At 40.7% G+C, this 72,089-nt stretch overlaps 1 long non-coding RNA gene across 1 annotated transcript; it reads right to left on the reverse strand.

Moving 5' to 3' along the window:
* Window positions 1-6,382: 6,382 nt before the first annotated feature.
* LOC122459091 lies at window positions 6,383-27,463 on the reverse strand. Its single transcript, XR_006279554.1, has 3 exons — window positions 27,369-27,463; window positions 17,013-17,018; window positions 6,383-6,392 (listed from the first exon to the last, which is right to left on the reverse strand). It is a non-coding gene; the product is annotated as an uncharacterized LOC122459091 (long non-coding RNA).
* Between the last annotated feature and the right edge of the window lie 44,626 nt (window positions 27,464-72,089).

A 72,089-nucleotide genomic window follows, 5' to 3' on the forward strand; every position in this document is an offset into this window, starting at 1 on the left:
GTGTCCACATTGGTGCTGAGCTTAAATAATTCCTCTCCTATATTTATCCCTCTGATATATTTATAGAGAGCAATCATATCTCCCCTCAACCTTCTTTTAGTTAGGCTAAACAAGCCAAGCTCCTTAAGTCTCCTTTCATAAGACAAGTTTTCCATTCCTCGGATCATCCTAGTAGCCCTTCTCTGTACCTGCTCCAGTTTGAATTCATCCTTTTTAAACATGGGAGACCAGAACTGCACACAGTATTCTAGGTGAGGTCTCACCAGTGCCTTGTATAACGGTACTAAAACCTCCTTATCCCTACTGGAAATGCCTCTCCTGATGCATCCCAAAACCGCATTAGCTTTTTTCACAGCCATATCACATTGGCAGCTCATAGTCATCCTGTGATCAACCAATACTCCAAGGTCCTTCTCCTCTTCCGTTACTTCTAATTGATGCATCCCCAATTTATAGCTAAAATTCTTGTTATTAATCCCTAAATGCATAACCTTACACTTCTCACTATTAAATTTCATCCTATTACTATTACTCCAGTTTACAAGGTCATCCAGATCCTCCTGTATAATATCCCGATCCTTCTCCGAATTGGCAATACCTCCCAGCTTTGTATCATCTGCAAACTTTATTAGCACACTCCCACTTTTTGTGCCAAGGTCAGTAATAAAAAGATTAAATAAGATTGGTCCCAAAACCGATCCCTGAGGAACTCCACTGGTAACCTCCCTCCAACCTGACAGTTCGCCTTTCAGTAGCACCCGTTGCAGTCTCCCCTTTAACCAATTCCTTATCCACCTTTTGATGTTCATATTGATCCCCATCTTCTCCAATTTAACTAATAATTCCCCATGTGGCACGGTATCAAATGCCTTACTGAAATCTGGGTAAATTAGATCCACTCCATTTCCTTTATCTAAAAGATCTGTTACTTTTTCAAAAAAGGAGATTAGGTTGGTTTGTCACGATCTACCTTTTGTAAAACCATGTTGTATTTTGTCCCATTTACCATTGACTTCAATGTCCTTAACTAATTTCTCCTTCAAAAATTTTTCCAGGACCTTGCATACTTCAGATGTCAAACTAACTGGCCTGAAGTTACCCGGATCACGTTTTTTCCTTTCTTAAAAATAGGAACTATATTAGCAATTCTCCAATCATTTGGTACTATTCCTGAGTTTACAGATTCATTAAAAATTCTTGCTAATGGGCTTGCAATTTCAGGTGCCAATTCCTTTAATATTCTTGGATGAAGATTATCTGGGCCCCCCGATTTAGTCCCATTAAGCTGTTTCAGTTTCGCTTCTACCTCTGATATGGTAATATCTACCTCTATATCCTCCTTCCCATTTGTCATGCTACCATTATCCCCAAGATCCTCTTTAGCCTTATTAAAGACTGAGGCAAAGTATTTGTTTAGATATTGGGCCATGCCTAGATTATCTTTAACCTCCACTCCATCCTCAGTGTTAAGCGGCCCCACTTCTTCCTTCTTAGTTTTCTTCTTATTTATATGGCTATAGAACCTTTTACTATTGGTTTTAATTCCCTTTGCAAGGTCCAACTCTACTCGACTTTTAGCCTGTCTCACTTGATCCCTACATGTTCTGACCTCAATTAGGTAGATTTCCTTGCTGATCCCTCCCATCTTCCACTCCCTGTATGCTTTCTGCTTCTTCTTAATCACCTCTCTAAGATGCTTGCTCATCCAGCTTGGTCTACAACTCCTTCCTATGAATTTTTTCCCCTTTCTTGGGATACAGGCTTCCGATAGGTTCTGCAGTTGTGATTTAAAGTAATCCCAGGCCTCCTCTACCTTTAGATCCATAAGTTCTTCAGTCCAATCCACTTCCCTAACTAATTTCCTTAATTTTTGAAAGTCAGCCCTTTTGAAATCAAAAACCCTAGTTGCAGATTTATTTTTGTTAATCCTTCCATTTAGTTTGAACTGAATTAGCTCATGATCACTTGAGCCAAGATTGTCCCCTACAACCATTTCTTCTATGAGGTCCTCGCTACTCACCAAAATTAAATCTAAAATGGCATCCCCTCTAGTCGGTTCAGCAACTACTTGATGAAGGAATCCATCAGCTATCGCATCTAGGAAAATCTGAGCCCTATTATTATTACTAGCACTGGTCCTCCAGTCTATATCTGGGAAGTTAAAGTCTCCCATGATCATGCAGTTTCCATTAGTATTTACTTTATTAAAGACATTAAAAAGGGCTTTATCCATATCCAAACAAAATGCCATGTGGTTCAAATCTGACAGCTACCTCCAAAATGGAAACAGGGCCTGGGATGCATTCCCAGGGAATCTTTATGGAATATATACATAGCAGAAGCCTAAGGTAGCCTCTGGATGCTGTTGTTGCAATTCGATTGAGTGTGTGTTTACCTGGCAATAGAAAGTAAAATAAATCAATACAAACTCAACTGTAAAAAAGACAGTTTGAGTGTCGATGTTTTGGATCATTTGTTGCCTCTTCAATTTTAGTCAGGAAAGTAGGCATATAGGGCATGTTATAAAACTGTATGAGAACATATGGTATGCAGTGAAATGGTAAGCTGTGTGTCCTAAGAAAATATATGATCCATTCAGTAGGAATATTTTGGCAGTGGTTTTACAAGTGGCTTGATGCAGTTACTAAGATGTAGGTCATTCTGTCTGCTTGGATCTCCTCCACACCAAAGGAAAGAAAAAAGGGAGCATAAATCACCAGATCAATCTGCAAAAGTTTTATAGCTAAAATTTATTTGTTTAAGTATAAAGTTATTTGAGAAAAAAAAAATCTATAGCACAAGGCGGCAGAGGGGTTCGTGGTTCAGGAAATAGATTAATAGATTCCAAGGCCAGAAGGGACCATTGTGATTATATAGTCAAATACTTCCCTATAAGTCCACTTTCTAACAACTGGTCATATTTATAATTATAGTGATGTCTGATCGCACTCCGTTAGTTACAGGTCTGCCATTGTTTTTATTAGAATATGTGCTTAAATCCAGAAGGGAGGACAGATCATTATTCACCATGTCAAAATAGAACTCCAAAGAAATCAGAAACCATTCAGTCATTCTGAAAAAGGCCTCGGGTACAAAGAACACTGGTAGAAGTCTTCTGATTTATGAATATCCTCTTCTTTAAATGGGACCTTTTATCAGGAATGTATCAATATTAAAGAATTTCCAGAATTGTAGGATAGACTATTGAAGACTCTTAGTTTGTTCATGCATGTTGGGGAACCGGGTGCCTACTAGAGATGAATCTAAAGCAAAACCCCAGATCTGAATAGCTCCACAATTAGGGGAAGTTTAATTCCAGTTCTGAGCTTCACAGCTGGTTACTACTGCTTGTTAAGAGACTGGAGAATCCCCATACAGGCTGCATCCTGAGATGTTCCTGTGTCCCCGGGGTGAGGCACCTTTACACTTTCTTGTTTTTAATGTTTATCTTTTTAGTGTGTGTTTTACATTTTCCAGCAGTAGGGGAGCCATGGTGGGGCATGTCTGGACATGCTGTGTATGGGCACATGCATAGCCTAGCGTATGTATGAGTGTGTTGAGAGCTTCTCTGGTGGTGCATGGTTCAATGGTGACAGACTCTAGATAGAGTCAAAGATTCATCCATAGGTGCTAGAACTAGGGGTGCTGCCACACCCCCTGGCTTGAAGTGGTTTCTATCATGTACAGGGTTTACAGTTTGGTTCAATGGCTCTCAGCACCCTGACTATACAAATTGCTCCAGCAATTCCCTGGATTCATCTGATTACATGACCATCCATCAGGGAGTGAGATTTTACTTAGTTGCTATATTTAGGGTTGCCAACACTCCAGGATTGTCTTGGAGTCTCCAGAAATTAACGATTAATCTTTAATTAAAGAATATGCCATGTGATGAAACCTCCAGGAATACGTCCAACTAAAATTGGCAACCCTAGCTGTAATTGTAGTCTAGGATCATATATTTAGATCCCATTGTAGTTTTCAATAAATTGTTAAAACCCCTGGTCTCTTCTGAACTTGACTGAATTGCTCTAGGGGAAGGGCAGTTCGTAACATGCTGTAATGGGCCAAATCAAATCCTGGATCTTTTCAGTCTAAATCTTTAGGGAAATTAAATATCTAGATTTGGTTTTGAAATTTGTGGCATGGTCTTATCTCCAGTAATGAACTATTTATTTGTTACCAGATTTGTGTATGAATTGGGAATGCACACACGTTTGCAGGCATAACCTTTGTATTAGTCTTTGACATTTTGTCCTTGTATGCCTAGAGATACATGTATGTAATACAGTATTTAATTAACTCTTACCCAATAACAAAGAAGTCACAAATCTATCCATCCACCCTGAACTTTAATTTTCAGAGCAAACTTAAATCTCTTTATGCATCTCTGACATCTCTTCTTAGGTGAGCTGACACCATCTTAAGCTACATATGTGTAAATCTAAACACATGATTAGACAGGGTCTCAACCCAGAACCACAGACCTAACCAACCCTCAAGTTTCAGGAAGGGAAGAGGGACTTTCCAACTCAAAAACCCAAATTTGGATCTAAAATTAATGATTAAGGCCTATCTCTCCAAAAGTATTGAGAAACATCCTAAACCTGATCAGCACTTACGTACAGTAGAAGTAAGAGGTGTCTTAGAAATACCTTAAATGAGAGTCAGACTGATATATCATCCCTAGACTGTGGGAGAGATTTCTGACCTTAACCTGGATCCAAATTTTGCAGCCGAGAACCGTGTCAGCTTCATCAGCTCCTGATCTTTCCTCCTAAACATTTCCTGTTTATTGTTACCACCATCAACAATAGTAACCCGAGCATCCTGTCTCTTAATGACAATTCCAGCCTTGGTGTAGTACTTCTCTCATTCCTTTCCTCATCTCTCACATTTAAGCCCTTTCCAAATTCTATCATTACTTTTTCTCTGACATCTGTAAAATGCATCTTCTTTTCTCCAACCCTACTATCCTCAGTACAGTACATAAGACCCACCTCTGGTAACCTTTCATGGTGATCACTGCTACTGTGTTTTACCCAACTTTCACCATAAAAAGCTTTCCACAATTCCATCACTGCCTACATCTTGCTCTCCCAGCCTGCACTCCAGCCTCTACCTCGTGCTCTTCCATCTACACTGCTTTCTTTCTTCTTCTTTCTCTTGACTTTGAAATTTTCTTTCACACTACTCAATGTAGGTAAAATATCCCCCTTTGCTATTAAAATACACCTAGTTCCCCCCACCTTTTCCTTCAAGAAATTTCTGAGAACCCATTTACTCCATGAAGCATTCAAACTAGAATAACCACAGCCCTCTGTATGTTTTGTATTGTCTTGTACTATTTGTCTTCACTTGTACCTTTAAAACATAACACATTCGGGGCAAAGAGTTATTACACTTTTAGTACTATTGTCCTATTGTAGAGCACTATAGTCTTTTACAATACTACACAGAAAATCTCTCTCACACACTATGTTAAATGAAAATTATTAAGGTTGCAAAATCAAAAAAAAAAGTTAGGAAATGCCGGAATTAAAGTTGCTTGTGTAACCTTCATTTGGACCCCTTGTGCCTGAAACCCCTTGTACATTCTGATATAGTCTGTAATCACATGATCACATAGTATTTTTTCACCAGTGCACAGGAGAAAGATATAAAAGAAGTATCCACATGAACTGGGGGAGAGAAGAAAAAAGAGACTATTGTACCCTCAATATGAAAGCATGTATTTTGCCCTGTGGTTTGGCACCATTAAGAACGAAACACTGCTGGAAACTTGCTCAGTAATTAAGAATAAGATATATAGCCAGTTCAGCAGCAGGGACCAGTTTAGTTCAAAGCCATTGGATTAGAATTTGGATGAAAAATTTAACATGTATCCTTGGTTTGAAATAAAATGTTATTTAGTAGCTTAGTAGAACCAGACACTGACTCCTTTAAAGTTCATCATCTCTCTCTCTCATGTTTCAGAAATGCTATTACAATAACCACATTGGTTGGTAAAATATCAGCTTTTTGCCTCTATCACCACCTGTTTCATGTCTGTTTACCTTTTTACAGTGGGTTTCATCACATCATTAAACACAATACAATAATTGCTGGTTTTGAAATAATTTTCTTTAGGATAATTGTTGTCTGTGTATTGTATCAAAAGCGTCAGTATTTTTTTTTACATCACTACAATTAAAATCTTGGTTAGAAGTGGCAGCTTTCATGTGGAAAGTAAGCCCCCTTTTCGAACACTTCTTGGAGAAGTGATTCCAAGAATAAGTGAAGGGGAAAAAGACATCTTTGTTAGTTGCCTACAAGACTGTGCTGTTTTGAAATTCCAAATCTTTCATGTATCACAACATTTTCAAAAAAAAAAAAAAAAAGAACAGTCTCAGCTATCTTCGAGACACCGCTGACTTCCTGAGAAAACTACAATCCATCAGTGATCTTCCTAAAAACACCATCCTGGCCACTATGGATGTAGAAGCCCTCTACACCAACATTCCACACAGAGGTGGACTACAAGCCATCAGGAACAGTATCCCCGATAATGTCACGGCAAACCTGGTGGCTGAACTTTGTGACTTTGTCCTCACCCATATCTATTTCACATTTGGGGACAATGTATACCTTCAAATCAGCAGCACTGTTATGGGTACCCGCATGGCCCCATAGTATGCCAACATTTTTATGGCTGACTTAGAACAATGCTTCCTCAGCTCTCGTCCCCTAATCCCCTACTCTACTTGCCTTGCATTGATGACATCTTCATCATCTAGACCCATGGAAAAGAAGCCCTTGAGGAATTCCACCATGATTTCAACAATTTCCATCCTACCATCAACCTCAGCCTGGACCAGTCCACACAAGAGATCCACTTCCTGGACACTATGGTGCTAATAAGCGATGGTCACATAAACACCACCCTATACCGGAAACCTACTGACCGCTATTCCTACCTACATGCCTCCAGCTTTCATCCAGACCACATCACACGATCCATTGCCAAGCTCTACGATACAACTGCATTTGCTCCAACCCCTCAGACGGAGACAAACACCTACAAGATCTCTATCAAGCATTCTTACAACTACAATACCCACCTGCTGAAGTGAAGAAACAGATTGACAGAGACAGAAGAGTACCCAGAAGTCACCTACTACAGGACAGGCCCAACAAAGAAAATAACAGAACGCCACTAGCCATCACTTTCAGCCCCCAACTAAAACCTCTCTAACGCATCATCAAGGATCTACAACCTATCCTGAAGTACGACCCATCACTCTCACAGATCTTGGGAGACAGGCCAGTCCTTGCTTACAGACAGCCCCCCAACCTGAAGCAAATACTCACCAGCAACCACACACCACACAACAGAACCACTAACCCAGGAACCTATCCTTGCGACGAAGCCCATTGCCAACTCTGTCCACGTATCTATTCAGGAGACACTATCATAGGGCCTAATCACATCAGCCACACCATCAGAGGCTCGTTCACCTGCACATCTAGCAATGTGATACATGCCATCATGTGCCAGCAATGCCCCTCTGCCATGTACATTGGTCAAACTGGACAGTCTCTACTTAAAAGAATAAATGGACACAAATCAGACGTCAAGAATTATAACATTCAAAAACCAGTTGGAGAACACTTCAGTCTCTCTGGGTCACTCGATTACAGACCTAAAAATGGCAATACTTCAACAAAAAAGCTTCAAAAACAGACTCCAACGAGAGACTGCTGAATTGGAATTAATTTGCAAACTCGATACAATTAACTTTGGCTTGAATAGAGACTGGGAGTGGATGGGTCATTACACAAAGTAAAACTATTTCCGCATGTTTATCCCCCTCCCCCACGCCCCACTGTTCCTGAGACGTTCTTGTCAACTGCTGGAAATGGCCCATCTTGATTATCACTACAAAAGGTCTCCCTCCCCCACCCCACTCTCTTGCTGGTAATAGCTCACCTTAAGTCATCACTCTGGTTACAGTCTGTATGGTAACACCCATTGTTTCATGTTCTCTATGTATATAAATCTCCCCATTGTATTTTCCACTGAATGCATCCAATGAAGTGAGCTGTAGCTCACGAAAGCTTATGCTCAAATAAATTTGTTAGTCTCTAAGGTGCCACAAGTACTCCTTTTCTTTTAGCTGAAGAAAAATTAAACTTTCCTATGTTCATCATTTGATCTATCTGAAAGAAAGAGATACAAATACCCTTAAAGTAATAGGGAAATTATTACTTGTTGAATAAGAACATTTCATGTCCGAGGTTTTTAAATTCTCCTCAGAATTCAGCTAACCTCCATTCTAACTCCATTTCTTGGGGCCAGGGGAAAATCAGACACTTACAAAACTAAGGTTGCCTCCACCTGCCTTTGCCACAGGAAAACATGATAGTGAATCATATTTTGGGGAGGAATGAGTGATAACAAGGTGTGAGTAAAAATAATAAGCCCAATTTAGATCTAAAGCTGCTACTTACAAACTAATTTAGCACATAGGGATTGTTTCACTGCTTACATTGTCCTCCCCACATTTCATTTGTTTTATCCACCTATTGTTTCCTAGCCACTGTAAGCTCTCTGGGGAAAGGACTGTCTTTTTATTATGTGTGCGTATAATGCCAAGAACAAGGCCCTGATCAGGGCCTCTAGGTGCAACTCCAATGTAATGAATTATTATTGTTAGTAGTAGCTTATACATATACTGCAGCCTCCATCTGAGGATCTCAAAGCACTTTACAAGCCTTTTATTCACATTGTGTCACTGGGGAAAGAGTCTCATAAGAACTGAAGAAAAGGGGGTTATCTGAGGTTAATTATATAAAATGCTCAGAACACAAACATAGGGGAAAACACTATTTTCAATTTATGAGATTTGTTTAAAGGGGTAGGAGAATTCTTTAAATTCATATGTCCTATGGACATTTTCTCTTGTATATGTGTGACATAACAAGCATTAGATACATGCAGTGATATAGCTGAATGCTAGTCACAGTGGCCTTTGCTAACTTGGATTTAAAGGTGTGATGTTAAGTCAAGTTACCTTCTAAAATTCATCAAGACAAAGCAATTTTTCTTAGCACATTCTAAATTAATCAAGTTAAATCCTAGATAGGCACATAGGCTATAACTAGACATACTAAAATTGAGTTAAAGGAGTTAAATTGTGTCTACACTAGTTTCAAGTGAGGTTTTCAATTGAGTTAAACTCGTAGACTGGGCTGACTCAAGGTCCACAAGGCCAGTGTGTGATTTAAATACATCTTTGAAATTTAATTTGCATAGCAATTAATAAGAAGTGCACAAATATAAAATAAAACTTACTGATGGCTTCATTCACAGGATCTGCAATATGCTAAATATACTTTAGTGATGATTCTGTGCTTCCACTTAAAACAGAGATAAATCTCTGCAAGGACCTTTTCAAAAATAGATTATCATCTTCAGACTCCTTCCCAGCACACTGAAGGAATTACATAAACTCTTCTCGCTGCTTTCTTTGTATTTTGCATGCCATATTAAAGAACCCCTCCAATAAGCAATCCCTTGTTTTAAGTGCCTATTTAAATATATTCTGAGGCTTCCAGTAAAATTTTGCTTGACCTGTAGTTAAAGACCACTGTGTAACCAATTTTTGCTAGGCCCGTGGCTGGTTACACTGCAATAAAAAACCCGAGGCACTGAGTGTCAGAGCGCAGGTCAGCTGATTCAGGCTTGTGGGGCTCAGGCTTTGTGGCTAAAAATTGAAGTGTAAACATTTGTGCTTGGGCTTGACCACATGCTCTGAGACCTTCCCCCTTCATGGGGTCTCAAAGCCCAGGTTCTAGCCTGAGCGAAACATCTACACTGCGATGTTATAGCCCCACAGCCCAAGCCCTGTGAGCCTGAGTCAGCTGACTTGGACCAGTCACAGCCACACCACAGATCTTTTATTGCAGTGTAGATATAGAATCATAGAATATCAGGGTTGGAAGGGACCTCAGGAGGTCATTTAGTCCAATCCCCTGCTGAAAGCAGGACCAATCCCCAACTAAATCATCTCAGCCAGGGCTTTGTCAAGCCTGACCTTAAAAACTTCTAAGGAAGGATATTCCACCACCTCCCTAGGTAACCCATTTCAGTGCTTCACCACCCTCCTAGTGAAAAAGTTTTTCCTAATATCCACCCTAAACCTCCCTCACTGCAACTTGAGACCATTACTCCTTGTTCTGTCATCTGCTGCCACTGAGAACAGTCTAGATCCATCCTCTTTGGAACCCCCTTTCAGGTAGTTGAAAGCAGTTATCAAATCCCCCCTCATTCTTCTCTTCCGCAAACTAAACAATCCCAGTTCCCTCAGCCTCTCCTCGTAAGTCATGTGTTCCAATCCCCTAATAATTTTTGTTGCCCTCCGCTGGACTCTTTCCAATTTTTCCACATCCTTCTTGTAGTGTGAGGACTGGACACAGTACTCCAGATGAGGCTTCACCAACGTTGAATAGAGGGGAACGATCACGTCCCTCAATCTGATGGCAATGCCCCTATTATACATCCCAAAATGCCATTGGCCTTCTTGGCAACAAGGGTACACTGTTGACTCATATCCAGCTTCTTGTCCACTATAACCCCTATGTCCTTTTCTGCAGAACTGCTGCCGAGCCATTCGGTCCCTAGTCTGTAGCAGTGCATGGGATTCTTCCGTCCTAAGTGCAGGACTCTGCACTTGTCCTTGTTGAACCTCAGATTTCTTTTGGCCCAATCCTCTAATTTGTCTAGGTCCCTCTGTATCCTATCCCTACCCTCCTGCATATCTACCTCTCCTCACAGTTTAGCGTCATCTGCAAACTTGCTGAGGGTGCAATCCACACCATCCTCCAGATCATTTATGAAAATATTGAACAAAACCGGCCCCTGGACCGACCCTTGGGGCACTCCACTTGATACCGGCTGCCAAGTAGACATGGAGCCATTGATCACTACCCGCTGAGCCCGACAATCTAGCCAACTTTCTATCCACCTTATAGTCCATTCATCCAGCCCATTCTTCTTTAACTTGCTGGCAAGAATACTGTGGGAGACCGTGTCAAAAGCTTTGCTAAAGTCAAGGAACAACACATCCACTGCTTTCCCCTCATCCACAGGGCCAGTTATCTCATCATAGAAGGCAATTAGATTAGACTTGCCCTTGGTGAATCCATGCTGACTGTTCCTGATCACTTTCCTCTCCTCTAAGTACTTAAGAATTGATTTCTTGAGGACCTGCTCCATGATTTTTCCAGGGACTGAGGTGAGGCTGACTGGCCTGTAGTTCCCAGGATCCTCCTTCTTCCCTTTTTTAAAGATGGGCACTACATTAGCCTTTTTCCAGTCGTCCAGGACTTCCCCCGATCACCATGAGTTTTCAAAGATAATGGCGAATGGCTCTGCAATCACATCCACCAACTCCTTTAGCACTCTCAGATGCAGTGCATCCGGCCCCATGGACTTGTGCTCGTCCAGCTTTTCTAAATATTCCCGAACCACTTCTTTCTCCACAGAGGGCTGGTCACCTCCTCCCCATGTTGTGCTGCCCAGTGCAGTAGTCTGGGAGCTGACCTTGTTCGTGAAGACAGATGCAAAAAAAACCATTGAGTACATTAGCTTTTTCCACATCCTTTGTCACTAGGTTGCTTCATTCAGTAAGGGGCCCGCACTTTCCTTGACTTTCTTCTTGTTACTAACATACCTGAAGAAACCCTTCTTGTTACTCTTAACATCTCTTGCTAGCTGCAACTCCAGGTGTGATTTGGCCTTCCTGATTTCACTCCTGCATGCCCGAGCAATATTTTTATACTCTTCCCTGGTCATTTCTCCAATCTTCCACTTCTTGTAAGCTTCTTTTTTGCATTTAAGATCAGCAAGGATTTCACTGTTAAGCCAAGCTGGTAGCCTGCCATATTTACTATTCTTTCTACATATTGGGATGGTTTGTCCCTGTAACCTCAATAAGGATTCTTTAAAATACAGCCAGCTCTCCTGGACTCCTTTCCCCCTCATGTTATTCTCTCAGGGATCCTGCCCATCAGTTCCCTGAGGGAGTCAAAGTCTGCTTTTCTGAAGTTCAGGGTCCGTATTCTGCTGCTGTCCTTTCTTCCCTGGGTCAGGATCCTGAACTCGACCATCTCATGGTCACTGCCTCCCAGGTTCCCATCCACTTTTGCTTCCCCTACTAATTCTTCCTGGTTTGTGAGCAGCAGGTCAAGAAGAGCTCTGCCCCTAGTTGGTTCCTCCAGCATTTGCACCAGGAAATTGTCCCCTACACTTTCCAAAAACTTCCTGGGTTGTCTGTGCACTGCTGTATTGCTCTCCAGCAGATATCAGGGTGATTGAAGTCTCCCAGGAGAACCAGGGCTTGCGATCTAGTAACTTCTGTGAGTTGCTGGAAGAAAGCCTCGTCCACCTCATCCCCCTGGTCCGGTGGTCTATAGCAGACTCTCACCATGACAACACCCTTATTGCTCACACTTCTAAACTTAATCCAGAGACTCTCAGGTTTTTCTGCAGTTTCATACTGGAGCTCTGAGCAGTCATACTGCTCTCTTACATACAATGCAACTCTCCCACCTTTTTTGCCCTGCCTGTCCTTCCTGAACAGTGTATATCCATCCATGACAGTACTCCAGTCATGTGAGTTATCCCACCAAGTCTCTGTTATTCCAATCACATCATAATTCTTTGACTGTGCCAGGACTTCCAGTTCTCCCTGCTTGTTTCCCAGGCTTCTTGCATTTGCGTATAGGCACTTGTGATAACTCACTGATCGTCCCTCTTTCTCAGTATGAGGCAGGAGCCCTGCCCTCTTGCGCGCTCCTGCTCGTCCTTCCTCCCGGTATGCCACGTCCCCACTTACCTCAGGGCTTTGGTCTCCTTCCCCCGGTGAACCTAGTTTAAAGCCCTCCTCACTAGGTTAGCCAGCCTGCTTGCGAAGATGCTCTTCCCTCTCTTTGTTAGGTGGAGCCCGTCTCTGCCTAGCACTCCTCCTTCTTGGAACACCATCCCATGGTCAAAGAATGTAAAGCCTTCTCTCTGACACCACCTGCATAGCCATTCGTTGACTTCCACGATTCTACAACTCCTGAGGAAGCTCATGGTCTCTACCCAGGCCTTTTCCTTCCATGGGGAGGATGGACGAGAAGACCACTTGCACCTCAAACTCCTTTATCCTTCTTCTCAGAGCCACATAGTCTGCAGTGATCCACTCAAGGTCATTCTTGGCAGTATCATTGGTGCCCACATGGAGAAGCAGGAAGGGGTAGCAATCCGAGGGCTTGATGAGTCTTGGCAGTCTCTCCGTCACATCGTGGATCCTAGCTCCTGGCAAGCAGCAGACTTCTTGGTTTTCCTGGTCAGGGCGGCAGATAGATGACTCAGTCCCCCTGAGGACAGAGTCCCAGACCACCACCACCCACCTCCTTCTTTTGGGAGCGGTGGTCGTGGAACCCTCAACCCTAGGACAGTGCATCTCATGCCTTCCAGTCGGCAAAGTCTCCTTCTGTTCCCTTCCCTCAGATAAAAAAGAAAAGGAGTACTTGTGGCAACAAATTTGTTAGAAATATGTTAGTCTCTAAGGTGCCACAAGTACTCCTTTTCTTTTTTGCGAATACAGACTAATGCGGCTGCTACTCTTCCCTCAGATGTATCATCTAGTTCACTCTCTGCATTAGTACCTGTGGAGAGAACATGAAAATGGTTACTTACCTGTATTTGAGTTGCTGGTACATGGACGCTCCCCTTTCTTCTTCTGGAGGTCACATGCTGCCAAATTTCTTCACCGTTCTCCTGTCCCGGCACTGCAGCATGCTCTGAATCTTCAGAACATTGTGTCTGTAGAAGCGTATCCTGATGTCTGTCCAGGAAATCTTCAGTTTCTCTTATGCAACGCAGGGTCGATACCTGTTGCTCCAGACCTTGAATCTTCCCTTCCAATATGGAGACCAGCTTGCACTTTGTACAGATAAAGTTGCTTCTGTCCTGTGAAAGAAAAACAAACATGGCACATCCAGTGCAGGTCACAACATTCCCACTCCCCATGAACACTCCCCATCCATATTACCTTCCTTCTATGAGCTTCCTCAGGAGTTGTAGTAACTACTCAGAGAAGAGGGCAAGATGTAAGCCTCAGTAGGCTCTCACCAGGTGAACTCCCAAACTCCCTCTGTTAGCCTCTCTGCTGTTCGTCACTCAGCTGGTTCACAGCTGACTGGCTTTTTATAACAGTCAGGCCCATTCAATGGTCACCTGGAACAAAGCACTCCCAATTCACACTTTTCAAACCACCAATCAAGCACACGGTCAAACTGTAAAATTATACAGTGAAAATTGTCAGAGGTATTTTCTCTTTTAGGCTCTAGCACTGGTGCTAAGACTGATGAGATATTAGGGAGGCTGTCATCTGAAAGGTACAAGGATTTGACCTCAATTTATTGTGTGTCAGCCAAGAATTTTGAAGTATTTTATGACATAGAAGCAGGTCTGGTATTTCATTTCTTCATCTCTTTTATGAAACAAAACCAAATCCACACAAGTTTTATTGCAAGTTAATAGTCTTAATTTACTATTAAAAGAATTTCTTAAAAGTAAATATAATGTTACCATTTTGGAAGTAGCCACCATCTTTCTGCCCTGCATCACAATTGGGTTGCTTTTTGAAACCTGTATTTAATCCTCTTCTCTTTAACAGTAAGTCAACCTGCTTCAAGGGAAAAGGTTTCCCATGTATAATAAATAGAAAACAATAATAGAAAAGACATTTTTTGAGCTTTCTCCCTCTGGGCCTCATAGAAGGAAAACCATTAATATGCTTGAGTCTTTGGCATCACCTTTAGAAAAGCTGACTTTGAAAGTAAGAGAAATACAAAAAGCATTCAACAATTTATTAGAGAATATTAATGATGCTCTCAGAAGAATTTTAGATAATATCAAGTAACTCATCTTAAGTGGGTTACTTATTAACAATGATTCAGCACTGTTTGTGCTAAAGTATCAAGAAAATAACCCTGTCTGCTAAATGCTATGACTTAGTCAGCGGTGGTAGCAGACCGAATCGAGACTTTATGAGTTTACCGAAAGATGCAGTAACGCCAGACCAGATACAATTTTTGCAGCCATTCTTAAGTTCCAACTTAGAGGTACTCATTATCCAGCAAGCACATAAGTCTTTGGTCTTAAAAGCCAAGTGGTGATAATAGAGCAAAAATTATAACAACAAAATTCCTGAATGTTTAGGATAAGATCCAAGCCCACAGACCTGATTAGGGCCAAGTCATGAGAACAAAATTTTTTTACTTTTAATGACTCTTTAATAAAGTTTTTTTGGCAACCACATCACTTCACTATAAATCATAAAGGCTTGCAGGAAAAAAGTCAATTTCTTTTTTTTGTTTCTTTTGAGCTACCCAATCTTGTTTGTTAATTGCATGGTGACTAGTTTGAGTTAGTAAAATAAAAACAGATGGTAATGGATGGTCTCTAACACTTCTTAATTGCATTGTAGCTATGATACAAACTTCTGTGCGGCACACTCTCATCTCTAACTAAAATTTCCTCTCTCAACTTATCTACAACACATAATTCTGTAAGATGCAACTGGAACACCAAACTGTTAGCCAGAGCTGATTGCCAAACAATATGCTAACACTCTGAAATGAAAAATACATGATGTAAGAATACTGGGCCATATCCTCACTTGGTGCAAAGTGGTGTATCCTTATCAACAAACCCTTGCTGATTTATGCCAGCTGAGGATTTAGCCCATTAGTTGAAAAGTGTTTCCACACATTGAGAATTATTAGAAATGGTTCATCAAATTGCCACACATTCCACTGTCAGCCATGGATCTACTAAGGGTGCGCAGCCCCTGGGCTGAGAAACTCCCTCTCATCTTGCATAGCTGCATAGGAGCTGCTCACAATAGAAATCATTGCCCTCCATTTTGGGAGGGCAAGACCAGGGACACAGCCTAACTATCTTTGTATAAACCTAGGAAACCGGGCCAACACACCAAGAGAGGCATTCTATGCTAGGTCTGCCTGCACAGGGAGAAGTACCATTAAAACTTATGCTTCTCCGAGGCATAATCTCTCCAATGCTCCTCTTCAAGTGATGCAATTCAGCAGTGCTCCATACTCTTGGCTGTAGTGTTAAAGCAACAACCTGGCCCTAACTGTCACTTATCAGCACTAGTCTTTTCTGCTTCTGCCTCTCTGGGCTTTGCAGATTCCCCCCTCGGTCTTCAGCAGCAGGAACAAATTACCCATAGGCACATGCACTCACATAAGCTCCCTGTATAGTTTCTTATATTTTCATCTCATACTTCTACACTTTTAATTGTGCAGCCAACTAAACTGAATTCCTGGAGCCTATTTTAAGAATGTTAATAAACTGTTTAATGCCAAAGAATTTTCTTTTCCCTCCCACTGCTATCAGTTATTTCTATCACCACTGGCCAGAAGGGAGATCAGCAAGAATAGCCCATGCAACAATCAAAATCTTTTTTAATTACAGAGTCAGCTATACTTTTCAAACTTTGTCCAACTTGTCATCCTTCTAGCCCCTTACAAGAGCAGTTTCTTGAACAGCTTGGCACTGAAATTTATCCTTGCCAATTTTTTCTTCAGTTTAATATTTTCTCTCTCTCTCTCTGTTTGTGAATGTAACTGATTAGAACCCAGTTACTTCAGAGAGTGAAACGATTTTAGTTAATTAATTAAATTCACTATCTCCCAAGGAAAAAAGCTGGACTCAGGTACAGAACTCTGTGCAGCCTGCTTGACTCAAGTGGTGTAAGGGTTTTTAGTAATACTTCCACACACGGCTCTGAACAAGGAAGTGAGGTTCTGAAGAGGTTTTAAATTTGCTTAGCCTGAACCAATGGTTCAGCATTGAGGATAGGATATGAACTGCAAACAAAGAACAAAACTTCCCTTAATGATTGGCCAGGCGCACAAGCTTCAGCTCCTGGCCTGTAGGGCCTCCTGGGGAGCACTGCAGGCTGGTAATGATCCTCGCATATAATGAAATCAGGTAGTGATTCCCATTGATAAGCTTGCTCAGCCTAGTATTGCAAGTATGAAAAAAGTTCAAGAGTAAAAACGAAGAGGATGAAATAGGATCTGAGATGTTGTTTTGTTTTTACAGCTTCATAGATGTCAAGACCAGAAGAGATAAATGTGGTCATGTAGTTTGACTTCCTGCATAATACAGGCCATACACCTTCCCCAAAATAAAGACCACACAACTTTACTCTCACAGAGACAGGCCATCTGGTTTTAAGCCAGACAGTCCTATTTTTTAAGGCTTGTCTCCTGTCCGGTACTAATATAAAAACATACATGGTTTTGTCTGGTATCAGGCACCAAGGATGCCATTTAGAAAAGTGCCCTACTGGCAATGCCACATGCACCAGGGAAGATGTGGCATGTTCTTCAAAATGGCATCCTTCAGGCAGCATTAGCTCACACACAATGTCTGGTGTTCTCAGGGTGCATGAGTGGTCACCATACTCTCTGTTGTCTAACGGAGAGAAGGGAACATGCGGAGAGAGAAAATTCAAAGAACAAAGGTGACCAAGAAATTTCTCTGTCTCCATCATAGCCAACCTGTCAGTTCCTAAGAAAGAGGCTTTCTATAATTGAATGTTTGTGAGTTTTATTAAGCTTATCTTTCTTTGTCACCTGTACTAAGTTTTCCAATACCAGAACAATATCTAAGACTGGTTTCTGAATATTTACTTTTATTTCATGCTTATTCTGCTCTCTGCTTTTGGTTTTATAAATAGTGTTAGTAAATTATAGAAATTATCATTCTCTCTGACAGCCTCCAGTGTGAGGCTCTGCCCTCTCAGAAAGCCTCTCAAAGACACTTTACCCACCTGAAAATCAATCCATTATGGACTGAGTTGTCCTGACACCATTAAGTGGGGCAGACCACAGAACATTTAAGCCACAGAACTAAGAGAAAACATGGTCTCATTCCAAGATAAGCCAATGAGTTGTACCACAGAATATAACCTTTCAGGTCCCTAAGAGCTTCAAGCTATATCAGAAAGGATGAGCAGTAAGAAAACTGAGGCACCCGGAAGTGCAGGCTGACAAACACACACAAGTGCTGGTGTTGTAGGGCACCTGAAGCAAATAGCTCCCAAGAGCACTAAAATGAAATGTCTATGTTGGGTCAGATCCTTAACTGCTGTAAATCGTTACAGAGTCATTATCTTCTATGGAGCTACATAGAGCTAGGCTGAGGATCTGGCCCAGTGTGTTTGTTTCAGGCATCTGGTATCTTTTATGTTCACATCATCATTAATCTTTAAGATAGCCTTACTAAGCAAACTTCTTTCCATTGTTAAGAATGTTCTTTGTGCTGCTTTTTCCTGCCCACAGAATCATGTTACTCACCACCACACTGATATACAAAAGGCTTACTTGAAAAAGTGTAATACAACAATATCTCCAATCTTATTTCATCATCTCTGATTTTGCTCTTGAATTTTCTTCCACACTCTCCACTCCTCACCTGTGATGTACACAAATTGCTATGATGGAACACTAATAAATACTGTGTGTATGTGTGTGTGTGTGTGTGTGTGTACAGATATACAGGGCCTGATTCATTGTTACCCTACATATTATGTAATCGCTCACACCAGTGTAAAGCAGGGGTCAAATAATACCAAAGCAGAAGAGTGACATGTTTTACATCCACTTCACACTTACTTTACACTGGTATAAATGGTGTAGAGCAATGGTGAAATGGACACACACTTTATGGATATATAGATAGCTAGATGCAAATACAAAGATGACATGTTTGCCGGTCCTCCGTTATACCAATAATGATATCATTCACAATTTATTTAATCAAAAGAACCCAGATGGAAGTTGGATTTTACTCCTTTTTGTCCATTCTTGCTAATTTGTTTCCATTTTTACTTTTTGCATGCTATTAAAAATATAATAAATTACATTAAAAAAGAGGAGAAATTAAATTAAACAATAGGAAATTAAATTAGACAAAACTGTTACAATGATGTTAAGTGTTTGACTTAAATCAGCCTTTGGAGACAAACTTCTGACATTCACTGGAATAATCACAGGTCTCAAGGAGCCATTCTGACCTCCAGAGAAGTTTTAGTCATTAAAGACCAGGAATCCTCTCAGACCAGTCACGTCTCTGTCTCTGCTTCAAATTCAGTGCAGATTACTAGTGATTGAAAGTCATTACCATCTGAAGTTTGTTTGGCGGCCAACGAGAAATTGGTAGTCTCAGGCTGTGTCCTCATAGATTAATGACCGCACCACCATAACTGGCATCAGTTTACACCCTGGAGGAATGTAGGCCAGGAAATGAATGAAGTATAAAAACAAAAGTTTAAAAGTCTGAACAAAGACTCGTGTGTCAGACCACTTTTCTCAGGATCAATTTTCAGTAAATTACAGGGCTAAAGAGCACTGGGGCAGATCCTCAGCTCATGTAAATTGTCATAGTCAATGGAATTATGACAATTTATACCTCCAGAGAATCTGAGCAGCTAATTTTAGGAGGGGCTGTGATCTATTTCCCCCAAAACATTTGAGTGACATGATTTAAAATTATGTATATTTGGAAGGGCAAACTGCTTTTTTTAAAAAAATTGTAAATAAACATCCTGGATTGAGAAATGATGCCTGTCACCATAAGAAAGCCAGCCTGGATTTCAAAAGATACTATAGTTCATAGATTTTAAGAGCAGAAGGGATCATTGTGGTCATATAGTCTGACCTCCTGCATAATACAGCCCATAGAAATTCATAGAATTGTAACCAATAATTTCTGCATATAGCCCAAATATTGTAGTTCAGGTGTTCTCAACTTCCCCCTGCCCCAGCCCCCGAGGCCACTCCAAACATGCTATAAAAACTCCAAGGGCCACCTGTGCCACAACAATCGTTTTGCTGCATATCCAGTAGATTAAAAGCCAGAGCCAGCAGTAGGGGGTAGTAAGCAGAACAATTGCCCAGGGCCCCATACCACAAGGAACTCTGCGAAGTTAAGTTGCTTGGGCTCTGGCTTCAGCCCCAGGCTTCAGCTTTCTGCCCTGGGTCCCAGTGAGTCTAATATTAGCCCTGCTCTCTGGTTTATTTTGGCAGACCCTCCCTGATACCTGCTGGTGACCCCACAGGGGACCCAAGAACCCCAGGTTAAGAACCACTGCGGTAGTTGAGCTAGAGCATTATTTTTTTAGAAAGATATCCAATCTTGATTTAAATGTCCACACACTAAAGAAGGTTTTTGTACACTTTGGTGGGGTTGTGACAGTTTTTGGAGTACCCAGGATTGTGACAGTCCTTGTTATCCTCATGCCAAGAGGTAGCCTTGCCTGTGATGGCTAAGTGTTAGCTCCCTAACACCAACAGCCTTTCTGCACTCAAAGCACTCTCCTCTGGGTTATGCCAGCCTTGTCTTTGCCTTGTAGGTTAACAAGAGGTGCACTCCACTTCCTGAGTGCCCTTGAAGTATTTTCCTGTGATATCCAGCCTCTGACATTAGCTACTCACAGAAATCCCAGCTCCTCTGCCCCCAAAGGAGAAGTGTACCCCAGTTTTATCTTAACCCACCACTCCTGTGCACAGCACTTGTAATAAAACGAGAGGTTTATTTAAAAAAGAATAGAAATTCTACTGGAAGCAAGACAGAGTGATGGAAACAAATGGTTACAATACCAAACAAAATCATAAAATGTGAACTAGGGCCTACACTTATTAATAGTTATCTTTTTTATGTAACAAAGTGGAACTTCCCTTCAAAGTTCAATCTGTTGCAGAACTGACTGGCTTCACAAGAACCAAGATTCAAATTTTCATGAAAAATATACCCCCCTCCACAAGATGTTTCCTCAGTGAATAGATACAAAGTTCCTCTCTTACCCTGTGTAATACTGAAACAACCTTTTGTCTTTATTCATAGACAGGTTGATCCCCTATCTGTTGTAATGTTCCTTTTTACCTCCAAGTGGTTTCAATTGTTTGCAGTTGTCTCTGATTGTTTTCCATTAAAAATCTTGGGATGGAGCAAAGCTAGACAATCGAGTCATGCATTACATCACTGGCTAACCAAGGTGGGATGACAACTCCCTCCTGCTTGAAAGGGCCATCACCAAGGCATATTATATTAGGGTGACCAACTTTTACATACAGGATCTTAAAGCATACTTTCATCATAGTTACATAATTCCTTAACTATTACCCGTACTCAACCTCACAAAGGATATGAGTCTTGATAAGTCACAAGCTTTCTGTAGATACCTTACATGTTCCCTTTATGGATAAATACCCTGTAAGACACGTCTGGTGTAGTGAGTTTGTCAGGTCTGAGACAAGAGTTGTTTGCAAAGAACAGGTAACCCTTTTCCAAGAGGTCTCTGTGTCACAGGAGTCTAGACACGGTGATGTCAAAAAAGGATTGAGGAATCCTTAGCCTCATACTGCTGCTGTAACAGAGCTGTGGATAAACAGAGGTCTTAGATTTAAAGGGCTCTTGATTTGAAAAAAAACAAAAGGAAGTATTTCTTCACACAAAGCACAGTCATCCTGTGAAACTCTTTGCCAGAGGATGTTGTGAAGACCAAGACTATAACAGGGTTCAAAAAATAACTATATAAGTTTATGGAGGTTAGGTCCATCAATGGCTATTAACCAGGATGGGCAGAGAACTTGGAAGCTGGGAATGGGCAACAGGGGGATGGATCACTTGATGATCACCTATTCCATCCCTCTGAGGCACCTGGCCTTGGCCACTGTCAGAAGATAGAATACTGGGTAAGGTGGACCTTTGGTCTGACCCAGTATGGCCATTCTTATGACACCTTTCACTCACACTCAACTCATTTAGGGTGAGAAATAGAATGATAAGACTGATGGTGAATAGAAAACAGACAAAAGGAAGAAAAAGAGGTGATTTTAAATCTAAAAGGAAAAAACTCAGGGATCCAGAGCAAAAGAGTGAATGAGTGAGTGAGAGAGAGAGAGTAGTAGGGAGGAAGTTAAAACTTGGAGGCCATTGACTTTTCTCACCTTTCAGCTCTTCCACACTCTAAGATGACAGTGGTGATTTGAGATCCACTTTACAGAGTTGCAAATTGTGAGTAAAGTTCTGATAACCTCTAGGAAGTTTATCAAGAAAGCTGTTTAGGTCAGCACATGGATGCTTGGATTTTTGGTGTGCAAAGTAGTTTCCAAGGCATAAAATGACAAGGTAACCTTGAAAATATCAGTTAGCTAAGGTTTAATTTTCCCTTCTCATTCTTCCAGACAAGGAGAGTCCAAGCTTTCATGGTTGAGCACAGCAAAATCTGTAGATCTAGGACTTAAAAGAAAAGTACACAACTCTTCTGGCATTGTCTTTACTCCCTGCAACAAAGGATTGCAAAGTTCGTTCATAATTTAATGGAAGTCACTACATCTTATTATTTAATAAACTAGCTTTAAAACAAATACAGGGATTTTGATAATTAGATTGTTTAAAGTTTAGTATTACTAGCATGTAGTCAGTATGAACTTTCAAATGTTGTCTAGTCTATCTGTGTGTGTGTGTGTGAGTGTGAGTGAGAGAGAGAGATTTTAGTGGTTGCGGGATACTATTAGCAGAGAGGCAAAAGCATGTAAAATCATATGCTGGCATCTTTACTTTCTGTAATAGAATGAATATGGTAATAATCAGGGGAAGGGCTCTGTGAACCCTGCCTTTGAGATTTCAATTAAAGAGGGGCAGGGGAACACACAAAACAAAAAAGAAATCTGTTGATCTGTTGAATAATGCAATTTTTCTCCAAATGATTTTTCCACATTTGTTGCCAAAGCAAACACATGGTACATGTTAGTCAGCCGGGTCTACATCAATTCATCAGCTATATGAACTACACTGATTCATTTGCCAAACCTGTTGCACTAAATCCCACTGTTTTTAAAACCTAACTCCAAACATCCTTTTGGGCTTGCAAAGAGTTTTAACTGAAGCTTAAATATACAGTATTTCTAAAATTACCTTTTTTCCCCCTCCCCCTCCTCCATATCTATTTAAAGTCTTCCTCATAAACTGAAGCCAGAATCACCAACCTGTCAAAGATAGTTTCTAATTCCATTCCTACCTTATAACATATGGTTTCAAATACGGTAACTCTCATTTGTATCCAAGAAAGAGAAAATGTGGTAAGCTGCTTTGCTTTGCTTTGCTTCTAATATGTAAACATTCAAAAGAGCAAACTTGTCTGTGGTATATTGTATTCATGGGATTTTATTACTTTTTAAGGAAAGACATAGACCTTAAAGCATGCTACTAACACTCCACTGTACTTTCATTTGTCACTCGCCAAATATACCCTCATTTCTGTAACAAATTCTGGGTCGTATAGACGAACAGGCATTTCCTATAAGTAATATTATCATTAAAACCACCACTAGAAGGCATTTAGAACACAATTGATGAAATTCAAGCGGATATTTATGTAGGACGTAAGTCATGCATAGATTTTGAACTAACCCTCTACACAGAGGAGAATTTCACTCTTTGAGCCAATAGGTGGTGGGAGCAAATAAATTGTACAATTCAGTCCTTTTTAATTGCTTTGGTGATGAATCAAGCCTACCCTGATGTCTTCATGTGTAATCAATTCTCATAAGTATTTGCTAAACACACCAGTCAAAAATTCTTAGCCCGTGGATTGTTAGTGACAGGTCACTTTAGCTATTTTCTATCTGTGGCATGAGTCATATGACATTGTTTCTGCATCCTGACTGAATAGCTGAAACTTTAAAAATAGAATAATGAATAACAAATTAGTATTACTCCTATTCAGACATGAATAATAGTTTACTTCCTATCCTGAAATCTTTTGGAAAAAGCAGGGAAGTTAAATCCTAATCAAATTCTTCTAACACAGTTTGTTACATTCTGCTTAACTAAATTGCCCTTGTAGTTTCAAATGAAGAAGTTATTCTTCACATATCCTCCTAAAAACTATCACTTCATGCTGCTAATGCAGAAAGACTGCCATACTCCATTTCCGAGATGGCTGCAGGTGATATCTATATATTCAGCTTGTTAAATGCATTGGGATCCTTCTGGGTCATATATATATATAAAATGCAAATGCTTGAAATCCTGAGGTCCTCACTGAGGTAAAATCCCACTAAAGTCAATAGGAGTTTGTGGTAAAACCTATGTAAGGAGATCAGGCTTCAGCCAATTTAAACAAATAGGGTGTGAAGGAAGAGAATATAGTAGTTTAGAGACTGTCCCTAGGAAAGGTTCTCCTCACTCACAGATACACAGCCAAGGTGCTTCCCATATTTTCTAGTTTTAATTTTTCATAGACATTTTTTCTCTGGACGTTCATTTTCAGTTGAGGTGACTAATAAAAATACATATAATGAGCATTTGAGGACATTTTATTACATTTTAAAATCTACTTTTGCTTATCTTCCTAATATTATGCCACCTTTCTGTAATGCACTGAAATGATTACAAATATTTCTACCTGCAACTAATTTGCACAGATTTCTTCAGCACAACAGGATATGAAGCTCAATAAATCTTCCCTTAGAAGTCTTCACTTGTGTTCATATTAAAACCATAAAGCAAAGCAACCTGGATGGTTTAGGGGATTGGTATTAGAATTATATAGCTTGTTACCCTTTAGTCAGTCTTTCAAAACCAGCTGAGATCAATGATGACCTGCATCAGTACTTATGACTTATGGCTGTGAAAGAAGCTTACAATAGACATAACTGTATTTTTCATTGTAGCGTTTGTTATTGTGGGTATTAATTAGTGCTGGTAAAAGGTACTGATAAGCCCTGCAGAATGAATAAATTAATAAAAAATTAATAAATCAGCTCTAGTCTACTCAACAGAGTAGATATGAAGTGGGCATCAGCTGCACAAACTTCCCCAAACACTGCATAATGTGCATCAGACCTTGCCTTTAGGAATTACCATGATAAGTGAGACACTAAACACATGTTAATGTCTATTCATTCCTGGCCTCACTTGTGACACAGGTGACAATAAATGTCCACCGTGGTGGCTCAGCAAGCACATATGAATTTATGGTATCATTATTTATTCTTTAGGAACCACCAGAAACAATTAAATCTTTTAATGTAAGTCACCATAAGCCATCCAATGGTAAAAAATTGCTTACTGTTCCCCTGGACTGGATTTCAGTAAGCACTCTTGAGCTCTGAAAAGCCAAGTATCTTATTGCGAGTCCCACCCTCGGAAAAAATGACTTTCCCATAGGGGAGGATTTCTACAATGAATTCTGATGGTTTGCTATGAATGAAAGAACATATTCAGAAGAAAGCAGTTCTCCTTCTTAATTTATCCTCTTCCATATTTACATCACTATAGGACAGACTATATAGTGGGGGAAAGGTATCAGGTGTTCTTTGTTTCTTTTTTAATTGGTACTGTTTGAAAAACCTGACTGTTCCCCAAATGACAAAGGTTCACAGATCCAGTTTAATTGAGCTATATCCCTTCCACCTGCAGCATGAATTTTAGACTCTAGAGCTGCTGTACAAGCAATTCTACTTTCTAGAAGTTTGGCTCCCATCACATTGGGTGGTCTCCTCAACTTAAATGATTATCAGATGGCTTAGAAACAGAAGAAAAAAATGACCCTTCAAAATTTCTCCTGGATCCTGCATATATTGTTTATACCTTTTGCGTTTAATTATGACCACAAAAGAAATTCCTTACTGGTAAATGACAGAGTGGATTATAAATCAATAAAAATATTCAGTGGAATGTTAGAAATTCAGGATCAGAGATAAACAGCATGAGGAGTGGAAAGATCTACTGGGGGTGAAACAGTAGAAGGGCATTAAATAGAATTTGTGCTGAGAATAATGAAATGTGAACATTATTCATCGAGTCTTCATCTTTGGACTTGGCACTCATAAAAAGGTGAAATCTTGGCTCCCCTGAACTCAACAACACAACTCCCATTGACTTCAGTGGGCACAGGATTTCACCCAGAGTATACTGGAGAGCAGCACCAGCTGTTTGTTGTTCATGGTAAGGTGACTGGAGCTATATCATATCATAGTCCACTCTCTCTAACTGATACTCAATTCTGACCTACAGGATTTGTCCAATCTTTGGTTTAAGAGCCAGTGTGTTCATTTGAGATCCATGTGGTAATCTGTGATATTACAGAACATACCAGTATCCAAAGCATGTAAAGTGTGCTTACTACATAAGAATTCAGTTTTAGTACTGTTTGCAGTGCTGTTGTAGCCATCTTGGTCTCAGGTGATGAGAGAGACAAGGTGGATGAGGTCATATCTTTTAGTGGACCAACTTTTGTTGGTGGAAGGGACAAGTTTTTGAACTTCACAGAGCTCTTCCTCAGGTCTGCAGAAGGTAACCAGAGTGTCTGAGCTAAATACAAGGTGGAACAGATTGTTTAGCATAAAGGGTCCATGCGTGGTGTAGGCAACAACTTAAAATAAAGCGGGTAATTAAGTGTTAGCAGACAGTAGGATGTGTTACAAATTGTTGTAATGACCCACAGAACCAGTGTCTCTGTTAATTTAATGGCTTTTAGTGTCCAACAGAGTTATGAATTTAAGCTCCCAGGCTCAGATTTTTAAGTTGTTGTACAGTTTTCTTTGGGAATGAGGACTGGAAACTTAAATTCATAACTCTGCTGGATTCTAAAATCCAAGGACCAAGTTGGTCCATTACAAGATATTACCTCACCTACCTTGTCTCTCTCAATGGTAATACTCTCAATGTCATTGACTTGTTTGAGAAGAGTTAGGCCAACACTGAGTGCTTTTGAAAATCCCAATCTGTATATGAAATTAGCCTTTGGGGAAGCAACAGGGTACATAGGTACAGCAGGGAAAAGCAATTCCTCAACATGTATTCCTGTTTTGTAGTACTGTAGAATTCAAGGTAGGCCAAAACAGAACACCTTTACCTTACCATCCCAACACAGACACTCAAACATCACTCTATCAGATAAAATAGAATCCAGATCCAAACCACCCCTACTTTGCAAACCCCGCCCCCCCCAACCTGACTTTGATATGTGGGAAGCTACTAGAGCAATGTATAAAACATTCAATTTGTGATACCTGGAGGATGAAGGGATGATCACTAGCAGCCAGGGTGGATTTACTAAGAACAAATCATGCCAAACCAGCTTGATTTCCTTCTTTGACAGAGCAACTGGTTTGGTGCATAGAGGAATGCAGTGGACATAGTCTACCTGGACTTCAGCAAGGCTTATTTTTGACACAGTCCCACATGACATTCCGATAGGTAAATTGGAGAAATGAGGGCTTGACAGAACTACTATTAAATGGATACATAATTGTCTAAACAACCGCAAACAAAGAGTAACTATTAATGGAATGATGTCAGATTGGAGGGAGGTCTCAAGTGGGGTTCCACTTTCTGGGTCTGGTGTTGTTTAACTTCTTTATTAATGACCTGGATGTAGGAATAGAGAGCATACTGATTAAATTTGCAGATGACACAAAGCTGGGGGGGGGGGTTTGCCAACACTTTGGAGGATAGAGCTAAAATTCAAAGGGATCTTGATAAATTGGAGAACTGGGCTATACACAACAAAATGAAATTCAACAAAGACAAATGTAATGGAAGAAAAACCAAATGAACAAATACAGAATAGGGGATAACTGGCTTGGCAGCAGCACTGCTCAAAACAATCTGGGAGTTGTTGTGGATCACAACTTCAACACAAATCAGCAATGCGATGCTGTTGCAAAAAGATCAAATGCAATTTTAGATTGCATTCACAGAGGCATAGCATGTAAGTCATGGGAGGTGATACTACCACTCTAATCGGCATTAGTTAAGCCTCAGCTTGAGCACTGTGTTCAATTTTAGTCACTAATGTATAGAAAGGATGTGGAAAAACTGGAAAGGATCCAGAGGTGAGTGACAAAGATGATCAAAGTGCAAGCCATATGAGAAGAGGCTGAAGGAACTGGGTATATTTAGTTTGGAAAAGAGCCAATTAAGGGGGGATATGATAGCATTCCTCACATACTTGAAAGGCTGCCATAAAAAGATGGAGAAATGTTGTTCTCTCTTGCCCCAGAGGGCAGGACAAGAGGCAATGGGTTCAAACTATAGCACAGCAGATTTACATTAAATCTCAGGAAAAACTTCCTGACTGTAAGAACAGAAGGACAATGGAACAGACTGATTAGGGAGGTTGTAGAAGCTCCTCCACTGGAGGTTTTCAAAAAGAGGCTGGATAATCATCTGTCTTGCATGGTTTAGACACCACAAATCCTGTGTTTTGGCAAGGGGTTAAACTAGACGACCCTTGTGGTCCCTTCTAACCCTATGGACCTATGATTCTAAGTCAGTAGTTCTCAAACTTGTTCCACCACTTCTGCAGGGAAAGCCCCTGCCAGGCCGGGCAGATTTGTTTACCTGCCGGGTCCTCAGGTTCGGGCAATAGCGGCTCCCAGTGGCCGCGGTTCACTGCTCCAGGCCAATGGGAGCTGCTGGAAACGGTGTGGGTTGAGGGACGTACTGGCTGCCACTTTCAGAAGCTCCCATTGGTCTGGAGCAGCGAACTGCAGCCACTGGGAGCCGCGATTGGCCAAACTGAACGTGGCAGGTAAACAAACCAGCCCAGCCCGCCAGGGGCTTTCCCTGCACAAGCGGTGGAACAAGTTTGGGAACCACTGTTCTAAGTAAAAAAGAATTTGGCTCACTCTAGTGCTTTTATCCTGCAAAGTTTTCATCCTGGTCCCACAATCATGGATAAAATTTACCTTAATGCTGATAGCCAGCATAAGGCCTGTGCACCACTTACGTCCAATGGACCCAACTTTCCATTGCCTAGAATTTTGTGTAACCATTTATAATTGTGCACATCAGGTGTAAAACACTGCCATTCTGATTTGATAGAGGTTTACACTCACTTTGCACTAGTGTAAATGGCTAGCTAAAGTCAAGGCTGGATTAACCCATCACTGGGACCCTCTACTGGCCAGCTAAACTCCCAAGGTATAGGTACATTTATAGTAACCCTGTCCTGGCCAGCACAGCTGCACTAGTGATTTATTAACCCAAGCATATCCAGTTCCCTGCACGGGCTCCTGCTGCACAGATGTTGCTTACCTAACCCTCTCCTTTCCTGGTCAAGACTGACTGTCTCCTGCTGCACAGACACGGCCATATTAACCCCATTGTGTCTATTGACCCTCTCCAGACCAACTACCCCATGCATATACTTACTGAAGCTCCCCATACATGTAGCAGGTGTTGAGACTGTCACTGAGCAAGTTCTGTCGGCAGAGCTGAGGGGATGTGGGCTTATGGAAGTGGGCTGAAACCAGGCAGGCCCCTAGGGGACCCCAGGCATAGGAAATATCCCTGCAACATCAGCGAGGAGGAGCAGCACTCACCATCCCACTGCCCACCCAGTTTGGCCCAGCCATGACAGGGGGGCAGCAGGGCCAAATTTCAGTGAGTTGCATTGCAACCTGTTGCATGGGGTTGCAGCACCACTCAGTTTGGAACCACAGTACATGCCTAGTTTTCCTATACATTGATCTGGCCCTGCCTAAGATGCAAGACAATGGTGAATTAGGCCCTTTGGATTTGAGTGTGTGTGGTTTAGGTGGGGCAAAGGGTTTTTGTTGTTCCTCTGTACAAGGGAGAATTTGGCCTTCGTGTAACTAAATCTTACTCACTTGCATAAGCAGAGACCCTTAGATTTTACTCAATCCTTTTACTCCAGTCAAGGCACTTTTTTGCTTCTTTAAATATATATTTCTTCAAGCCCAAAATGGTCCATATGGATATCAGCCAGTTGTAAGGAGGAGGAGGTATGGGCGTGTCAGGCGGTCCAATCAGAAAGAGTCAGGTCACTTTAATGCCATTGGGTTAAAGTAACAGACAGGTGTTTACTAGGTATTTGTTTGTGTAACATCCCTGGAACTTTCTGAGCATTTTCAGTTGTTCAGTAATATTAATAATGACACTGTGTGTCATACATTACTTCTCCAACTTTACATTTGGACTATGGGATAGCTTGACTTGATGGTATAGGTTGGGGCCTCGAAAAGACTCAAAATATTGTTCCTTTTATCAAGGTTTCTTCTCATGATTAAACCAAAGAACCTGGAGACCATAACCCTGGGATGGCAGTATTACCCTGGAAAATGTAGAACTGATGATTCATATAATTTGCATGCTCCAAATCTGGAAATACTAGGAGGAAAAAAAAATGTTTTTTTGTTAAACAGCCAGGAGCAGGATTGTGGCCAATGTTCCTGATTTGTCTTTAAACAGGGACTATCTATGAATGGCTTCATTTTTTTCTAGAAACCAGGAAAAGCCCAAGAGGCTGTCCAGTGACCATGCTTATCCAGCAAAAATGGATTAGATGGCCTGGAGGAACAACCTGCCAAGGAGATTTTGTTTTAAAAAGAAATACCAGGCCAAACTCCCAGCTTCCAACAGAAAAGGAACCAGGCAGTCCAGCATTTTGTAATTTTGTTACATTAACTAGATACGGACTGTTTACATTGTCCAAATTTAGTACCGGTGACCTTTCCAACTCATTTGCTCACTATTATCTTAAATCACTTGGCTTAGAATTGACAGAGTAGCCTACTAAGGAAAGGATCATCGAGGTACAAATACACAACATCATACAGCATGCTGAAGGATTTATAACTCTTCTCATTTTGCCCTGCTCAAATACAAATTTGCTTATTTAAAATACGCTGAGTTCTTATGTGCTGAGTTGTAGGAAAAGGTACTCGTTTGAATTAAGACCTGTTTGTGGGCTGTATTACAATTCCATTACTTTCCATAAGAAATCTGGCTGGTGAAATATATTGATCCTGAGGTGATGCTGTATATATTGGTTTAATAAGCATGGATGTTAAAAACAGGTGTAAGTGAATATGTACAACTATGTCCTGAGTTGGAAAGATAGCTATGAGTCTGGATAAAATCAGTGTCTTTGGTCAACCTAGTTACATTTGGAATGATAATTGAGAGAAACTAAATACACTATTGTTGAGAGGTTTTGTGATTGAAGCAGTGGACTGGAAATCAGATTTGGTTCTATTCCATACGCTGCCACAGAATCCCTTTCACACCTTGGACAGCCACTTCACCTCTCTGTCTCAGTCTCCCGATCTATAAATTGTGAATAATACTACTTCATTATCTCTCTGGGGTGTTGTGAGGATAACCTGAACATTATCTGTGAGACTCTCAGATACTGCTGTGATGAGCTCCAGAGAAAAGCGGATAAAAAAATACTGTTCAAGAGTTCAGATTCTGCTCTCAGTTATACCTGTACAACTCTGAGGGCAATTACTTCACCATGTTTTGTTTCAGAGTGCCTATTTCCTCTGAAGAGTATACAGATCTATGGTAACCATAAGGATCTTCATATCTAACCCAGATGAATTCTCACCAATCCTATGATGTGACAAGAATCCTTAAATCAAAGGCTCCCAAACTCTGGCCTGTGGAAAACTGGAAGTCCTTGGAGCAATTTCTCATGGTCTGTGGGGAGCTGGCAAGTCAGATAGAGCCAGATCTACCTCCCAGTGACTTCAATGGCAGTTGCGTAAGGCCCATGGGTCTGGCTCTCCTCTGTGCTTCCACCTGTTCAATTTCATTAAAAAAAAACAATGCAAGAAGCAGAGTCTTTCCTAATATAACTTTTCTATGCAAATAATTGTGACAGTGATATTTATATAATAACAAATACAAAGGGAGGTGATGCATAAGACATTCTCTTAAACTGTAATCCACACTATGGAAAAGTTGGTAACTCCTGGGTTAGGTTGTGCTAAGTTTATCAGTTAAATGAATACACAGACTGTCAGTGAAACACCTTTTTCATCCAGTCCTGTAATCAATAAAAAATGGATTGTGTGATCTAGGATCTAGCAAAAGAAATATAGGTTTCCTGCACATGTTTGTGTGTTTCACTGAATATTAAAGATGAGAAATCTGTTCTTCACATTCTGCCCACTGTGTGTTCAAATTGGTCACAACTTCCAGGAATTAATTTTATTGGAGAGGTTTTATGTACATCTCAGCCAATGGATGGTTGAACTATAAGTATTGCGGTGACTATTCAACATGCCCTACTCAAAATGTGTGCTATTCAGACTGGACACAAATCACTTGATTCTGTTTCTGTTCATTAATTAATATAATTCTTAGGATCAGGTTTCTGATGTAAATACTTGTGATTATGAATTCAGAATTCACCTTCCCTGAACATCCTGCAATATTTTCTGAAAACTCACAATGTCAGGGAATACATATTCTTCCTAGTAAACTTGTTTCCTAGAATATTCACAGGCAGAAACACAAAATGGCTGTGAAGAAGCTGAAGCAAATTAATTTTAAAAAAATCCTGGTAATTTCTTGTGAATGTTTTGCAGTATTCACCCAGCTGTACTGAATATGAGTATGGCAAACTTCAGAATGATTTTGAGATTAAAATAAAATTAATTACATTTTTGATTGTCATTTTCAAAATTGAGCTTAGTCTTTGTGAAAGGCGCCAGGCTGAAGGCATTGGAAACTGAAGTGGTTTGTTTAAACATAGTACAGACACAGCATATGCAGTGGCAGTGCAAGATTCACCATCCTGCCCAATCCATGTACCTTGAGAACCGCTCTTCATGGTGAAAAGAAAAGGAGTACTTGTGGCACCTTAGAGACTAACAAATTTATTTGAGCATAAGCTTTCATGAGCTACAGGTCACTTCATCGGATGCATTCAGTGGAAAATACAGTGGGAAGATTTATATACATAGAGAACATGAAACAATGGGTGTTACCATACAGACTGTAACCAGAGTGATCACTTAAGGTGAGCTATTACCAGCAGGAGGGCGGGGGCGGGAGCGGGAGGGGGACCTTTTGTAGTAATAATCATGGTCTTCATGGTGAGAGTTTCTTCAGGAATTCAGTCTCTAAGGTGCCACAAGTACTCCTTTTCTTTTCAGGAATTCAGTCTCCAGACTCTTTCAGTGTCTACTGAGATTGCCAACAGAGGTGCCAGTCAGTGCCCATTAAGAGGGTTTGTGGTTGATGTTGTTGTGTTATGAACATTTGTGTTCTAGAAACTGTAATGAAGCCACTAATGGATTTCACACTAAGCCACCATCCACTGGTAACAACTTTTGATTAGTGTTTCTTGTGCTTCTAATGTCAAACAATAGTTTAAACCTTTCTTTTGGAAAAAAAATTCAAAAACTTCTGAGGTGATCTTAAATGCCAAATTTTTGTTGCAAAGTAAAAAAATCTGACAAAAGCTATAGAAAGGCAGACTGTGTTTGCTTGCAGCTGCAGTGGGGGTGGCAATGCTACAAGAATGGAAAAACTGGGGTTTGCAATTCAAGATAAACAAAAAAAAGTTTGTTTCTTCCATTTGTATATTTCCAAAACAAATGTTCAGTGAAACCAATGCACTTTTATAAAATCTGAAAGACTATCACCAAAATCAACCAGGAAGTGTGGTCTGTGCCTTTTGTAATGGCAGAAATATGTTTTACACACAGGAAAGGATTTTTTACTGTATTGAATAGGCAAATGTTCCCTTCAAGAATGAGGAATTCATTCCTTTTCCATTACAATGGAAAACACAGACAGACAAAACTGACTAAACAATAACATTTTCTTCCAGACAAATATAAACTACTGCAAAGCACCTCATATCCCTGTGGCCTATATGCATCTTTAGACACCTAAATACCTTTTGATATCTGACCCTTGGTCAACCCTAAAGAAAGAGGCAAGTAGGGCTAGGCCACAATTTAGTAAAGTACTTTAGCAGGTATCTAACTTTCATAGATTTTAAGGCCACAAGGGACCAGTATAATGATGTAGTCTAACCTCCTACAGAACACAGGCAATAGAACCTTGCCCAGTAATCTCTGCATCAAGCCTGTAAATTCGGTTTAAGATATCCGATTTTGATTTCAAGTGCTAGAGAACCTCCCACATCCCTAGGGAAGTTGTTTTAGTGATTAGCTATCATAGAAATGTGTGTCTTATTTCTAGTCCAAATTTGTCAGCATCCAACCATTGGGATTCTTTATGCTTTTTTCTGCTAAATTAAAGAGGCGTCTGTCATGAGACATCTCTTCCCAGTAGGAGTTGTAGATTGTAAACAAATCCCTTCTTAATTTTCTCTTGGAAAATTTTACTTTGATAAAGGTGTTGAATAGTATTGGACTGAGAAGAGTTCCCAGCAGACCCCCTCTAGGAAAACCCTGACAAAATGGTGATTCCCCACTCAATTATTTTTTGAGATCTAGCAGTTAACCAAATTTTAATCCATTTATCGTGGGCCTTATTAATTTTGAATAGAGCTAATTTTTTGTCAAAATGTCATCCACCACTAAGTCATATCCCTTACAGAAGTCTAAGTATATTAGTTCAACACAGCTAGTTACATTTATCAACCAAACTTGTAATCTCATTACTTAAAATGTATATATATTTGACAAGACCCATTTTTTTGTAAAACCATGTTGACTGACTAATTATATTGCCATCTTTTAATTCTTTACAGATTGTGTCCCCATCAGCCTTTCCATTATTTTGCCAAGGATCAATGTCATGCCAATTGGCCTATAGTTCTCTGGGTTATCCAATTTCCTTTTTTTTTTAAAAAAAAATTATGTCACAACATTAGCTTTAAATACATGAGAAGTCAATAGTAATGCTCAGGTACTTATAGTTAGGCACGTGCTTAAGCAACATGGGTCTTTCACCTGCTCACAGTTTTGGTCACAAATAGAAAGGTATCTGTATGCAGTATGTTCAAGGGTTGGGTCTGGTTCAAGTTTACTTTGGGCTGAACTAAAAATCCTTCCGTTTTCTGATCTGAATCAGCAAATTCAAGTTGATTATTTTTCTGACAGGATGTGTAAACATGGTTTCAGTAGAATTCTTACAGCACAGTGTGTATAGGTGCAAAGAAAAATGGACACACAAGAAGATAGTCATAAAACACTGGGTGGGAAAATTAACACTTCAGAACACCACCTTGGGAAATGCCAATCGAGTTCAGAGTTGTTCTATATTCTAAACTCTTGAAAGCTGAGAATAGACAGAAATTAGCAAAATATTTGAGTATGTAACTATTTGCTAAACAGCAGTGTTGTGAAGTGCTTATAGACACTGGGTCAAATTCCCCTTTCATTTCTACCAATGTCATTGTGGCCTCATTGGTTTATCTTACATATTCCATGAATATATTCATCCAACTGGTATTCTGAAAGGAGCCAAAGGAAATTAAACACCTAAATCTGACTGATTTTCAAGGTATTTGGACAACTAACTTCAATGGACACCTTTGAAAATCCCAGCCCTGATGAATTTAGCTTTTCTTGTTCTAAAAAAAATTCAGCCATAAAACAAAAATATGAAATTGAGTGGGAATTTTTAACTGTATTCAATAGGCAAAAATGTTTAATTGAGTGGATTAATGTTAATTGCCACACTTCAATTTTTCTGATTTATTTTTACTACAATTGAGGGAAATGATCTGATATGCTACAATACTTAGCCTGCAATTAAATAAAACACTTCCCAAAAAAGTATTAACGGATCATTTCATTATTCCAAGAAATATTTTATAGCAAAAAAAATTCCAAGCAAATTGCAATGAGGATAACCTGGAAGTGTCAATTTGGGCATTTGCTGGGCACCAAAAACTTTGAAGGACATTTTTCATTATTTTAAACCCAAGGACCCCTAAGCTAGAAACAGCAGTTATCAGACCTTAATCTTTTCTGTCTGACCATAGCACTTATCTTTATTATCATCAGATTTTATTAAATGACTTGTAATACCAAAGATTGGTAACTCAACTCTGCCTGCTTTCTGCTTTGTCTCCATATCCATAAAAAAAGTGAATTTTTTAGTCCCAATACAGTAAGTGAAAAAGACCATTATTTATTATCATCATCCAGCTGGGGAGCACTTTGACGACAGAAAGCAAACCCTCTGAAATGCGCAAAGGGCCAGACTCTTTTCACAGTAATTGAGATTGACTGCTCTTCTCCAAGGCTCCCCTACAGCATGGCAATAAAACGCATTTCTCATTTAGCAGCTTGACGTGCCAACATGTCTTTGAGCACACTTCAGCAAACTCTCAACACACGGGCAGTTTTGATCAAAGTCACGCAACTCGCATTCAAAACTGAACAACTACCTTTTGTTGTTGGGGTTTATGAAGCAAGAAGCTGGTGCAAGAATTCATTCCTTGCCTGGTCTGTATCTGATAGATAAAGAGGATCACCAAATATTGCCTGTCTATGAGTTTTGTGAAGTGTCAAATAATCCTCATCCCAAGGACTATAGGCATATTAGACATACATTTGCAATCCATGATTTTTCCCCTTTAATCTCATTTTTGAAACTGAAGTGACCTCAGGACAAATATCACATACCCTGACTTCAGTTTGCCTTCCAGCTCTGCAGACTTGCTTTTTCTCAGAAATACTCAGTAGAAAGATTCATTGCTTGTCAGAGCAATTACTAAAAATCTATTTTCTTGAATAGAGGAATCTGAATACTGCTCTGCCTGATTTCCACATTGCTTACTGAATCCTGAAAATCCATTCAGTCCTTTGGTGTCCCCTCCCATGTAAATAATTCAAGTCAGGGTTGATAGATTTTACAGGCTCTGTTATCTTTTTGTTACAGCAATATTCTTTGGGTCCAATTCTGCATTACATTGGAGCACCTTTATGTGTCTACAGTGGTGTAAAGAGGCCATAAAGTTAGTGGAACTGAACCCTGGGCAATATACTGAAGACTAGTTTAAGACATGGTCACAAGGGATGCATCCCTTCTTTCTCAGAACTTGTCCTGGCTGGCTGAGAGAAAGGGGAATCTTTTCCTGCCCACACTTAAAAGCTCCAGTTCTTGGCCATAAAGGGAGTAGCAGTTCAGGGGTTTTCCCTGACTGCCATCCGTCATACCGGGACCTTTTCTGTTCCCTCAGAAATTGCCTCTGTCATTCCCTGGGTCTTGATCTGCAACAGAACTTCTGAAATGGAGTAGCCTGGGCCCTGAGAATTCTCACCCTGCCCTTAAATGGCCAGAATACACAGTCACAAGTATTATCTACATAGTTTTACTTCTTCCATTTCTTTAGATTCCATATTTCTGCCATTTGTTTACTTTTTATCTATAAAAAAAGAGAGTCAATTATTCAGATTACTGGTTGGCTAATAAGTATTTTATTTGTTGTAATAGGCCTTTATGATAGCTCACAACAGACTCGAGATCAAGTAAGCAAGCCCTGCAAAAATATGGATAATCCAAAGATAAGAAAATATAGGTGTCTGTAGGGTTCTGTTACATAACCAGACTCTGAACTGCACTGAAAGAACTTCATTTTTAAAACAGTGGAAATATAGGAAGAGATTAGCATCTGTACTCAATATGACCTTTTAGAAGTTAGCTATTGCTGGGCTATGGTTTTTAGAAAGGCTCCCAGAGTTACCTTTTCCTTGGAAAAAGTACAGAATTCTACCGAATTTTTCACAAAGGGGCACTAATGAGCTTGGATAGCTTCCTGGAGCAGTGAGAATCTTAGCTAAAGTACAGTTCTGTAGCATTCTGTACTATACCCAAAGATCTTGGAACAGTTGCTCATGAAAAAGGATGAGCCTGGAAGCAACACCATTTAGTCTGAAAAACCAGAGTCCTGCTCTATTTTACTTCTTAAATTTGGAATGTTCAATCAAATGTCTTTTATATTATCATGAACTTTTATACTTTTTATTTTCTCATTGACACCTGTAAGGTGTTTACATGGGAATGGTCACTCACATACATTCACAAAACTATCAAGTTACACCTTGGAAATTTCACAATGGCAAATGATAGCACAGCTCCTCTATGTCCTGATTTAATACCATGGTCCAATAACATAGCTTAATATCATGTACTTAATACCATGATCCAATAATTTAGCTATAGGGTGGCTTTAATATGGACTTTACTTACAGGTAACATTCCCCTTGCAGTGACAGGGCCATGGTCAGTCTTGCCTAATGGTCAGGGCAGCAGGCTGGCTTAATGGTTGGAACAGATGTAGCCAGGGCTAGTGGCCAAATCAGAAGCCAAGTTATCAAATCCAGGAAGTGAACTGAGAGCCAGAAACTAAGAGCCTAGGGTCAGAATACTAAGTCCAGGAAGCAAGCCGGGAGCCAGGGATCAGAGCCAGAGTATCAGCCAGAGCAGGGGCAGGAGCCAAGAGTGGAAACCAGGAGAAGGAAACAAGTAGAAGAACCAGGGACAGGAAGCAGGAGTGGGGTCTGGCACAGGGGCTGGAAGCAGGATCAGGAAGGGGGAAGAAAAAGAGAACAGCTGTAGACATGGAATGCTACTGAGTAGCCAAAAACCCAGGCCTGCTGCAGGGTTTAAACCTGTGCCTGCTGAAGTCTTCAGCCAATCAGGAGATCGGGTGCATTAGGTGAGAGCAGTAAGCAAGGTCTGGGTTCAGCTGTGGGTTCCTGCCACTCCTGGTCCATACAGTTTTCCAGACTGAATGTCTAAATTGTGAAAAGCATGTTAAATGATACACTGCAATTCCTTGCTAACTCAGCAGGTGATAGGTTTCAGAGTAGCAGCCATGTTAGTCTGTATTCGCAAAAAGAAAAGGAGTACTTGTGGCACCTTAGAGACTAACAAATTTATTAGAGCATAAGCTTTTGTGAGCTACAGCTCACTTCATCGGATGCAGCAGGTGATGTGTGACTACAGTATCTGAAGGCAATTCAATCTGTTGGAGTTTAGGAAGCTTTAAGGTGAGAGAAGTTTTTAATGAGTGCATTTCAATAAAGTGTTATCCTATTGCCATCTGATTTTATTTTGCTCTACTCAGCTATTTCAGATTTCAGTTTAGCCTTCCAACTGACTTACTGTAGTTGAGTTTTTCTAGTTATTCTGTAACTTACTTAATAGGACTAATGGAGTTAGTCCACACTACCTCTCCCTGCCATAGCTTTCTTATCAGAAAGAAATAAGAAGCTATGCAAAGAAATCATTAGCTTCTCTTCATCCTTTCTAAATTCCCACAAATGCAGTTCACTCCAAAGGTTAATGTAGGGGTTGAATGTAAAAGGCTGTGATGATATGCTGACAGACAGATAAAAGTACAGCTCCATATGAAAAAGCCAGCTCTACAGGATTTCATGATAAAAACAGATTTCTCAGTGCTCCATTACTAAATAAAAATAATGATGAATTAATGAAAAACTGGTTTCAGAGTAGCAGCCGTGTTAGTCTGTATTCACAAAAAGAAAAGGAGTACTTGTGGCACCTTAGAGACTAACAAATTTATTAGAGCATAAGCTTTCGTGAGTTACAGCTCACTTCATCGGATGCATGCATCTCTTTGCTAGATGATTTCATTGAAGTGAAGAACTTAGTAGAGTTGAAAAAAAGGAGATTAGATATTTATATGGATAAAGGGAGCATCCACACTTACATTAGGCAGAAACTAACTACAACAACAATTTAAGAAGGAATATAAACCCTCATGATTCAAGGCTTAAGCCAATTATTAACTGACTGGGGGCTAAGCAGAAACTTCCTTTCTGGGATTGTTATTACATCATTGTCCAGTACTGCATTCTTGCACCTTCCTCTGAGCAGCTGATACTAGCCACTGTTGGAAAAGATTCTGAACTAGACAGAAAGACAATTTTTATGTTCCTTTAGATCGGGGTTCTCAAACTTCATTGCACCGTGACCCCCTTCTGAGAATAAATATTACTCACAACCCCAGGAGGGGGGACCATAGCTTGAGCCCACCCAAGCTTCACCACCCCTGGTTGGCGGTGCGGGGGCAAAAGCCAAACCCCAAGCCCCACCTTCCCGGGCAGAGGGGCCAAAGCCGAAGCCCAAGGGCTTCAGTCCTGGGGGGTGGGAGAGGAGGGCCTGTAACCTGAGCCCCACCACCCAGGCCTTAGATGGTGGGCTTTGGACTTCAGCTTCAGCCCTGGGCCCTAGCAAGTCTAACACCAGCACTGGTGACTCTATTAAAATGGGGTCACAACCCACTTTGGTGTCCTGACCCACAGTTTGAGAACAGCTGCTATAGATATTATGATCTAGTGGGCATAATTAAAGCCAAGTTGGGTTTTTCCATGAATTGGAATTTTAGCATAGCTGGATCAAATCCATTGTGAAGAAGTAGAACAGAAAGGAAAGAAAAAGCGGTGTTGGCATGTGCCAAAAATATTTACAAGCTCAGTAAACTTTAATTCAATAATGAACAGCGTGGTGGTAAAATTCTTTGGGTAAGGAAACAAAGCATGAAAAACAAAAGAGAAATGATACTGGGTGTGATAATTTGGGGAATCTGGGCCATTTCCAACAGTTGACAAGAACATTTGAGGAACAATGGGGGGGGGGGAAATGGGTCATTACACAAAGTAAAACTATTTCCCCAGGTTTCAGAGTAGCAGCTGTGTTAGTCTGTATTCGCAAAAAGAAAAGGAGTACTTGTGGCACCTTAGAGACTAACAAATTTATTAGAGCATAAGCTTTCGTGAGCTACAGCTCACTTCATCGGATGCATTCGGTGGAAAATACAGTGGGGAGATTTACATACACAGAGAACATGAAACAATGGGTGTTACCATATGCACTGTAAGGAGAGTGATCAGATAAGGTGAGCTATTACCAGCAGGAGAGTGGGGGTGGGGAGGAACCTTTTGTAGTGATAATCAAGGTGGGCCATTTTCAGCAGTTGACAAGAACGTCTGAGGAACAATGTGGGGGGGAGAGTAAACATGGGGAAATAGAAAAGGAGTACTTGTGGCACCTTAGAGACTAACAAATTTATTAGAGCATAAGCTTTCATGAGCTACAGCTCACTTCATCGGATGCATTCATGAAAGCTCACGAAAGCTTATGCTCAAATAAATTTGTTAGTCTCTAAGGTGCCACAAGTACTTTAACTCTTTTTTTTTTTTTTTTTTTTTTAGAGATACTGCCTGATTCTAAAAAGAAGGCAAGGGAAAACTGAAGTCCTCAGAGGACTCTATCCTAAGCCCAGAGAACTTTCTAGAGTTGTGAGGAAACTGATGCAGATAAGTGTTTTGTCTGGATCTGTGTATTTCTCATGCTATCGAATTAAAGAGTAGTCATGCTTAGAATTCTGCATAGCATCTGTCTGTGTGCCTATTTGCATTCAGTGTCACATGCCCCTGAAAGGTTAAACTGTAAACCCAAAGGTAGGATTCTGGAAAAGGATGTGTTTAAGCTAGGGAACATATGAGGAGTCAGCACAGTTGGACTGTGGGGTCTCAGCTTTCAAGAGGGAGTGCTAGACAGAGAATCTTTACCTTGAGAATGTGCCTAGAGACTCCAGCCAGGGGCAGTGCATGGATTCTTTTCAGACTCAGAAGGCTTAAAGAGCACACAGAGCCCAGTGGGGTGGGCCCCAACCACAACAGCCTGGGGAGTGTCCAACCAGAGGGAGCTCTACCGCGACTGTGTGTATGTGTGACAATGGGCATCTGCTGCATATTAATTACCATGACTGGCCCAAATCTTAAAGTATTCCAAACCATAGAATACTGTACTCCTAGGGAATTTTAAATACACCAGGACAAGAAAAAGTAAATAAAGCCAAATATGTACCATCCAAGTATTTTCTAGATTATGGAGAAGACAATTAGAAAGTAGAGAAACCAAAGAGATTATCTAACCAAAGCAGAAGCCATCCTGGCATCCTTATTAGAAGTAAGAAAATGACTGGAAATCAGAGAATGACTAGGAAGCTCAGTATCAGAGATCACAAAGTACCTACATTCACCATTGTGAAAATATATGTTGACAGAACACAGCAACACAACGGTGCTAGATTTGGGCACAAATTTTAACATCAGGGGAGCTAGAATTTCACCCCAAGAAGGGAGAGGAATTAGTCAGCACGGTATAGCAGTATGACTAGGAGTAGGGATGAACCTACTGCTATATTAGTGAAAAGATAGGAATAAAATCAAGGAAAACTTTATTAGGCTGGCAATCTCCCAAGGAAAGTGTAGGAAACCTTTTTACTTGGGACATTTAAAACTAAATTGGACATTGTACTAGTGGATGTGCTAAAGGGAACTCTTCATCCTTGGCATGGTTATGTAGCTCAATAAGACCTTTCCATTTCTAATTTTTACTGTGTTATGTTGGCTGTATGGATGTCCAATAGAGACTAGATACCATCTACTACAATCACTTTTTTTCAAACCATGGAAAGATGGAAAGGAAGAAAGACCAGATGTTTTTAATCACCCCAGGTTGCCTCATGGGTGTAGTTAGAACACAATCAGACACCTGTGAATTCCACAAGCAAATTATTTGCATTTGTGTAAAAGTACCATCAAGAAACTAAGCAAATATGCAGAGGAGTAAGAGAAAGTTTAGTGGAGGGGAAAAGAAAACTGAAATCTGAGATTTTGTTTCTTTTCTGGTCCACAGACTCTAGGAAACTGACATTTTGGATTCTTCAGTTATTTACATGTCCTAAAACCTCTCACCTTCCTGGCAATACCTATCAAGATGTGCCACATAAATGCATTTACACCATTAGCTGTTTAGTGTTCCTTAAAGTTTCCCACTCTGACTTCTCTCTTTCCAGGAGAGCTAGATTACATTCACAAAAACAAGCTTTAAATCTGTCATTTTTAGGGTGTCTAAATCATGAATGTAAGAAATGAAATTGAAACCTTCTTTGATAAATAGATACATTCTTATTCTGTGTAGGTGAGGGTGGTATGGTCCAAATTCCATTGGTTCTTCCAAGAACATGTGGCTGATTAATGATCAGGTTTAAAAAACACAATAATCAAATATAAAGCATCTAAGATCAGCACATCATTGTTCTTTTTCATTTCTTTAAACTCCACTATGACTCATTTTTACTTCTGCATGAACAGGTTCCCATTAGAGTAGTGTGTGTCTCTTTGCACATGAAATTAAACAAGAACATTGTTACCTCTTGTTTGATGGTTTTCTTTTTCAGTGGTTGTGGGAGAATTCATAAAAATTAAAGATCAGAAGAGATTATTGTGATCATCAAGTCTGACCACCTGCATAAGACAGGCCACAGTATTTCACCCAGATAAACATATTTAATATATGCCACTAAACAATCGTTATCACCACAAGCTGGATTTAAATGACTGGAGAGTTGAACAGTTACATTTCCTGTTACCAGTCCTTAGGTGCCAGAAGTATGCCTCCCAGCTATCATCTTCCTAGCTACCAATACCTGCAGCTACCCCACTGACAACCTCTACAATAGTTATACATTGTCCAAGCAACTATCTACAAAATATTAAAAACTGAAAACATGAGACAGCACAAAAACTGAATTTATTATCTAAATACATACCATGAGGACAGGGGTTACTTTGTCGTCTTTATATTATTAATCAAACTAAATGTTTTGATTAAGTTGCTGCAGAATTTTGTACCTCACAATACACAAAAAAACCAATTCCAGGTTTAGGGCATGATCCAAAGCCCACTGAAATCAATGGAAAAACAGATAAGGCCCATAGCAAAATTACAGTTACAATGCAGGTTTCAGAGTAGCAGCCGTGTTAGTCTGTATTCGCAAAAAGAAAAGGAGTACTTGTGGCACCTTAGAGACTAACAAATTTATTAGAGCATAAGCTTTCGTGAGCTACAGCTCACTTCATCGGATGCACATCCGATGAAGTGAGCTGTAGCTCACGAAAGCTTATGCTCTAATAAATTTGTTAGTCTCTAAGGTGCCACAAGTACTCCTTTTCTAGTTACAATGCAGTGATGTTGAACTGTGGGGGCGCGTGAAAGGATTTCATCTTAAAATGGTTCCATGTAATTACCTTCATTTTTCAACAGAGATAAGACATGACAAATTAGAAGTAGATTGCCCTGAAAAAAGACCCCCTTTTGCACTCATTCTTCCTTGTTTTATACTTGTCCATAACTGAGTTTCCTACTGCAGCAGAAAAAGCAAAGTGAAATTGAGAAGTGGGTAAGAAATCCGGATATGGGTGCTCTTTTGTTTTCATAGATTCTTATTTTATCTTTCCTCTGAAACATAATCTTTAGAGTATTTCAGGAATGCCCTGACTATATTTTGAACAGGGGGTGATGAGTCAGATGCCAGAGGAAAAAACTAAGCACTTAAATATGCTTTTTGTCCTATGCTCAAAAGTGTTCTTTTCTGATGATTCTTACTGGTAGTGGTTAAACAAAACAAGGACTTATCAGCTAATATGTTTACTTGTCTTCCCTCCTGTTTAAAACATGTTAGCTAATATGTTTTTAAACATTGTCTATTTTCTTAATCTAGCCATGGCCTCGAAGAAAAAAAGCTATATAGCTATGCTTGTCAATTGGGAAATAAAACATGATTTTCAAAGTGTAACAGAAGAATTGTAATTTAAATAAAGGCCATTGTCTCTCAACCCAGAGGTACATTTTAGTTTTTTCAAGTAAGGAGAAGTAGACGTGTTCCTAAGGCTACGTCTATACTACAGCCAGGATCGATGCTCTGAGATCGATCAACTGGCAGTCGATTTTGGCAGGTCTTCACTAAACCCGCTAATCAACAGCAGATCACTCTTTCGACCCTCCTACTCTACCCCCAATGAGAAGAGTAAGGTAAGTTGAGGGAAGAGTTTCTCCCATCGACCCCCTGCAGTGTAGACCCTGCGGTAACAAGACCTAAGGTACGTCGACTCCAGCTACATTATTCACGTAGCTGGAGTTGCGTAGTGTAGGTCAACTTACCGTGGTAGTATAGACATAGCCTAAGTGTCACAATCCTTCAGGATAGGAGATAGCCTCTCATGGTACTTCTGATTTAATGAAATGAAAATGTAAGGAATTGCCTACATACAGCACATGATCGTCACTTTAAAAAAAAAAACCAAAAAACTACAGCCCAAAACATATACACAATTACAACAACTGCGTGTGACTACCTGTCTCAATTCTTGGAGCAACCCTAAAACTGATCTGGTTGGTTTACAGCTGTTAATATCTAGATGTTCTTAGTTCAAATATTTTGACTTTTTTAATGATAAATTTGAAATTTTTGTCTTGCTACGAGTTTCCTGGTTATACTGAGTTTGATGTCATTTGTAGCAACTCTATTATGTTCTGAGAAGTTGAATACAAGCAGTTATCCAATCCATGATTTCCAAATGGAAAACTTTTAGAATAAAGCAGAACACCAACTGCATTCAAACACATTGCTAAGTTAAAAATGCAGATATTTTACCATAAGGCTCACTTTGTGCCCTCTTTGAAAAATAATTCTCCCCTCATTCATTTTGTAATACATATCTTTTCCACATTAATAGCTCTAGCTAGCCGGTCATTAGTAAGCAGCTATTGCTAAAATGTCCTTGTAAACAAGATGATTTATCTCTGGGCTACTGCTGCCAAGCCTTTGGACATAATCGCTTTCAGGAGGCGGACAAGGAAAGATGTGAAAAGCAGCATTTATTTAATCTTTCTAAGGAGCACAGTGTGAACCAAACAAAAGAACCGGGTCATCCATAAAAGACATCTACAAGAAGGGAGAGGATGGGGAGCCTGTTTTCCTTGGAAAGGCAAAAGTGATAAAGGTCAACAAATACCTGCATAATAGTAAACAAAACCACAGCGACTGCCATTAAAAAAAAAAAATCAGCTTTTACCAACTGTGAGTTAAGAAGTGAATCAATTTACCATTTAGCAAAACCATAACTGTAATAGAACTGCCACAATGTGCATAGCAAATACTTGAGTAATCCTTGTCCTTCTTCATCTCAACTCCCCATCTTGTTTGATACTCTCGCTTTTTGCATTATCCCTTTGAGTCAGTGAAAAGTGGCTACTGTAATGAGACAGGGTTATTAACTCTGTAATCTGGCCCAAAATCAAGAGACTGGGAGTGAGGGAATAAAGTTCAGTTATTTCTTACCAGTGCTCGTCTGTCTTGTACTTCTATTATAACATCTAAAGTGTGATAGTCATATGTTTGGGATGGAGTGGGGGGCATGTCTTTGGTTTTGTTCTGTAAAACACCAGGCACCTGACTGAAAACTTACTGAAGTAAACAAGAGCCTTTCCATTGACTGTGATATGCTTTGGATCAGGCCCTCAATCCACATTTGGGAAGTGTGTAAATAGTACTAAAAGTAGTTACCACGCTAGTATCTGAGATACTGTAGTATTTTCCTACTTTCCAAAGAGGAAATAACTATGGTATATCAAAAACCACATAGCAAATCTCTTGGTAAATAATGACTATTCATGGACTACACTGAGAAAGTTAGAAAGAGAAAGTTATTGAATCAATAACAGATTGTACTATGGCTTGAATATTCCAGCACAACTTTTAATTAGAAACATTGTAGAAAACAGACAAATTGACACCTACATGCAAACTATGGTCTTTACATACTATCCTGAAGCCACTGATACTTTTTTGTTCAAGTTTACTAATAGCACCTGGCCTTTGGCCAATGCGCAAAGAACAAAATATATTATAATCAAACTTCAAACTAAATCCAAAATTATAAAATATTAAAATACATAAAACTAAAGGTTAAGAAAGGACACAAGCCATTAAACCATATATGATCATCGTGCCACTTTCCTTTTCCTTATTTTAGTACCTGTCCTTGCAAACTGGGCAACTGCTCAAATCATGGATACACTATCAGTTCCTAAGAAGTATTCTATTTTCTGAGAAATCAGAGAAAAAAGCATATGGGACAAAACTACAGAGAGCAATTTTGACTTCAAGTGGCAATACAAATAAAAATGTAATAAATAATGGGGAAGGTCTTCCACCTGCCTTGAGCCATGTGGATAAAGGCAGCTATTATTCTCAGTAGCAGTATATCAGCCTTCTAAGTAAATTGTCTGCATGGATTAAAAACAAAGAGCTGTAAAGTCCCTTTTTAGCAAGTGATTACACAAATAGTCTACTCTACCAAACATAAGCTTTTTTAACAACTAGGAACCAAGGAGACATACTGGAAAAAATTGCCATATCCAGTTGCTTATTAATATCTTCTATTTTCAACTTGATTAGGGATTTCACATTTTTAAAAAGGTTTCAGAGTAGCAGCTGTGTTAGTCTGTATTCGCAAAAAGAAAAGGAGGACTTGTAGCACCTTAGAGACTAACAAGTTTATTTAAGCATAAGCTTTTGTGAGCTACAGCTCACTTCATCAGATGCATCTACAAGTCCTCCTTTTCTTTTTACATTTTTAAACGTAAATCTCATCATTTCCAATGCTGAGAAACCTAGAGAAAGTTTTGAATATGCTCTAAGCAAGCAAATTGACAAGTGAAAATCCTGCTGAGCTCTTAAACATAGCTTTGGCAAACACTGTGGGTGCATACTATAAATGCACAGACAAAAAGTTATTACAGAGTTGCACTTTCAACAGACTAGAGTTCAAGCCTGTCTCGTCGCTGAGAAGAGCGGCTGGTGTATTTTGTGGGAGACCAGGAATCTTCCTAAGAAATTTGTTTTGAATCACATTCACTTCCAATCCCTTCTACACCATACAGAATTTGACCACGTACCAGGGCCTCAAACACTCAAACAGCGGGTGCAATTAAGTTGCTCCCATAAGTCCAGGTAAAACTTAACACAGCTTGCATTGATTTTAAGGTCTTCTCTTTTAGTATCTGAATATGCTTATCCCACAAACCATTTTGCACGTACCTGATACCAGATGGGCAATATATTGAACTCTTTCCCCTATCGATTCTCCATTTGTGCATCCTCTGCCTTTGACTAAAAACAATTTCTGTAATTTTGGAAGAATTTATTAAGAGGTCTTCCCAGAAACAGTATGAACAAAACACATTTAATAAACACTTCACTCCCAGTGGTGTTTGTGATGATAAAACAGCCACAGGATGATCCATAATTTGGGGGGGGGGGGAATACTGATCCCCTTTTACCACTAAAGCAACATGATTAATATAAATGTTAAAAAGAAAAGGGGCTAGTAAACTGTTTGTTCTTCAGCAAAAAAATTTCTGTTTTCTTCCCAATCCTTTTGTCTCCCCAAAAGATATCTAGTGTAAATTTTTAATACAACATCCAATAAGCATATCAGGAAGTAATTCACTGGGTCTTTCCTATGCCCTTTTTTATAAAGTACAATAATAATACTGGTAGCCCAACCTGAGGGGAAAATCCCTGTATTATTTATATTTGAGAAGAGTTTAGCCAAAACACGTGCCCACCAGTCAATGTTCTCCTTAAATACTTCCACATAGATAAAGTTCTTCCCTGGCACTTTACTACCACATTGTTGAGTGATTAGACTTTTAACTTCCTTAGTGGATAGTGCAGGCCATTCTGGAAGGAAAGAGGGAATTGAGGCTACCTGAGCTGAATGTACGAGAGGAATGATGCATGGCATATGGTTACAAACTACAGAAAAATATTTCTCCCAAGTATGCTTTGGGATTAGAGCTTCAGTATTACTCAATCTTCTTGGAACCCATTGTTACCAATTTCCAAAAAATATATAGAATTTTTCATTTTAGCAGGAAATTCCAATTCTTTCCACAATTTCCTTTCCAGCTATATTTTATAAAGCTTTCTACAACTGGACTCCTATGAGCTATCATTCCTAATCTCCCTAGCCATAACCTGTGACTGTTTTTTTTAATGACAGAAGCAATCATACCAAGTTCTTTTATATTTCAATGGGAAAAATAACCTTTTTTGGTAGTTAAATCCACCAGTTATTTTTGAAAAATGTCATTAAATGCATTAAAGGAAAGACTCCCATCACTAAGATCTAAAAACTGCTTTTTTCACCCTACCAAATAACTTGAGGTGACAGTCTTTTTAATTTTTGATGTAATCAATGGATTCCACTTAATTCTCCTCATATTTAAGTCTTCAAACATTAGAAATGTAATACTGTCTGACAGGGAACAACAAATGTAAAGGGGTTCAGGAACAAAAGCTAAGTTGGAGGTGTTAATAGTCACTATCAGATTAAAGACCACTGAAAAATTAGGGGGGGAAAAGGCCAACTTTAAATTGGGACTACAAATATAGTCAGTCACAGTCCCCACTCTAAGAGAAGTGTAGGTGAAGTGGCCTACTATATCCTCACTGCCCTTACTGTTTAGAACTCCATGGGTAAGTCTATCCAAAATCACCACAAAATTTCAACCTGCTGCATTTATAGTTTATCTTTAGAATTTAGAACAGGTATGTGCCATCTGCAGCCAGGTTGCTGGAGTCATCCAGGGGCTCCTTGGAGGTGGGAGCGGAACCAACAGTTGGGGGAAGGAGCATGGAGAGAGGGGGGCTGGAGTGAAGTCGCCCAGATCGAGGCCAGCTGGCAGAGGGTTGTCCTCCCCCTGGGTGACCGGGGTCAGACCCAGGGCCTCGATCTCCCCATATATAGATGGGAAGTCATTTTCCGTCGCCCCGGGATTCTTCCCGCCGGCACCCGACGTGAAGGTCGCCTCAGGGCACACTGAGGTTTCAGATGGCACCAGGGCAGGGAGGGCTGCCTCGGGGGTCTCAGAGGGGAGGGACTCCCGTGGAGGGGAGATACTGCCTTCCAATGCTGCCACATCTTCCCCAGCCGGCTCCGGTGGATGGAACACACTCGTGGGTAAAGCGGAAGGCTCGGCATCGGTGCCCCCCTTCCTGGTCTTCCGGGGGACCTCCGCATCAGATGGGAGGAGCAGAGGGCTGATGACAGAGATAGGTTTCCCCAGGGTAGAGAGGGCGGGTAACAGGGCGGCATTGGGAAGAAAGGGAGGGATGGAGGTCAGGACCAGGCAGACACCCAGGTCCTCTAGCGGCTCCAAGGGGACGAACACGGCCCTTCTCCACCGCCTCCCGGGTGGCGGCCTCCGATGCTAAGAAGAAGACGACCTTGCCATACATTTTGGAGGCCGCCAAAATGGCCGTGGGCCCCACCACCCTCGCCAACGCCCACACATACGTCTCCACGTGGGGCGAGGAGGGCACCAGGAGGCAACGGATGCCGTGCTTCCTGGTCATGGTGGGAAAGGGGCCCTGGCCGCTATAGATGGTAGCGGAGGCGGTGGGCAGGAGAGATGACGTAGCAGCAGGCGGCGGGGCTGCTGCCACCTGGGCGTACGCCGTAGGGGCCAGGGGAGGGACACCCGCAGAGCTGGTGGTGGGGCCGGGGTAGTGGGGGCAGCCCCTGCCTTGGAAGGCCTGGTCTTTTTAGTGGGGCCCTTCCCCTTCTTCTTTCCCTGGCCCTTCCTGCCAGCTGGGGGGGCTCCCCCAGAATCTGAGGGGGAGAAGGACATGGCAGCAGTGGAGGTCATCCTGGTCAGCGGCAGCGGAGATAGAGGCTTGGGGGGTGACGGAGGGGCAGGCAGGAGAGGGGCAGCTCGGGCTACTGGAGAGGTCTCACCCGTCTCATCCCCCGCCATCATGAGCAAGGAGGAAAGGGGGGGACACTAAAAGGAGGAGGGGAGAGGGGAAGCAGGTCGACCACTCCTCCCCGCTAGGCTGCAGGCAGGGGAGGAGGGCGCCAAAAGGGGTGGGCTGGACGGCGGCAATCAGGAGTTAGGGGTCAGTCGTCGACACAAGGTGGAATTCCGGCTCCTCTAGCTGCACTAGGGGAGCGGGGGATACAACAACATTGGGGGTGCAGTGAAGAGGGTTGAAATTCAAATGGGGAGTGGCACAAGCGCATGGGAGGGGGCATGGGCGCACAGAGCAAGGGGCTAAGCGGTCTGGAGTTAGGGCAAGGAAACCAAGGGGCTAACTTCAGAGGCTGGGGCGGGTCAAACAAACAAAGGCTGTAAAGCAAAATGGGTGGGGCAGGCGAACAAACTGAAGCTAGTAAGGGGGGCCTGGGGCAAAAGGGGGGGCAAAAGCGACAAGTGGCAAATGGGGCAGGTGGCAAAGGGCAAAGCTGTGGGGTGGGCAGTCCGGGGCAGGGGTACATGCACCCACATGCGTTTGCACAAGTCAATTTGGGCTGGCTGCTGCTTCTGGCCCAAAGGGTGGAAATAGGGCGTGGTAAGCCAAGCAAGCAGCTGAGTCCAGAGGCAGGAGCTGAGGCAGATGGTATACAGCCAGTGGGGGTGGTGGAGGGGGCAGCGGTGCTGGTAGTAGTTGTGGGGGTGGGGGGGACACAGATGGATCTGGGGGCAGCTCCACACCACATCCCCTGTGTCCCTACAAACACAGTCAGGACCCCCACCACAAGAGCACAGTTCAAAAGTTACTCAATCTTAAGGCCCCCTCCACGGTGGTCTGCAAAGTCTCTAGGTGCTCCCCCAGTGGTAGATGGTCCCCTTCTCCTCCTTGGGGCTTCAGCAGCTCCAGGCAGCAAGCTCCGCAGCAGCAGCTCCAGGAACTCCAGGTGGTGGTCCAGGCAGGCAGAAAGGACCCCTCTCAGGTGGTGGTGGTGTCCACAGCAACGGCTAGGGCTGGGGTCCCTCACTCCCTGCTTCTGGGGAGTGGACCAGCAGCCCCCCCCCCCAAGGGGCTTCAGTTGGAGCAGTAGCAGCACCCGAGAGTGGGGGACCAGCAGCCAGGGAGCAGAAAATGGGGGTGGTGTCTGGCCCAGCCAGGGGAGCAGCAGGGAGGAGGAGGAGGAGGAGGAGGAGTAGCAGCAGCAGCAGCCGCCGCCGCCGCCGCCGCCCTCTCCCTCCTTCTTCCTCCAGGCCAGAGGAATGCAGGAGTGTAATCAAAGAGAGAGCTCTGGGTCCTTGATTAAGCAGGTCCCTTTTCCCTGGGTAAGGGAACAGGGAAGGCTCCAGAACAATCAGGAACCTTCTGGAGACAATTAAGACTGACAGGCTGATTAGAACACCGGCAGCCAATCAAGAAGCTGATAGAATCAATTAAGGTAGGCTAATCAGGGCACCTGGCTTTTTAAAAAGGAGCTCACTTCAGTTTGTGGTGTGAGAGGAAGAATGAATGAATGCTGTTGGAGGACTGAGGTGTACAAGCATTATCAGACACCAGGAGGAAGGTCCCATGGTGAGGATAAAGAAGGTGTTAGGAGGAGGCCATGGGAAGTAGCCCAGGGAGTTGCAGCTGTTGCACAGCTGTTCTAGGAGGCACTCTTAAACAGCTGCATACTACAGGGCCCTGGGCTGGAATCTGGAGTAGAGGGTGGGCCTGGGTTCCTCCCAATTTCTGGTCAGACACAGGAGGAGTTGACCTGGACTGTGGGTTCATGAAAATGGCTAAACTGAGGGCTGCTGTGAAGCTCTAAGGTGATCAAATCTGCCAATAAGCACAAGACCCACCAAGGTAGAGAAGGAACTTTGTCACAAATATTATCTGGGAAAGTAATACTATAAGCTTGAAGATAGGGGTTGTCCAATGCTAGTACATTAACTGTATCACTTAATTTGATAGTGATAAAAAGGGCCAGAGCACTAACTAGTCTGCCCTTCTTAGCATATTGAACAGTTCCTTCAAAACAAAATTCATAGCCTGGGTGATACAAAGATTCATCTTTGGTAAGCCAGGTTTCTTGTAAAAATACTACTACTAATAATCCTTATCATCATCAAATTGTGCCAAATAACTCTTAAATTCTAAATTGTGGGGCTTACTTTTGAGGCCATTGATATTTTGTGATATAATTTTAGTAAAAACTCTAATGGATTCAGAGAGCACCATCTAGTTAAGTTATTTCTTTATCAATGATCTCACTCAATAAATTAGCAGTATAAATTGCCCTGTTAGATTTATGTTCACGGTTAGATCTCCCAGTCCTTTTCTCTTCAATCCTTTGAATTCCTGGTAACTCCCGTGTATTAGAATTTAGGGCCAACCTGGCTGTAGGTGCCTATATCACCAGATAAAGGCCAACAGAATTTTTGGGACAGTCCTTATTCATATCTTTTCTTTTATCATTTAACCGGAGGGGGAGCAAGTCAGGTAATCATTCCCAAAAACATGTCCCTTTTAACCTTATCTATCCTGTAACCTCTGAAAATCAAAAAGGATCTGGCAAATGAGATCATCTTAATTGCCCGCTATTTATTAAGTAATACCAATACACATTCTTGTAGAGCTGGTTGAGAAATTCCTTTAACCTTTACAATTTGATCCCTGGCTAAAGACTAAACTATTGCTTGTTCAAGTAATCTATCAATCCAGTGTCACAAAGGAGCCAAAGTCTCCCCCTTTCTTTAGGGATATTTTTTTAAAAAATCAAAGCTACTACTCATCCTTGCTTATGTTTATCAGTTCTAAGAATGCTAGAGCTGTAGTGAATATCTGATGCCATGAGACACATGCCTAGAAAGGGGTCTGCAAGAGTAGAATTGCCAAGTTTGTATTCCTGGAGGTTTCATCATGATGTAATCTTTAATTTTAAATAAATCTTTAATTCTCTGAGACTCCAGGACAATCCTGGAGCTTGGCAACCCTAGGTGGTATGGGGGTAAAGGATTAGAATAACTCTTGGGGGAGAGCCAGTTTCAGTGCTATTAACCCAGTGGTTCTCAAACTTTTGTACTGATGACCCCTTTCACATATCAAGCCTCTGAGTGTGACCCCCCCCTTATAAATTAAAAACATTTTAATATATTTACCACCATTGTAAATGCTGGAGGCAAAGTGGGGTTTAGGGTGGAGGCTGACAGCTCGCGACCGCCCCCCATGTAATAACCTCATGACCTCCTGAGGGGTCCTGACCCCCAGTTTGAGAACCCCGGTATTAACCAATGCTCCTTCCTCAGAGCCCCTGCACTGACTGTGTGCAGGAGTGGGATCAAACCTACTATTCAGTTTTAGAACTATTGGTGACAAATGATCAGTTAAACAATTTTCTTTAAAATCTTGCCATATTGACTGTAGGCACCCCAGCATGACCTTGATATCAAAGAAAGAAGCGTTTCAGAAAAGTCTGTAAACATTTTACCAGTAAGCTTTCCCAGCCTTAGACACTGTCACAACCAGGACATTATCTGATATTTTTGTTATAATATTATAATTATAACTTTTCATTATTAACTGGGATCGCTCCTTTTGCAGATTTGTATTTTGGGGAGCATGTTTTTTTTACTTTTACTGCCTTACATCTCTTGAGCCCATCAATGGACAGATGAATGAATCGGTTCCCAGCATCCTGCAAAAATTAGCTCTGTATTTATAACTCCAAATGTGCATCTAATTTTACATGAGCTCTTTCTTGCATTCTTTTCACATGAAATGGGAATGAGACGTAGCTGGCTGACTCCATCACAACAGAAGCTTGCTATGAGATAAGAGATGTGATTAAATAAGTCATTTACTATCAGCTCATGATGGAAGATGATTCTTTTCAGTGTTATGAAGTTTATTTAACTACAGAACAGCTTCAAAAAGGGCTTGATCCAAAGCCCATTAAAGACAATGTGAGCCTTCCTATTGACTCAATGGACTGAATCAGGCCCCAAAGAAGCAGCTATTCCTTGAGTTAAAGGAAATGTGAAGTGAGCGGTGCCAGTGTTAAGCAGTATTAACCCGAATGATCTGGCCAAATTCCCATCTGATTAATTAGATTTGCCTGCCTAAACTCTTCATACTGTTTCAATATTGCATTTCCATTTTGAACTCTTCAAGTTTGCTGTACACAGTTCAACAGCTTCCAGATTCTTTCTCAAAGATAGCTGCACTTCAATGATGAATGAAGTGACTCCTATATATGTGTATTTTATAGGATAACCCAGGATTTTAATGAGAGTTAATTTCAGTGGGAGCCAGGGTTGGCCAACTCTGAGTGTTTTTTGTTTTGTTTTTTTTAAAAATCCACCTTCGCGGTTATCTTCTGCCTTAAATCAGAGTATTTTTCCATTATCCTTTGAAGAACAAGCAGACTTTTCATTACATATATCATTAGGCATGACCTGAAGTCCAATGGACATTTTTTTTCATTGACTTCATTGTGCTTTAGACTAGCCCATAGAAAAAGAATTACCAATTTAAAAAGTCAAACTCCTCTACCAATATTAACCTATGATAACATTGGACCGATTTAATTTTTCAGATATTCTGAGGACTGCTCAAATAACTGACTTTTATAAGAAAACAACTTTGTGCTCATCTGATCAAGAGAGAACTCTACTGCTCCATTCCTCACTCCCCTCCCCCATTGTGTTTCTATAAAGGTCACCCTTGTTTCTCTTAAACTATTTGGCTAATCCTGCATCACACCTCATCTAACAAGGAGATCAACAAAAGGAGGAGAGAGATCACCACAAAAGGTTTTCTTCCTTCTCCCCACCTGCTGGTAATAGCTGATCTTAAGTGATCACTCTCCTTACAGTTTTCAGAGTAGCAGCCGTGTTAGTCTGTATTCGCAAAAAGAAAAGGAGTACTTGTGGCACCTTAGAGACTAACAAATTTATTAGAACATAAGCTTTCATGAGCTACAGCTCACTTCATCGGATGCATTTGGTGGAAAAAAAAATGCATTTTTTCCACCAAATGCATCCGATGAAGTGAGCTGTAGCTCACGAAAGCTTATGTTCTAATAAATTTGTTAGTCTCTAAGGTGCTACAAGTATTCCTTTTCTCCTTACAGTGTGTATGATAAAACCCATTGTTTCATGTTCTGTGTGTGTGTGTGTGTGTGTGTGTGTGTGTGTAAATCTCCCCACTGAATGCATCCGATGAAGTGAGCTGTAGCTCACGAAAGCTTATGCTCAAATAAATTTGTTAGTCTCTAAGGTGCCACAAGTACTTTTTTCTTTTTGCAAATACAGACTAACACGACTGCTACTCTGAAACCTGTCTTAAAGAAACACAGAAGCAAGAAATAAAAGAGGCAAAGCTGACAGATTGTGTACCTCAGAGCACATGGTGAAAAGGAAAACATGGATGGGTGAACTTTTAGTAACAGTTTAAACTCAGATCACTTACAGTTCATCAAGGTTCATCAGCTTGAAATTACTTGCAGGCATATTTTTTGTCTGGGAGTTTCATGTGATCTCAACATTATGCAGAAATTTCCTAGGGGCATCTGAGGCCCAATCATCTAGGGAATTTTGTGCAAACATTACCTGGGATGATCAGTCTTAAACTGTGTAAATTTGAGAAGCTGTGAGGGTTTTTGTTACAAACCATTAGCACCAGGTTTGGTTTTAAAAGGCTCAGCCAGTTCACATCCTTAAACAAACCAATGAAATTGTTTGCTTTGAATGAGAAGGGGATGACAAGCTCAAGTTAATGGCAAATAGCTTAGGGAATACCCCGGAGACTGGATATCAAAGCTATAACCCCCTTAAATTAATTAGATATAGCAAAATCCCTGCACTTTTTGGCTTAATCAATCTACATTTCCATTACTTTGGGTTCCAGATTAAATTTAGTGCATATTCCAGTCATAGTTTTAAATGTTTTAGGAAACCTGAGATAATGAAACTGGGCTATATATCTGTTTAAAATTCCTTAATATTGTGTACACTTTCCTGTTAAGGCTTAGAACCATATATGCATCAGAAATTTCCAAAGATGCACTTAGTTTAGGTTATATATTTTTCATACACAAAAGTTCATGGCATAGGTGTACTGTGTGGACTTAGATATCTATCTATCTATCTATCTATCTATCTAAATAAATAAAGTACTTGTATGGGCGCCATCGTAACTGAGTACCTAACAATCCTTGATGCATTTTTTTTCTCACAACACCCGTGATAGTATTTTACAAATGGGGATAATACTACAGATGGGGACTGAGGCACAGAGAAACTAGATGACTTGCCCAGAATCACATGGGAAATCTGTGGCACAGCAGGGAATTGAACACAAACCCTAAGCTAGTGCTCGCACCACTGGGCCAACCTTCCTCTCTCATCACAATATTCACTCAGGTCTGAGAAGCTTTCTGCTAAACCAAATTTCAAGTGAACCTGGGCCAACTGATGGTTTTCGCTACAAACCCTGTACTGCTCATGCACCATTTGAACTCTAACTTTACTGGGTTTCACTGTGAGGTTTTGGGTCTGTCTGCCTCTGAAACTAGTCTAAGGAGAAGATCACCCACATGAAACAAAACTGTAAAAACTCCTGAGAACTGAAACCACTGAAATTCATCATGAACTTGTGCTTCCTTTATTGGGAAGAAGAGCAAATCCACTTCTAGAGTCCAAGTTATTATTACATACGGTATCAAATTATCTTACACATCTGGGCAAATTTATTTTCTTTACATAATTATTTATAATGCTGTAGAATTCGAGAGCCTAGTATTAGGCCAGGACTCTATTGTGCTAGGCACTGTATGAATACAGAACAAAAAGACAGTCACTACCCCCAAAGAATTTACAATCTAAGTAATTAGATGCTTTTTCTTATGTGTGTGATATTTTTTTGAAAGAACACATTGAAACCTGGAAGTAGTTCAGAGACAGAACTTTCCTCTCTAGCATACTGAATTATTTGTACTATCTGTCTCAATGATCAAAGATTCTTCTTTTGGTCCTCAATACAGATATAATATATACAGTAAATTTCAACAAATAGGATGGAAATTCTTTATAGATTCATAGATACTAAGGTCAGAAGGGACCATTCTGATCATCTAGTCTGACCTCCTGCACAGCGCAGGCCACAGAATCTCACCCACCCACTCCTATGAAAAACCTCACCCATGTCTGAGCTATTGAAGTCCTTAAATCATGGTTCAAAGACTTCAAGGAGCAGAGAAGCCTCCCTCAAGTCAACCATGCCCCATGCTACAGAGGAAGGCAAAAAACTTCCAGGGCCTCTCCAATCTGCCCTGGAGGAAATTTCTTTCCCGGCCCCAAATATGGCAATCAGCTAAACCCTGAGCATATGGGCAAGATTCACCAGCCAGATAACCAGGAAAGAATTTTCTATAGTAACTCAGATCCCATCCACCTAATATCCCATCTCAGGGGATTTGGCCTATTTACCCTGAATATTTAAAGATCAATTACTTACCAAAATCCCATGATCCCATCATACCATCTCCTCCATAAACTTATCGAGTAGAATCTTAAAACCAGATAGATCTTTTGCCCCCACTGCTTCCCTTGGAAGGTTATTCCAAAATTTCACTCCTCTGATGGTTAAAAACCTTCGTCTGATTTCAAGTCTAAACTTCCTGGTGGCCAGTTTATACCCATTTGTTCTTGTGTCCACATTGGTGCTGAGCTTAAATAATTCCTCTCCCTCTCCTGTATTTATCCCTCTGATATATTTATAGAGAGCAATCATATCTCCCCTCAACCTTCTTTTAGTTAGGCTAAATAAGCCAAGCTCCTTAAGTCTCCTTTCATAAGACAAGTTTTCCATTCCTCGGATCATCCTAGTAGCCCTTCTCTGTACCTGCTCCAGTTTGAATTCATCCTTTTTAAACATGGGAGACCAGAACTGCACACAGTATTCTAGGTGAGGTCTCACCAGTGCCTTGTATAACGGTACTAAAACCTCCTTATCCCTACTGGAAATGCCTCTCCTGATGCATCCCAAAACCGCATTAGCTTTTTTCACAGCCATATCACATTGGCAGCTCATAGTCATCCTATGATCAACCAATACTCCAAGGTCCTTCTCCTCTTCCGTTACTTCTAATTGATGCGTCCCCAACTTATAACTAAAATTCTTATTAATCCCTAAATGCATAACCTTACACTTCTCACTATTAAATTTCATCCTATTACTATTACTCCAGTTTACAAGGTAATCCAGATCCTCCTGTATAATATCCCGATCCTTCTCCGAATTGGCAATACCTCCCAGCTTTGTATCATCTGCAAACTTTATTAGCACACTCCCACTTTTTGTGCCAAGGTCAGTAATAAAAAGATTAAATAAGATTGGTCCCAAAACCGATCCCTGAGGAACTCCACTGGTAACCTCCCTCCAACCTGACAGTTCGCCTTTCAGTAGGACCCGTTGTAGTCTCCCCTTTAACCAATTCCTTATCCACCTTTTGATGTTCATATTGATCCCCATCTTCTCCAATTTAACTAATAATTCCCCATGTGGCACGGTATCAAATGCCTTACTGAAATCTAGGTAAATTAGATCCACTGCATTTCCTTTATCTAAAAAATCTGTTACTTTTTCAAAAAAGGAGATTAGGTTGGTTTGGCACGATCTACCTTTTGTAAAACCATGTTGTATTTTGTCCCATTTACCATTGACTTCAATGTCCTTAACTAATTTCTCCTTCAAAACTTTTTCCAGGATCTTGCATACTACAGATGTCAAACTAACTGGCCTGTAGTTACCCGGATCACTTTTTTTTCCTTTCTTAAAAATAGGAACTATATTAGCAATTCTCCAATCATTTGGTACTATTCCTGAGTTTACAGATTCATTAAAAATTCTTGCTAATGGGCTTGCAATTTCAGGTGCCAATTCCTTTAATATTCTTGGATGAAGATTATCTGGGCCCCCCGATTTAGTCCCATTAAGCTGTTTCAGTTTCGCTTCTACCTCTGATATGGTAATATCTACCTCTATATCCTCCTTCCCATTTGTCATGCTACCATTATCCCCAAGATCCTCTTTAGCCTTATTAAAGACTGAGGCAAAGTATTTGTTTAGATATTGGGCCATGCCTAGATTATCTTTAACCTCCACTCCATCCTCAGTGTTAAGCGGCCCCACTTCTTCCTTCTTAGTTTTCTTCTTATTTATATGGCTATAGAACCTTTTACTATTGGTTTTAATTCCCTTTGCAAGGTCCAACTCTACTCGACTTTTAGCCTGTCTCACTTGATCCCTACATGTTCTGACCTCAATTAGGTAGCTTTCCTTGCTGATCCCTCCAATCTTCCACTCCCTGTATGCTTTCTGCTTCTTCTTAATCACCTCTCTAAGATGCTTGCTCATCCAGCTTGGTCTACAACTCCTTCCTATGAATTTTTTCCCCTTTCTTGGGATACAGGCTTCCGATAGCTTCTGCAGTTTTGATTTAAAGTAATCCCAGGCCTCCTCTACCTTTAGATCCATAAGTTCTTCAGTCCAATCCACTTCCCTAACTAATTTCCTTAATTTCTGAAAGTCAGCCCTTTTGAAATCAAAAACCCTAGTTGCAGATTTATTTTTGTTAATCCTTCCATTTAGTTTGAACTGAATTAGCTCATGATCACTTGAGCCAAGATTGTCCCCTACAACCATTTCTTCTATGAGGTCCTCGCTACTCACCAAAATTAAATCTAAAATGGCATCCCCTCTAGTCGGTTCAGCAGCTACTTGATGAAGGAATCCATCAGCTATCGCATCTAGGAAAATCTATATTATATTAGAAGTATTTTACAAAGATTCAGTAACAAATATAATGATGAAACTTCTTCTTTCTGCTCTTTTGCAATCATTAATTTGGTTTTTTTTTTGCTCCTGTTCAAATATTTTGCTTTATGAAACTCAAAAGAAAATGCCTTTTGCCTCTGTTGGCATTGCCAGTGTTTGAACGTACACAGGAGGCTCATTATATAAGGACATACTATTAAAACAACTATCAGTCTTGTAGACTATGCACATTAAAGCCCTTATTGGCACGCGTTCCCGTTTTCCAAACTTAATTAAACACCATGGTACTGTTGGAAGATAAATATATATAACTATATAACATAATTAAATAAACCAACATTAATCATGGAGACTAACTGTATTATCGACTCCACAAAGGGACTCACCTCTCCATATTTTTACAAAACAACTGAACAATCCTTTGTAAGTTCTCTGTTGGAGTCTAAGGAAGATTTTTCACATAGGAATTTAATTTTCGTTAAGGTTTTTACTTTTTAAAAGTTCAGTCTAACCTAGCCTGTGAAATAAACAAAGCTGCTTTCAGCATCATGATGCCTGCACTATATTTAAATATTAGATATCACAATGTGGATCCAGAACCTACACTAGCGATAGCTATAAATAGCTGGATTCTCCACTGCACCCAAGCAGAGCTCAGACATAGTAAATAGTTAGTTAGAGCTGATCACAGTTTCCTGATTCCCAGCTGTCCTGCCCCAATATAAGTTTCAGATCTCTAAGCTACAAATCCTAACTGCCTAGGTGATCATCTTCTGCTATTCTTGCCCCCAAGTTATTGCTTTAAATTTGGGTACTAAAGTCCAGCTGGCCAGACATTCTCTCTTTACTTTCAGTTTTCACTACACACTGACCACTGCACAAAGCCGAGGAGGGACTGCAATGGTCAAGTGCTTTGCTTCTCTTCTCCTAATTTCCTCTCCTCCCAAAGTGAGCTCTTGGGAAGGAGGGGGGGCAGAGTTCTTTATTTGTTTTGAGAAATAATCTTATTGATTCATTTTTTCCCACTTGCTCATATTGGCTAGATAATGGAGTTACCACATGCTTTGAGTGATTCAGGGGTAGCACATCATTACCTGCCCCAAGAGCATAATATTATGGAACAAATTAGAAAGTCACAGTTTAGTCCTTGGTTTTCCCTCCCTGTCAGCTCAGCCAGGCTGGCTGGCAGGTGAATTGTGGAGGATTTGGGGTGGAGGTTAGAGAGGCAGAGTCAGAACTCTGCTCACTTCCAGCCCATCTACAACCTGCTGACATGCCCCAGAGGCTACTCTCCCCACTGCATTGGGATGTATAATAATAACCAGCCTTTACATAGCACTTTTCATCAGTAGATCCCAAAGAGCTTTACAAAGGAAGTTAGTATCACTATCCCCATTTTACTGACAGGGAAACTGAAGCACAGAGCAGTGAAGTGTTCTTACAAAAAAGCTCATCTGATGGGCCAGTGGGCAAGCCAGGAACAGAATCCAGGTTTTCTGAGTCCCAGTTCAGTACTCTAGCCACTAGGCCATTCTGCCTCTGTGACAATAGTCCCATGTGGGTTGACCAAGGCAGATAATTAAAAGGGCACCTCATTCTCCTTGCTTGCCTGCAGAGGTGGGTAGTAGTGGTTACAATCTGTCCCACTTTAACTATTGTGATTTCATATAGTATTAAGTTCACTATAGGGTTGGCGGGGGGAGGTTTACCCATTCATATAAAATGTTTTTTTAATTAAATTCATGTAAACACATTACAATTGCTCTCTCCTCCTTTGTTGCCACTAAAGTCAAATTATAAAATCTTGACATGGAAAAGATATTTTAGTCCATTTACTCCTTCTCTCTCCTGAGGCGAGACTGTTCCCTCTTTTACCCTTCTTCATGTTTTCTCTAGCTTACTTTTGATGATTCTCCCACCACTTCTTTTGGAAAATTATCCCACAGTTTAATAAATCTCACTGTCAAGTTTTTCTCAATATTTAGTCTAAAATTTTCTCTTTTTATTTCATCCCACTAGGCTTTTCTGCACTACAGAACAGAACCATCTTTAACTAAACTGATTGTATTGTACCAGTTTAAGCACAAATGTTTCACATGATCCTCGCTGAATTAAGAACCATTACAGGTTTGCCCAGCATCCACACTAGAAATGACCTAAACTATTTCAGTTACAATGCCCTCTAGGAACCCTACCATTCAGCTCCTGGCATAGCTTTAGAAATGGTGCATTCCAGGACATCCCAAAAGGCCACTTGCGCAATGAGGAATAGTAATGGACAGACTAGTTGAACATTTCAGTTAGTGAGAGTTTACTCAGGGGCTAAAATGTTTCAGGCTTAAATGGTTCAGACCAAAATGGTGTTCAGACTTGCTGAAGCGCAGTCTAAGGCTAGGTCTACACTAGTGAGCTTACAGCGGCACAGCTGTACCGATGCAGCTGCACCACTGTAAGATCTCCCATGTAGCTGCTCTACGCCAAAGGGAGAGAGAGCTCCCATCAGTATAATTACACCACCTCCAATGAGTGGCAGTAGCTATGTCGGCAGGAGACACTTTTGGCAACCCACTGTCTGTCGGGTCACTTATGTTGCTCAGGAAGTGTTTTTTCACACCCCTGAGCAACTTAAGTTGTACGACAAAAGTGCTAGTGTAGCATGTCTTTCCCACGTGGTTTTCAGTGTGGAGTGGAACTGTTGGAGCACTTTTGTTGTGGACCTGATCATGTACAATATTAGAGAAGGGAACACAATGGTACTTCCACAGAAAATTCTAGTGGCATACAAGACTCGAATGATCCCTCTTTTTAGTTATATAAATAATCACTCGCCTTGTGGGTTAATATTTCATATATTTAACAGAGACCTACCTTCTCTTTGTGTCATATCAGAGTCAAATTATACATATTAACTCTTCAGCTTCCTCTCTGAGTAATTACTTCTTCACTTCACAAGCCCAGTGTTCACAATGTGTGGGGGCTGTCTTTGGGCGGTAGGAAGGGTGAAGGCTTAGCTGGGTGGGGGGGATGTGTGGATAGCCAATCTGTTCTCCAGAATCGCAGATGTTTTCTTAAAAGTCAGTCTTAGCTGCTGATGGTTTGAAAAAACGACCCCTTGAAAATAGAACCAGTGTGTAAACCAGGCAGTAATATCTATCTGAATTTGAGATCGTGAAGCAACAGGCTGTAAGGTGTGAACTGCCTCGCAGTCATTGCATCTGCCGTGAAGATATTTAAATGTTAGTATTGTTAACTATTCATCCTCACACAAGATGTAAGAAAGAAAAATATGATGACATTGACAGGGCTGATAGTGGGCATGGTCAGTCTATTTTCCTGACAGGGGCTCAGCTTTCAAAGTTTGAGAACTGCTGCCTGTCCCAGGTTGGCTGGAACATTAAGGCGCATTGGGCTCAGCAACACCTGTGCGATTAGCTACCCTTTCATCCCCACTGCCAGCTCATCATGATCAGATGGATGATTTCTTTAAGGTTATGTATACGAGCAGCGGAGGTGACATTTCCAGTCAGCTAGACATAGGTGTGTAGCATCATCTGAGCTAGTATGTTAAAATAGCCCAGATGGTGCACAGTCAGGCAACGACTCACACTAGACACAAAGCACACAGCCGGGGGTCAGGTGGGATTGTACTCGGGCGGTTAAACCAAGGTGCCATGACTACATTGCTTTTAGCATGCTAAATTGGGCAGAGCTAGCACGCATCCATGTGCCTGAGCTGGGAATCTCATCTCCCAGCGGCTGTGCAGATATATCCTAAAAGGGGCAAGAAAACTCAGTTTGAGAGAGAGGGACCCCCAAGGAGCAATTGGGTTCCTGTGGAAGGCCCTGAAAATAGGGTCTGGAAGGACTCAGGGAAGAAGCCTGGCAAGTCAGCATTCCATCCCAGAACACAGAAGAGAGAAAGGTTAGCCCAGAGGAGAGGAGGCTGTTAGAGGAGGCCCGGAAGGGTTTTGGAAACTAAACCAAAGGGTGGATTGGGGAGTTCAGGGCAAAAGAACTTCTAGTTGTCTGAATTTTGTTACCCAAAAGCAGGTGGACTTTGAGCGTAAATAGCCAGAAGGCTGAGCCATGCTTGACCAGAGGGTGCTAAAGTGCAGTCATGCCTGAACACTGTCTAACCATTTTACTGCTTTTTCCTGAACTCCCTCCAACTTACGTTTGTCTTTCTGGGAAGGATATGCCGCTAAGCATATATAGCATTGCCTGTGATACTCATTTTGCAAACAAAGATTTAAATTTCTCTCCCATCAAGAAAGGAGGGGATTTTTTTAATAATAGTTTTTGCTCAATTAGAGGTTTGAGCATTAACATTTTTTCCTATTTTATGTTTCACCCTGGAGTATAAGTGGGGGTTGATTAAGGCCGCTATAACTTTAGTAATATTTTACTAGTAACTTCTGTGCATATAGTCTTGCCAAGATAAACACTTGTAAAAGTCTTTTTAAGGTATCTACATTATTGCGCCTGAGGCCAAAATTGCTACTACTGGAAAATTAAAATAATAGCCAAAGTTTAAGCCAAGAAAAGGTATAATTTGGTTCTGGTTTTAATATGCAATCCCACTACAGGCACTTTTTATTTCTAATTTTCCTATTAAATGTATACCTTGTGCTTAGCTAGTTTTATACATTCATTTGTTGTGGAAACATCAAACATGCTTATGTTCTCCCCAAAACAAATGACAGTTCTTTTAAATACACAAGGAATTTGTATGGCAGTGCTAAGAGTAATAACGATAATATGTACACATGTCAGCACAGAGAGCATTGTATAATACATCAGGAAAAATTGAGCATTGCACCTACAGGAGTTCCATGGGCTGTCACAAACTATTGAGATAATGAACCGGGGAGTCAAACTCTGTTAATTTATGCCATTCCTACATGAAACTACAAAAGCCTTGTGCCAGCATGAGTAGTGAAACAATGAATTTGATTGTGCAATAGAATGTGCATATGAAAACACCAGGGGTGCAAAGCCTGGCCAGACTAATTCACTGCTCAGTGAAAAAGGAGGTCTAAATAGCTGCTCAGTTAATAAAGAAACATACCTCTCCAGCAGGTTATACAGTGGCTTTGTAGCAGTAGCTGCTCATTTTTTATGCCCAATTACAACTAAATTTGATGCCCCAATGATTTTATTTATTGGGGATGGAGGGGGGGAAGTCTGCTTAGCACTTCTGAATATATTGTTATTAAACTTAACTTTGCAGACTGAGTGTTTTACATCTTAATGGCCACATGCCAGATTAGCAATTACTATAAATGTGTTAGTTAAAGAGTACAGGGACAGTCCCATATGCTGCAATTTGAACTCTTCCTGATCAAGGTTTAAAATGATTCACTCCATAGTTCAGCAACATTGCAACAAGAAGATTGTGGCTGAAAAACTAATATGGCCTTTCCTGGGTACGTAATATCTTAATTTCCCTCAAGCTATCCACATACTCCCCAACCTACTGGGAACAATGGCCCAGATCATCAAAAGTATTTATGTGCCTAATTCCCACTGATTTTAGTGGAAGTCAAGCACCTAAATATCTTTAATGACCTGGGCCTGTGTCCCCAGAAATCTCTCATTCCTCAAAGCACTGTGTTACCACTGGAAGAATATGCTTTGGGGAACAATGTCTCTTATATACACACCTTTAGTCAATAAGTTTTTCGCCCCCATGATGAAATCATTCTTGGAAACACTATTTTTGGGGATAGTACATCAGAAAACGAAGAGCCACAAACCCAGAGGCACACATGCCTTAACTCTCACTCCTTCAAAGAAGCCCAAAGCTTTACTCTGACAGCCTTTCGGAATCGTAGTCCACAAAAGCTTATGCTCAAATACATTTGTTAGTCTCTAAAGTGCTACAAGTACCCCCTCATTCTTTTTTCTGACAGCCTTGCCTCACACATTCTGAGTCAGTATTAGATCCTATCTCCGCAGTACAGTAGGACACAGCATTGGCTGGAACTAATTTTGTCACTAGTATCAAAATATGCTAATAATCAGAGCTTCCCCACTTAATGTTAGCTGCAAGATCATTAGCACTTGTTAACTTTCAGCAACACAGTATAGTCTTTTTAACCATTCAGTCCACAAAAGAGCATGTGCACTATGGCTTTCATTTAACAAAAAGAAAAGGAGTACTTGTGGCACCTTAGAGACTAACAAATTTATTAGAGCATAAGCTTTCGTGAGCTACAGCTCACTTCATCAGATGCATCCGATGAAGTGAGCTGTAGCTCACGAAAGCTTATGCTCTAATAAATTTGTTAGTCTCTAAGGTGCCACAAGTACTCCTTTTCTTTTTGCGAATACAGACTAACACGGCTGCTACTCTGAAACCTTTCATTTAACAGTATCACACATTATTCATGTTGGTAGTCATTACTCAGCCCGGGTCTACAATACAGACTTATGTCAGTATAATTACATCGCTCAGGGATATGGACCCCTGAGCAACATAGTTATGCCGACCTAACCCCCCGTGTAGACTTAGCTACCCACTCTTGGGGAGGAGGAATACCTATGCTGACTGGGGCAACTCTGTTGTCTTCTGCCCTAACAAATGCACAATCAATTCTAAAAATTCAAAAGGGATCAGATTTTTTTTTGTTAAGACAACTAGGTGACAACAAGGTGACAACTCTTTTTAAAAAGACAACAAGATACTTCAGGTGCCATACAGCATAGTTTACTAACTATGGCTCCAACAAGCCCACTGTCCATATAAATTAATAATCCATTATTCCTCCACATATCATTTTGTAATCCAAAGTAAAGCTCAATTTATTATTAGGATTGTTAAAATGCACATATATTATTTTGTTGTTGTGCTTTGGTGACTGACATACTCAGCAGGTGCATTTTCCATATCTATAGAGTTAATAGTGGCCACCATGGTAGACTCATAGCTTAGCTTGTTAAGTTTTCACATGAAAACTAAGTTTTCACTTGTTAAGTTTTCACACTACTGCTAAGTTTTTCCAGTTGTTTCTCCTTGTGTTTCTCTTTTTGAGGTACCTCCACATTTTTAAGTTCATTTCTTCACTGATTGTTGTTCTTTCTTTTGTTTTCTTAGCTGTGGTTTATTTTTTTTTCTTTTTCTGAAGATTCCCTCTGCACCTTCTGCAAACAGTTCTTTTGCATATGTAGAAACTTGATCAACTGGTATTTGAGTTTCAGATTTTATAAAAAGTGGATTTCTTTTTTGTGCTTTTTTCTTTCTCACAAAAGCCATTTCTTCAAGTTCCAACAATCTTGAAAAATAACAGCAGTAAAGAGCAGGCTTCTCAATTCCACTATAGAGCATATTATTTATGTTTTGTATTGTGTAAGTACCAAGTAGCCCCCTGGGGTCCTATCATGTTACGCATTGTACAAAAATAATTAAATTATGATCCCTGCCTCAAAAAGTTTACAATCAAAGTTTATGACAAGTAATAAATAGTGGGCAAAACAAAAGGACAGTGGGACCACCAGGTAATTATAGTTAGTATAAGTAAGGTCACAACACACCAGCTCCCTAGACCTGTGGTTTTCAACATGTGGTCCATGGATCCCTGGGGGTCTGCAGACTATGCCTAAGGGGTCCATGAAAGGTTGTAGTTACCATAGAATAGTGGTTTTGATCCTGTGGTCCGTGGATCCCTGGGGGTCCACAGACCATGTCTAAGATTTCCTAAGGGCTCAGCACCTCGATTCAAAATTTTTTAGGGGTCTGCAAATGAAAAAAGGTTGAACACCACTATCCTAGACGTTGTCCAGTGCTGTGTAGGCTTCACAACACGGGACAGTTTTAAGATGAGATTTGAAGGAGGATAAAGTAGAGGCTTGGGTGAAATCCTGGCTCTACTGAAGTGAATGAGAATTTTGCCCTTGACTTCAATTAGACCATTGTGAGAGATGTTTTTCCCATGCTTAAGGAGCAGCATGAGAGAAAGCACAAAGGTGTTTGAGGGGAAATTGAATTAATGAACAAGAAAGGTTGGCGTAATTGGCATACAAATGGGGGAGTCATGTAACTATCAACGTTAAGTAATAAAGGACACAGCCCTGTAAGCAAATGGAAACAGAATGGCCTCAGAATCTCACAGAAAGTACTCAATGTCTTGGTGGATTGGGTGCAAATTATTGTGAATTACAGCCCAATTCTGTCCCACTGAAATCAATGGCAATACTTCCAGACATTTCAGTGGTGCAGGACTTTGGCCTGAGCTACACAGGTTTTTAGCTACACATCCAAAGAATCAAAATAATGTCTGACTATAAATCAGGTTCCAAATTAAAGTTTGTAATAATGTATGACTATCAATCAGGTTCCAAATTAAAGCTGAAATTTTTCATTCAAAATTTTTTTTATGATAAGTTGCCCTTTAAAAATAAATTAATAGCTCTTGTGAAAAGCTTTGGGGGGTGTTGAAATTTTCATTTTTAATCAAAATTAAAATGTTGAAATTTTCAAAATTTTGGCTTTGTTTTCCCCCTATATTTCCTTTTTGCCATTGCATATAGTAGACTAAATGATATCTAGGACTACGCACACACTTACACTTTCTATTTTCTTCTTTTTCCTTCTTCCACTCTGTAACTTGTCAAACCTTCCTTAGATTTTCCAAAGTTAGAGTGGCAAAAGGAAAGACAAAAAGAAGTGAAAAAGTGGGGTGACTCCTGGATAGCAGTCATTCTATTGCATTAGGTGCCAAAAATGGGAAAAAGAAGGGAAAATTCATAGTGAACAGTTCCAGTAATGTCATGTTTATCCCCACTGAGAGGATTTGGATTTGCTTTTAACAAAACACATTTTAGGAAAGCTAACTTTCCTGCTAAATTTTTTCCATAAATATTACTTTACTAATGTTGGCTACAGTTCAGGTTGGTACTTTGCACTGCAGTGTTTACAGTGAAATAATTTGCTGCTGTGTCGAACGTCCTTCCTTTATAGTTGTGTTCTCTTGAACTTCATGTAGGTCCTGCAGCAATCATTTCAACCATGGCACTTCCGCCAATTATTATTGCAAAGCCTACTCCAGCACTGAAGATTTATTTGATTTGTAACTGTGCTATTATCAGTGGGTTTGGTACAGTCTGATTGCAGCCTGAGTTCTAATTCTTTCTTAGTAGGCCTGATTTTTTTAAAACATCAATTCCAAATATTGTTGATCCCAAAACATTATACACCGAGTTACTCAACGCAGCTTGTCTTGCCCTGTTTATCTGCCTTCATTCATCTAATTTATTTTATGTGAGCAGTATGCATCAGACTTTTGCAAAAGTACTTCTTGTATGTGCTGATGGAATATAAAGATCAACTGCTGTTGTCCTTCCAATTGCAGTTTCACTAAATACTGAGAGACACAGATTGCTGCTGTTAAGCTATGCATTATCAGCTCAAACCATGACTTCCTTCAGAAAAACTCTTGGGAGGGCCAAAATTAGGTGGAAATGATCTCTAGGCTACAAAGTCTTGCTATAAAGTAGGCTGGAGCATGGTTTGGCCACCCACAGAGCAGGCAGGGGACTTGGTCCTTCTAACCCTTAATATTCTGAGATATTTGAGAAGTCCCATGAAGTGTTTGGAGGAGGGGACATTTATGTGGAAGCCCAGAATTTCCATGTTATTTCTTAGGTTCCCTCAATTCAACATTGGTGAGGCCTCATCTGGAGTACTGTGTCCAGTTTTGGGTCCCACACTACAAGAAGGATGTGGAAAAACTGGAAAATGTCCAGCGGAGGGCAACAAAAATGATTAGGGGACTGGAACACATGACTTATGAGGAGAGGCTGAGGGAACTGGGATTGTTTAGTTTGCGGAAGAGAAGAATGAGGGGGGATTTGATAGCTGCTTTCAACTACCTGAAAGGGGGTTCCAAAGAGGATGGATTTAGACTGCTCTCAGTGGTAGCAGATGACAGAACAAGGAGTAATGGTCTCAAGTTGCAGTGGGGGAGGTTTAGGTTGGATATTAGGAAAAACTTTTTCACTAGGAGAGTGGTGAAACACTGGAATGCGTTACCTAGGGAGGTGGTGGAATCTCCTTCCTTAGAAGTTTTTAAGGTCAGGCTTGACAAAGCCCTGGCTGGGATGATTTAGTTGGGGATTGGTCCTGCTTTGAGCAGGGAGTTGGACTAGATGACCTCCTGAGGTCCCTTCCAACCCTGATATTCTATGATTCTATGATTCTAAGAGCTCAGAGAGTTTTGGTTGCAAAAATTGCTGAGTATTGTGCAAAGAACATTCTATATGGACAGTCTGGTTCTCTTCCCTTGGAAATATTCAGCATGAACTGTAGTAGTATAAAAGACTCCCTTCTCTCATCTCCAACACTTAAATTATCCTGTCCCCAAAGAAGGAGCATGATGATCCTTAAAAAAGGAATGTGAGACAGTTACAAACACTGACCTGCAGACATTTTATGAAATTTCAAAATCATTACTCACTAGTTTAACTATTTCTACCGAGAGTATTACTAGTCTTTTGCATATGGATTCATGCTGATGGGGCAGTTACATAACTAGACTAGGGCTTGAGCTACAAAGGCCTGACACAGCTATGACTTCCTCAGTGCTTAAAGGTATTATGATGAGGGGGGATCAGCAGACCTAGATTGGGAGAGCAAAGGTGGAGCAGCAGATCTATAGAATTCCTTTTCTCTTTCTGCCCAATCCTGCAAAATGCCTGAGGCCCACATCCATGCCAGTGGGGCTCTCTACGTTTAGAAAGGAGGGAGAGCAGCTGCACTCCGCAGCCTGCTCACCTCTGAGCTGGATGGACATCCTCCTGGGAGCTAATGCTGCCACCCCAAGGCTTCAGTGAAACTTTTGTCTGTGCAATGACTATAATTTTGAAACTATAATTTTCCTTTTGAAGCATCATGAACTATCTCCACAGCAATACCTGTAATACGCCAGAGTTGATTATAGCTGCAGATGGGGAAGCAGCAGTTCTGTAAAATAAAAGATAGTATGTTCATACGACCATAGTCATTTGTAATAAGGAACAAGGGGAAAAGAACATATGAAAACCAGAGGAAAATATTTAAAAAAAAAACAGAAGAAAATATTAAAAGACCATCAATTGTTCCTAAATATTTGAAATGATGCGTCAGCAGTGCTCTTTAAGTTAATGGGATTTCTGCTGTATTCATATTATTATTTCTGGGATGATTTATATTTCCCCGTTCATATGTGGAAACCTGGAAAAGATTCACAGCATTTTTGGAAGGGCAGAATACCATTGTGTTGTTAATAGGAAAACCCACAACATTCACTTCAGTAGAACATGCTATCTTATTAAACCATCCTTCTGAATACTGTAGTTATAGGGTATGAGGAGAAGAATTATCTTAGAAGAATATTATAAACAGGAAGAGGTAATATTCCCCAGTTCTCTTACACCATCCTGGTGTCCGGCTATCTGTGCTGCAGTTTCCCCTCTGGTCTCTCAGATGAATTCACACATCTGTATGTTCTGAGTAACACTTCTGCTACAAGGGCCTTGTTTATTAAGATACAACACAATACAAAAAAATAGTTCATTTGGCTCTCTGAGGCATGAACAGTCCTCCCAGGGCTGCAGGGTTTCTCCATTAGTCCATGTCTACCCCTTCAGGCTTAGTCTTTTCTGTTCTTTGGTGCATGGTTGTCCATTTACCAACTCCAAGAAGCACAGTTGACTGTGAAGGGGACCTTTGCTCCTTCCTTTATCTCAGAGACTAGTCCTGAGACCCTAAAA

Source organism: Dermochelys coriacea, chromosome 3 (assembly GCF_009764565.3).
Source record: "Dermochelys coriacea isolate rDerCor1 chromosome 3, rDerCor1.pri.v4, whole genome shotgun sequence".
In the NCBI taxonomy this organism is placed as follows: domain Eukaryota; kingdom Metazoa; phylum Chordata; order Testudines; family Dermochelyidae; genus Dermochelys; species Dermochelys coriacea.